At 36.8% G+C, this 72,089-nt stretch overlaps 3 protein-coding genes across 3 annotated transcripts; all 3 read right to left on the minus strand.

Annotated features, from left to right (window-relative positions):
* Nucleotides 1-10,304: 10,304 nt before the first annotated feature.
* LOC149663490 (uncharacterized) lies at nt 10,305-10,964 on the minus strand. The gene is made up of 2 exons (XM_089842095.1): nt 10,827-10,964; nt 10,305-10,727 (listed from the first exon to the last, which is right to left on the minus strand). Exons 1-2 carry the CDS (start codon nt 10,947-10,949, stop codon nt 10,395-10,397), a joined length of 456 nt encoding a protein of 151 aa, XP_089698221.1. The 5' UTR covers nt 10,950-10,964; the 3' UTR covers nt 10,305-10,394.
* A 9,543-nt stretch (nt 10,965-20,507) lies between these two features.
* Nucleotides 20,508-22,506, minus strand: LOC149663491 (uncharacterized). Its single transcript, XM_089841864.1, has 3 exons — nt 22,065-22,506; nt 21,051-21,116; nt 20,508-20,993 (listed from the first exon to the last, which is right to left on the minus strand). Exons 1-3 carry the CDS (start codon nt 22,074-22,076, stop codon nt 20,508-20,510), a joined length of 564 nt encoding a protein of 187 aa, XP_089697990.1. The 5' UTR covers nt 22,077-22,506.
* A 14,477-nt stretch (nt 22,507-36,983) lies between these two features.
* On the minus strand, nt 36,984-38,784 carry LOC149663492 (uncharacterized). Its single transcript, XM_089842096.1, has 4 exons — nt 38,567-38,784; nt 38,051-38,230; nt 37,434-37,577; nt 36,984-37,305 (listed from the first exon to the last, which is right to left on the minus strand). Exons 1-4 carry the CDS (start codon nt 38,672-38,674, stop codon nt 37,006-37,008), a joined length of 732 nt encoding a protein of 243 aa, XP_089698222.1. The 5' UTR covers nt 38,675-38,784; the 3' UTR covers nt 36,984-37,005.
* Nucleotides 38,785-72,089: the final 33,305 nt, after the last annotated feature.

Genomic DNA, 72,089 nt, shown 5'->3' on the forward strand with positions numbered 1-72,089 from the left:
TTTAAACCTCTAGTTTTTACAGTGTGTAGCGAACTGAAAGTGGGCTGGAGCGATCATTAAGTAGAAAAGTAAATCAAATTATAAATTTATGTTAAGAAACTGTATAAATTGTACAATATATACATTGTATAGACTTTCCATTAAGGTATTGTAGAAAACAGTAGAATCACAATTCAAACGCCTTTACAAGATTTTCTGAAAACTTTAATAGAAAATTAGCAAAAATCGTATAGAAAGTCGTGGAAAATTTACATAGCGGATGTATTATTTCAAACTTAAACACAAAATGTGATTTACTACAGCGGATGTATTATTTCAAACTTAAACACAAAATGTGATTTACTACAGATTTCAATTTTACAGAAGGAAATCAAAAACACGAAGATACTTCTACTTCGTTATACGATATCTAGATAAATCGCATTATTTTCACTAGAAGCAAAAAACATGAAAAACCGTTGGTTCAAGGGTCCCCACAAAGGATGTGAAAATCCAAAATTAGACACAAAATGGTGTAAATTATAAATTTCAATTAAAAAAGTATATATTAAAAATTTTAGATACGACACCTTACGAAGTTTACTATTCACCTGAAAAATAGTGTAAAATGGGTGATATTAAAATTACAATTCAACAGGGATATATCGAAAATTGATTTATTTACTTACAATGACTTCTAAAAGGGCCGGATTAAGCAATTTTGCACCCGGGGGCCGAGATAGTGTGCACCCCCTTAAGTCGGTAAAAACGGAACAGCAAATGTCCCTAAGGGGAATACTTAAACTCAATGCGCCCCCAACAAGCCTTGCGCCCGGGGGCCAGTGCCTCTTGCCCCCCCCCCCTTAATCCGGCCCGGACTACTAATATTCATCAGTAAGAAAAATAATGAAAAACCGTTTGAAAACGGAAATAAAAGTTTAAAGTTAAAGAAAAATGAGATGTATTATACATTTCAATAAAAGAGATAGATAATAATAATAGTAATATAAGCTTTGTCTACGAAGGGATTTCCACACTAAGCCTTTGGCTTATTTACAGGTGGGTCCCTTTACAACGCATAGAGGGGTGATGGCTAGCCCCAGCTTTGCCACAGCTAACCTACAGCGCCCTATACTAACTATTACCGTTAACCTCTGCAAGTTTTGATATTCGAGGCTCTTTTAATGTGTTATACGATACCATCGGAAGTTATCCAATTTTTATCTAAAGCAAAACATAAAAATCTATTGGAAGAAGGGTCTGTAAAACAGGTGTAAATAGTCACAATTGGACAAAATATGGGATTTTATTAAACAGGTTTATATCAAAAATTCTAATCATTTTTTTGCGTTTAGTTGCGGAAGGTTTTTAATATTCATTAAAAGAAAAAAGACGAACAATGCCCATCTCGGGTATGAAAATTTGGATTTATTTTTAATTCTAATAAATCAAGGAGATGCAAAAAGTGTAAGTCAAGATAAGTCAAAAATTGTTGGAATTAAAATATTATAGATGTAATAAATCAAAGAAACACAAAATAGAATTTACTCTAAATATCAATTAAACAGGTATTTATCAAATTTATGATTTTTTAAGTGCAATATATAATATCTAGCTACATCCTTAATAAAAAAATATGAAAAACAAACCATTGGAACACTTTGCACTTTCTTAAGGAAGTAAGAAATTAGCATTGAAATGGGCTCTTTGAATAATTTAATATAAGAGGAACTTGTTAAAAACCCTATTTTAAGTTTAATTAACGATGCCTTTCGTAAATATATCCTTTTAACCTTCATTCTTTAGAGTGTATTAGATTATAAATATTGAAATATATTATACAAAAACGAGTTTTTCTTAGTAGTCCTTAAAAAAACTGTAAATATAGACAATCCTTGGCGACACTTTTTCAAACCCACAAAGGCACAGAATTTAGAAATTATTACTTTATTACAATTTGAATATAAGTTTAGTCAATACGAGAAATTTGGTTTTAATTGCGTAGTTCAAGCATTCACTATGATTCGAAATTTTACAACAAAAACGTCTAACTCGCAAAAAACTATCCACCTCGTAATGTTAAGCTTCAAAGTGATTAAAATTACGATTTCGGATTCAGCAAAATCCCTGTGCTCTAACCTATTTTATTGTGGAAATGCATAAAAAAACCTTTCTTTTAAAAATAGTTCTGTACAAATTTGATTCTGGATTTGAATATCAATCCATTAAGCTATGTTATATAATATACACAAAAATTCTATTTTTGGCTATAAAAAAATTCTAAATATTAATGCGGGAGTGAAAAGGGATTCAAGCTGGATTGATTTCTCTTTGCATGAGAAAACTCCCAATTTTTAGCTTCCACAATTCATTTTTTCTCTGGCGCGCGTTACGGTGAGCAAACGAGACGAGTTTATAGCCCTTCCGCCCCCCCCCCGTCCCGACCTTCTGAGTTGAGACTGAAGCTCGTTTATGTTTCTCTCTGCGCAAGCGCGACGTTTTAAACTTATCTTCCACAGACCGATTTAAAAAGGGGGTTTAAGCAGACAGTGTACCCCTTTCCGCTGCCGTATTACCCCCTTTCTCACCGGATCTATCTCTCTATCATTCTACTGAGGACTGCGGCCCCCTTTGACGCCCCTTTTGATATCGGTCTATATTCGTTAAGTACCGTAGCATTGGCTTTATGCAGTTTTCGATTGTCATTAAATTATCTGAATCTTATTATAATATATACTGATCTACACCATAAAATAGTGGGTGTCTGCTATTTGTCCCGCATTTTTTCGTTAAGCAAAATCCAGCACTGTGAACCTGGAGCTTTATGTTTTTAGTATATCTATAATGGAAAACGGCATAACTGTGTTCTGAAATATATCCCACGATGTGTAGTACGTAGTTTCCAACCAAAGAAGTTAAAAGAAAGGAATGGAGTCGGTAGGTCAGGGTTTGTTTGGATAACCACTTCCAGTAAGAAAACGTGGCGCTAAAAAGGCAGTAGGAATGTAGCAACCACAGTTTACTGGAAGGCAGTTTCCAAAAATCCTTAATTATTGAATCCTTTTGGGTCTTCAGGTGTTTTTGTTATACTGCGGAAGGCAGGGATCAGGAAAAGTTTCCATTCCTTACTTTTATATTATTTCTTCCAACAGACCTTAAGCATAAGCATGAGCATAGCCCACGCGCTTGCTTTTATAGCGGCAGCAGCTTGCGTCGTGATGCGCGTGATCGAGTGGGCTATGGCATGATAGAGGAAAAAAGGGAAAATGCCCATTCAATTCGTGTGTATATTAAATTGTCGTGTATATTATTATTCAAAAAAAACTTTTACTTGAAATTTAAAATTTACACCATTTTGTGTCTAATTTTGAATTTTTAAACCCTTTACGGGGACCTTTGAGCCAACGGTTTTTCATGTTTTTTGCTTTAGGTGGGAATAATGCGATTTATCTAGATAAATAGAAATATATAAGTAGAAATATCTTCGTGTTTTTGATGTCTTTCTGTTAAATTGAAATTTGTAATAAATATCATTTTGTCTTTAAATTTGAATTACTACACCCCAATTTTTTGGGTAATATCTTTCGAATTTTCTTGGGAATAACTTAGGATTTTTCTTGGGCAATATAGGGAAGATTATGGGGTAAATTAATTTAGCCCTCTAGAAACGGGGATAGTTCTCACATGCAGAACCATATCCCAATGCAGGGAGTGCAGTTCTTAAATGCTGAACAACACCCCTTAGAGCGCGGGCAGTTCTCGCATACAGTGCAAAACTGCTTATAAAGTCAGACAGTTGATCGACTTAAAAACATCCGAAAACGGCAGAAAGTTTTAACCATGTGCAAATGTACGGGGTACTAAGTGGGTTTTGGAGGCTTCAATGACCAAGCAGTAGATATAGAGGTTGTTGTTAAGTTTAATAGTGTATTTTCACTGAGAGTTTTTTGAGTACCTAATTTTATCTACAATATTTTTTAAAAAATATTTATTTGGGACTCTAATTACGCTCGAAATAAAGTTAAAACATGTCAGAAAAGAATTAATTTTAGGTTAGTTTTACTTTTCAAAAGCGAAAGTTTCGACTGCCAGTTTATACTCCCTACAAATTTAAACATAACATTTTAAATACGCGTATTCTACTTTTAATTTAATTTACCCTTTGCATAAACACCTCACGGATTATTAAAGGAAAAAAAAAACCAAAAATAGCTAAATATGGTAAACCATTTCAGCACTTGCTGAGCCTTAGCTACAAGACAAGCCTTTGTGAAACGCCTTTAATTTTTTAGCCATAAAGTCAATGTCTATGCAGAAAAACTTTAGCTAAACAATTTGGGTAAAAAATTTTGAGATAATTGTATGTAAAGCATAATTGCAAATATATCTGGTCCTTTAAATTAGTCTCTAGAATTCTTAACGAATTTCCTTGGAAAATAAATCCCAGACCTTCTTTGGAAATTGATCTCAAGAATTCCTGAAGAATTTTGTTGGCAAATATTCCCTAGATGTTCTTTGGAAATTTATCTCAAGAGTTTCTAAAGAATTTCTTTGGAAAACAAACCCTGGACCTTCTTTGGAAATTGGTCTCTAGAATTCCTAAAGAGTTTCTTTGGAAAATAAACCTTATACATTCTTTGGAAATTTGCCTCAAGACTTCTTAAGGAAATTCCAAAGAAAGTCTTTGGGAATTGTTCCTTTATAATATGATCCCAAGGGCTCCATAGGGTTCCAAAGAATGGCCTTTGGAATTCTTAAAAACATTTTTGTAAGGGATTTGTCGTGTTCAAATAAAACCTTTTACTTGAAATTTATAATTCACACCAATTTGTGTCTAATTTTGGATTTTTAAGTCCTTTACGGGGACATTTGAGCCAACGGTTTTTCATGATTTTTGCTTTTAGTAAAAAAAATGCGATTTATCTAGATATCGTATAACGAAGTAGAAATATCTTCGTGTTCTTGATGTCTTTCTGTTAAATTTTAATCTGTAGTAAATCACATTTTGTGTTTAAGTTTGAATTAATACATCCGCTATGGGGACCCCATTCCCAACATTTTTTTATTATCTTTCATATGGATGAATAAAAGTTAACATCGAAGGTTGTCGTGTATAGTATTATTAAAAAAAACCTTATACTTGAAATTTAAAATTTACACCATTTTGTGTCTAATTTTGGATTTTTAAACCCTTTACGGGGACCTTTGAGCCAACGGTTTTTCATGTTTTTTGCTTTTAGTGAAAATAACGCGATTTATCTAGATATCGTATAACGAAGTAGAAATATCTTCGTGTTCTTGATGTCTTTCTGTTAAATTTTAATCTGTAGTAAATCACATTTTGTGTTTAAGTTTGAATTAATACATCCGCTATGGGGACCCCATTCCCAACATTTTTTTATTATCTTTCATATGGATGAATAAAAGTTAACATCGAAGGTTGTCGTGTATAGTATTATTAAAAAAAACCTTATACTTGAAATTTAAAATTTACACCATTTTGTGTCTAATTTTGGATTTTTAAACCCTTTACGGGGACCTTTGAGCCAACGGTTTTTCATGTTTTTTGCTTTTAGTGAAAATAACGCGATTTATCTAGATATCGTATAACGAAGTAGAAATAGCTTCGTGTTTTTGATGTCTTTCTGTTAAATTGAAATCTGTAATAAATTACATTTTGTGTTTAAATTTGAATTACTACCTCCGCTATGGGGACCCCATTCCCAACGTTTTTTATCATCTTTCATATGGATGAATAAAAGTTAACTTCGAAGGTTGTCGTGTATAAAATTATTTAAAAAAAAACCTTTTACTTGAATTTTATAATTTACCCCATTTTGTGCCTAATTTTTGATTAGTAAATTTGAATTAGTAAAGTTCGTAAGATATCGTACAAAGCACTAAAAATAATTTTTAGTTTTAATAGGGCCTATATATTTTTTAATTGTTTCTAAAATTGAATTTTACCTTCCTCTATGAGGCCATTGTTCCAACGTTCTTTAATGATTTTTGTCACGCCAATGCAAGACTCTACGTCTTCAACCGATTTGATGCTTTCATTTAGCCTTTGAAAAGGCGCATCTGCCAAGTGTTCCCATAATTTTATAGGCATTTTTGAAAAATATCGATCGGTACGAATATGGTTTTCCCACGACCAACTTTCACTTTAACTACATAAGGTGGTTTTCTGCTCTACAAGGAATATAGAATAAAATAAATAACCTTTTCGTTTCGATACTAAATTTTAACATAAGAAAATAATATATATTATTTTCTTATGATTTCAACCATTGCTCTTTTCTGGGGTGACTCTAATATTATTATGATTGAAATGAAAATTATTTACCGAATTAGGTAAGCCAAAATTTAGGAACCACAGTTTTTTGTACTTCCTAGTTGAAACTGATGAAAACTGAATCTGTGCGAAACAGGTACTGTTAACCTGTACTCTGCTATCTTGTTTCTCTATAACCGGCGTCACTTTAATTCTTGAACTTGGAAGAACTATTTTTAAGACAGAAACTTCTGGCAGCGCGAAACGCAAGTGTTTTGAGGGTACAGAATTTTCCTTTAGGTATATTATCAGAAGTCCATAACCCCCTCGAAGTACTGAGATGTAACGGTTTATACCCTGGCCGTCTTCAGTGTGGAAATTTTGTTGCAACCCCCCCCGTTTTTCGACTAGTTTTGGGGAAATATTTTTCCCCCCTTTCAAGTCGGGTTTGGCGTCAAAATATTTCTGAGAGGGTAGTTTTTTCACGAAAGGGGTGACGTTAGGTAGTATTGTCCAATCGAAAAATCTAGTTGATTATGATATGCTTACTTTTTTATTTGGTTTCGTAGCAATTTATGAAAATGCAATCAAAGTACTGTTTTTGGAAAAAGCCAAGTTAAAATTTTGTTTCGTTTGATGACGTAGTAAGGAGAATATTTCTCTATAGATGCTGCTCACGTGACGCCTGTTATTGTCTCCACACTGCGTTATGCCTATTCTATTCAGATTCGCGCGGCATTAGTAGACTTCTCAGTCTCGGCCGCTCGCGAGTAGTGGGTAAATAGGCCTAGTGCAGACGCACCACCTGATTACGCTGGTCGTGACCATATTGTTTTTTTTTCACTGCTCAAAGCGGGGATAGATAAGAAATCTTCGAAACATTTTCGGGGTTTGCAATATGTTGGGCTCATCTTGTTTGATTCCGAAGCTCCTCGATGCTCCCGTCCCATTAGACCGAATCCCGATGGATCGAAAGTCCCATTAGACCGAATCCCATTAGATCGAATATCCCATTGAACCGAATCCCATTGGACCGAAAACGCCAAATGTGCGGGTTAATTTTCATACTTTGGCGGGTTCTTTTTCTTAAGATTGGCATTTCAATGTCTTAAATATATTTTTTTAAGCTGGTTATATTCTGAAATAAAAATCTTGGATTTTTTAAACAACCACACAAAAATGTTTATGGTTATGTCTAAAATTGAATTTTTGTACGCTATATAAGGAGATGATTTTCAATGCTCAAATTTAAATCTATGTGAAACATGGAGCGGATTGCTAACAAGAGAGGCTTCTTGTATATTCATAAAGGATATTTATTTAAGCTTAATAAACAAAAAGATAAGTCATGTTACTACTCCTGTAGAAATAAAGCCTGCCATGTGAGGATTACTTCTTTGGATGGAATTATTCAAAACGAGGTACCTGAGCACGAAAAACACGATCCCGACAACCAATTTATTATGGCGTTAAAAGCGAAGGCTAGGATGATCGCGGAAGTAACCGAAGGTGCTAACAACAGAAAACGAATGCTTAACGTCTATACGGAAGCTTGCTCTCAAGAAAAGAAACAAGCCATGTCTTCAGGATTCTCCGAAATCGAAGTACACGCGTCATTGCCAGAATACAAGTCATTACGCTCATCCTTGTACCGTTGTCGCAGTAAACTTTTACCTCCAAATCCAGAACACAGAAAAGATATAATAATTGAAGGACCGTGGCAAAAGGTTGGTGAGTTTGACGAAACATTTCTGCTTTTTAATGATGGCACCGATGAAAAAATTATTGCCTTTGCCACAAGCGAATTTTTGACTTTGCTTTGTGAAGCACGGTCAGTATTTATGGACGGAACTCACTATGCGTGCCCTAAACAATTCCGCCAACTTTACATTCTTCATGTACCCTACAATGGAATCATGCTACCAGTCTTATACGTCTTGCTTCCAGGTCACTCCAAGGAAATATATTCTCGTATGTTCACTCTAATTCTTGATTCAGTTACTTCAAGAGGCTTGTCCTTTTCGCCATTAAAATTTCAAGTCGATTTCGAAAGTGCAATGATATCCACGCTAATGTCTGTATTTCCCAATTCCAAAATAAAAGGGTGCTACTTTCATTACACCCAAGCTATTTGGCGCGCCGTTTCTAGTAAACACCTTTCAGCCCAATACAAAACGAATAATTTAATCCGAAGAATGGTGCGGCGACTAATGGGTTTGGCGCTGGTACCTCTCGATGTTCAAGATGACCTTTGGATTTCAATTCAAGATACATTTCCAACTGAGGAACCGAATGTGGTTCAATTCCTTGATTACACTGTAAAAAAGTGAGGTTCATCTTTGATTGCTTAGGCGTGCATAGCCCTGACACTGTGGTGGTACGCTTTAGCATTCAAATTTGAATAAATTCTTTGCGGTCAAATTTGAATAACTTCTTTGCGTTCAAATTTCAACAGAACACTATTGTTCAAAATTAAACGCTCACGCATTTATATTTGAACGGTGCTAAGAGGTTAGTATATCGTGTAAATTTAAGCACGAAACCACTCAATTTAAATTGGAAAATTAAACGTTTACTATTTTATCTTTATGCATTCATTATTGAGCAACATCGGAGAGTTTGATCAAGCGTTCAAATTCAATTGCTTACGTTTAAAATTAAGCAGTTCACCATTTAATAATACATGGTGGACAAGCGTTTGATGAAGCATTGAAATTTGACGCTGAATTGTGAATAGCCTGGAGAAATTTGATTTCAAATTTCATCGCTGAATGCCTTATGGTAGGGCATACTATATTAAATATAGTAAGCACAGTGATAAGGAAGAAATCTAATGTGTTTAAAGCTTGTACATCTTCTGAGGGCGGGTGAATTTGAAACACATAAACTATAATCGTTGTGTTAAATAATAATTCAGTTGTACGGAGAAAGTCTGAATTTAAGGAAAGTGTTCATTATCAAGTTCTTTCCGATTATAACGTTGTAACAATAAGTTATATTATCAAACTATTTGAAGGCCTATGTAAATATAAGGGAAAGGTGAAATACGCAATAATCCGTAACATTTCCTTTGATATTATTGTATAATGATGTTTATACAGGCAAATATATATTTAATTCAAGGTAAATAAGCAAGTTATAATAAATTGTTGAGAAGTTATTGTATTTTTAATGAAAGCTTTGTTTGTAGTACAAATTTAGAGCAGCGGAATCAAGTAATTTTAGGGCAGAATTAATTTTGTTTGGCACACCTATTGCGATTGAACAATTTCGTTCTCGTGTGAACGCCAATATCGCTCTCGTTTGAACGCCAATATCGCTCTCGTTTGAACGCCCATATCACACTCGTTTGAACGCCCATATCGCACTCGTTTGAAAGTCAAAAAGTTCTTATTTGAATACTTAAAACGCTCTTGTTTTAATACTAATACTAATACAATCCTATTAGAACGTTAAAACGACCGTATCTGAACGCTTCATTAGCCCAAGGCGGTTATTCAAAATTGAAATTGAATGGGATAAAGATTCATTTTTGAATGGTAATGTATAAGTTGTTCAAAAATGAATGATTGAGTTAAGTTTTGATCGACATGACGGTAGTTTGATCAAAAATAAATGCTCATGAATGGTTTTGAACGCCTAAAACACCCCATGCTCAAAATTGAATGTCTCTGGTTAAATGTAAACGCGTCAATAGAGGCTTGTTCAAAATTGAATGTCTCTGGTTAAATGTGAACGCGTCAATAGAGGCTTGTTCAAAATTGAACGGTCACTATCAGTTTTGAATGCCAAAAGCACGCTTATTTTTTACAGTGTGGATATGCTTTTCTGGACACTATTCTATTTGTAGAATTAATGTCAGTCCAAAGGTCAGACTCTGTTAAGGCGAGACGCTACCGTGTTAACTTTTCAACATGTCAACGTATTTTCGAGAACGAGACTGATGAGGGATGCTGAGAACCCGAAGAAACAGACGCGAAAAATGACCATGAAAGCGGAGACGTTGATGACGATGAACGAATCAGGGGTTTCCGTTTTCTGACAGGGATGCAATTCGTTCTTTAAAGACGGGTTCAGATCATCGAAGACATCGCCCTCAGTCAATTGGCGCAACCTGGAAAATATGCTGTAATCAACTTTACTATAAACCTTTAACTTTAAGAGGGGACACGAACCTTCTGTTGACGGTCATGATTAGCGTTTGCGAAATGTTTTTCTTGAAATGCAACACCGAGTAGGTTATCATTAAAGAATGGCTTAGTTTCAATTTGCAACTTCCTGTCTTGGCATATCGGTTCTTGATTATATTCCAGTGAAGATCATCAGAGGAGATGATGAATTTTTCTCGATTTTCCATTCCTGAATGAATATCATCGTTTTCGGTCAAAGTGCCGTATGGCTGGTAACACGAATCTGGGTTCGCATCCGCTCGCTTTATTACTTCCGCATATGCCGTGTTAATCAAGGCATTTTTCTACATCAAAAATTAAAAGAAATTTTAAAACATTTCCCCCGCGAGTGACTCCTATATACCGAATGAAGAAGTGACGTTCAATTCTTATATTGATCTGACCTGAATGAAACTGAATTCTGCCGTGTTTTTCGTCAGTAAAGGCTTCGCATTGGGAAAGTGAAATACATCGTCGATGGTGTCAAAAGGAAGTACTTCCGATGTGCTCGAATACTGTGACGTCATTTTCGAGGATACGAAAACCAAAAGGAAGAAAGACGCCAGACTCCACAAGACAGAAAGAAAACGAGAGACTCCGTTGCAATTAAAACTTTGAGGACCTGAAAATGAAATCTAATTCAGTTATGGGAAATGAGTTTAGCGTTGCTCTGGAAGTTCTTACTCGTTCCCAGAATGCATTGCAACAAAAACATGAAGGGCAGTTCGGATTTCACTTGGCCATATTTAGAGTTTAGTTTTCCTGTCATGTAAATCAGCAGAATGACACCAACGGACCACACAATTATCTAGAGACAATTCGTATCAACACTTTTAGAATATTGAACATTTCGTTCTTGATGGATACAAATTGAAAAGCTAAATTAAACAAATTTTTGCACAGAATATTCAGTTTAATCTAGACCTTCAATAGAAAACGTAATTCCCGGAAAGAGAAACTGGACATCTTTGATCATTTTTGTATCTGGAAATAAGGAAAAACTAGGTAGTTACCCATTTACTGACAACCGAAAAAATATCGTTTTCGTTTGATTGATTTGTTCCGAATAATATTTGGGATCTCGAAATTAAAAATGGATGCGAAGATTTGAAGGAATTGAAACGATCTGTGGTTAGAGACATGGGTAATAGTGAAAAATCTCCCTCCTGTGTATTGAAAAGGTTTTATCAATTATTAATGAAAGACAATGACCAAGAACTAACTCGTATTTAAAAGAATATGGCAAGACTTGGATTCTAAACAAATTTTCCCGTGTTAAGTGAAAAGTAACCACCTTATAAGGCTCATAGCTACTTATTTGCAGATCAACTATGCCCTAATTATTTTCACGACAATTTAGCATTAGATTACAAAGTTTCCTCTTTCCAACTTAAGCATGAAAGTAAGCGTGGATTGTAGAAGAAGCTGAAGCCATATTGACATATTCTTAGTATTGAGAAGGTGTTCTTGGTTCAGAATTTATTTTTAATTATACATTTCTCTCGAGCATTCCTAGCATTCCATTCCACGAATTATTAACTTTCGCTCCCCAAAACTCATCAGCATTCGGGATGAGAGTAACGCTGAAAAATATTTCCATTATTCCCTTTATTAAGAGTAGCTTAAAAACAGTTCTTTAACATTACTTGATAGTGTCGAGTATTTTTAGAACATACAGGAATCTAATCATGTAGCCAATTTTCTCTCCTTGTGAATTCGAAAAAACATATGGCGAAAACTGGTAAAAAATTTTAATTACTCAGCTGAAGTGTATGAAAGTCGAGAGCTGTATGTAATCTATTGAATTATCTTAGTTCAACGAAGTCCTTGAGATTAGACTAGTAACATTATCTTTGAAAAGTAGTAAATCATGAAATGCTTAAACTTACTTCAACGAAGGGTGCTTTGTAGTATTGTGCTGTTTCGTCATGCGTCATTATTTCTTTTCAATTTCTTAAACGTAGTCGTCGGAGAAGCAATTGCTAAAGAATGAAATGTTTTAGATTGTAATCAGGTGTATCGGTCCCTTACGCCGTTCTTCAACATAGCAACCGTGCAGCAACTTTTATTGCGTGTATAATTTAACTTGTGGGGATCGATTCTCACGCAACGACAGCGACCACGAAAGTTATTTGAAAAAATTCCGATAAAACGTTTTACGTGTTCTAACTTGTTGTCCAAGCTTTCACTTTCTTATGTTTCATTAAATTTATAGAGTGAGTAAATATCGAACCACGTTGAAACAATGAAAGTAAAAAAGGTTGTTACGTAAGTTTTGAAGGAATCAGAGCGGAGATAATGGTTCTTCCTTTCTTCGTGGAGAAACTTAATGTCGGGATCGATGAAAGGGCGGTCGACTGTTGTGGAACTAGACTCACGTTCGTTGCTAAGTAACCCGTTTCTAGAGTCGTTAGTTTTTACACTTTTAATTAGAATTTTATTTGCAAATTAGGAAAGACATGTTGCCCATATGTTAACCTTCGGTTATAAAGAAAAACATAAAAGTAGACCACTAACACTACGCTTAGTTACTTGATATTGTCGAGTGTTTGTTGAACATGCAGGAATTAAATCATGTAGCCAGTTTTCTCTCCTTGTCCATTCGAAACACAAATGGCGATAACTGCATGGTGAAAAATATAAAATGCTCAGCTGAAGTGTACGAAAGACAACGGCCGAACATAATCTAGTGAATTATCTTATTTCCAAGAAGTCCTTGCGATTGGACTAGTAAGATTATCTTTGAACAGTAGAAAATCAAAATCATGATTTGATTTAAACTAGTTGCAAAAGAATGAAGTGCAATTGAATGCATTCAGGTGTTTTGATCCCTTTTCAAGTTGCATCGTACTTCGACATAGCCACCGCTCATTCTTATTGCGTGTCGGACTGAGCTTGTGGGGATCGCGCCTCGCTCAATGCGTGCACCCACTCGAATAATTTGAAGGATGTCCTAAGAAAATCCTATGCGTGTTTGAACTTGTTTTTCGTGGTTTCGTTTTGCTAGGTGTATTTTAATTTGTGGCATGAGTGAATATTGAATCCCGTTGAAACCATGAAAGTAATATTAAAGTTTTCCAAAGTAGCGAAGGCATCAGAGCAGGGATAATAGTCCTACCTTCCTTGAGAGGAAAATCTTATTTCGGGATCGATGACGTGTCGACATTTTGCGGGAACTCGAATCGTTAGTTGCTATGCAAGCAGTTTGTAGTGTCGATAGTTTTGAGCGTCTAACACAGTACTTTCCATTTAATTGTGTAAGACTTACTTCAATAAAAGGGGCAGTATAGTTGGTTTTGAAGTCAATACTATTCGTAAATGAATTCTCTGTTTTTCAATGTACTTGCTGCAGTTATGAAAGAAATTGCAAACGTTTTAAGTATTTTATCATAGTCTTGAGTGTTTGAGTTCGTTCTCAAGTTAGCTTTCACTAGTAGATGTTACACTGCAGTATTATTTTGGTTGTGAATTTAAATTAGCTTGCGGTGATCGATTAGTCCTTACCGAGTGCGCCCAGGCAAACAATTGAAAAGGGCAGTCTTACGAAACTCTTTGCGTGCTTCAACTTCTTTTCCGAGCCTTTGTGGAGTTTTTTTTAATTTGTGGCATGAGTGAATATTATAATACCCTTTCTAACTTCATTAATGTTGTTTACTTCAGTTCTAATGGGAATAAAATGGCTGTAGAATAATAGGGTTGTCGATAATAAAGTTGCTCTTGTGTGGAGGCCACTTATGATTACCGTAGAAATGATAATCTTGTGTTAGCTAGAAGTCTATAAAATATCTTTCAAGAAACGTTTTGCAATATTAAAGTTATGCATAAACTTTTCATCATATTTGGTCATAAAATATTCTTAATATTAGGGAAGAAATTCTTTATTCAAAATAATCTATATCTATATAAATCAAAGTCCTGACTGACTGACTGACTGACAGACTGACTGACTGATAATCAACGCAAAGCCCAAACCGCTTGCCCTAGAAGGCTGAAAATTTGCAGGAACGTTACTCATAAGTAGTAGGCGCGTATTAATAAAGATTTTTCCAATCCGCCGCCATCTTAAAAAATGGCGCCCAGAAATGTAAAAAATATTCTCTATGCAATTAAGTACGCGCGTTTCAACCGATTTCACAAATATTTAGTACACTGGTTTGCTTTAACCTTAAGACGGGCTGAATGGTCTTTAGGGTTCGATTTTTCGCCATCTTTTAAAATGGCGCCCAGAAATGTAAGAAAATATTCTCTATGCAATAAAGTCCGCGCGTTTCAACCCGTTTCACAAATATTTAGTACAATGGTTTCCTTTAACCTATAGACGGGCTGAATGGTATTTTGGGTTCGATTTGTTGCCATCTTTTTAAATGGCGGCCAAAAACTTAAAAACCCTTCTTTATGGAATAATGTCCGCGTGAAAAGTAATAAAAAATATCCCGACGGACTGACGGGCAACGCCGAGTGCCATCGCTCCTAGGGTGCTACAAAAATATTAGTCATCAGTAAAATCTACACATTCTTTATATCATTTTAGATGGAAGTTCTTATTAGACGCGAGCGACGCCGCGGGTAACGGCTAGTTTTAGTGATATAAATAGTCCGATACAATACACCGGAGAGACTACAAACGCCAGCGATAGTACACGCCAGTCAAACTGACGTGTCATGTTTACCCCTTTTTCATGTTCTTTTGAACATTTCCCCTTTTTCACTCTCCGAACTTGTAATCACTGTAGTTATAAGGACCTTATTTGACATTCTTGTTCTCGTATGAACTTGTGTGGTGGACCATGAAGCGACCGAATTTCTTCTATTAACTTGTGCTGTAAATAATAACATTCAGTGTACCAGAGAATGGACAAGAAGCGATTTTTTAGGTGATGGATATGCTTTTGAAGATACTATTCTTTAAGTAGGAATATCGCCGGTCTAAAGCTGTAGTCGTGATAGTTGACGATGCTAATGTCACCAAAATTCACTTAAATTTCATTCTATTGCACTAGGGTCAACATAAGATTTAGTTAGTGATAGTATCCTTTGTATACACTATATCTTTTTTGCTATGTTTTAAGTACTTTTCAAAGGATTAATGTCGAAGTAAAGGTCAAACTCCGGTAAGCTAAGGCGCTACCGTGTTACATTTCCTCATGTGAACGTATAATTCGAGAACGAGAGTGACGAAGGATGCAGAGAATCCGAATAGACAGATGCGAAAAATGACCATGAAAGCGGAGACGTTGATGACGACGAATGCATCAGGGGTTTCCGTTCTCTGACAGGGATGCAATTCATTCTTCAAAGATGGGTTCAGATCCTTCAAGCAATCGCCCTCGGTCAACTGGCGCAGTCTGGCAATTATGGCGAAATAATCTCAATCATAAACCTAAAACTTTATGATGAGACACTAACCTTCTGTTGACGGTCATGATCAGAGTTTGTGAAATGTTTTTCTTGAAATACAACACCCAATAGCTTATCGCTAAAGGTTTGTTTAGTTTCATTTTACAACTTCCTGCCTTGGCATATCTTCTCTTTATTACATTCCAGAGAACCATATCTGAAATAGTAATAAATCTTTCTCGATTTTCTACTCCCGAATGAATGTCATTAGAGGGCTGCAAACTGAAAAAAGTCATTCCCAAAGCCTGCCAATGGTAAAATTTTCACAAACGCCACAGCCACCCTAACGCCATTGCTATATTTTCAACTCCTCCCTAACGCCACACTAAAGTTAATTTCATTTTTGATTCTCTGCCAAAGCCAATTTTGAAGTTTCACACGAATTCCAATCCCTGCCAAAGCCGATTGACAGATTTAAAAATCTTTCCAATCCCTACCAAAGCCAATTGATAAATTCAATAATATCTCCAATCCCTGCCGAAGCCAATGTGAAATTTAACAATTTTTCCATTCCCTGCCAAAGCCAATGAGAAATCTGACAAGTTTTCTAATAATCCCTGCCAAAGCCAATGAGATATGCGACAAGTTTTCTAATCCTTGACCAAACTAATGAGATATCCGACAAATTTTCCCATCTCTGCCAAAGCCAATGAGAGCTCCAACAAACTTTCTAACTCCAAACTCAAAAGCATTTAACCTAACCAATTTTCATTTATATTTACCCCAACGTTTCCCAGCCGGCCGTGTGGTATATTATGAACTGATATATTTTGAAGATTTTCCAACGTTATCCCACTGCATTTTTTCAATTATTTCTATTATAAACTCGAACATTGTTTATAATTGTAGTTTTCCTTTTTACGTTTAATCTAAGGCGACGGAAAAATTTATGACTCTCTAACTTAAAAAGAACAAATAGTTTTAGTTTCGTTTTCTCTTGCACAGCAATGATTTTGTTTTTTTTGCAGAGGGACGGCTGTACCAGCCGCGACCGTCATGTGCCGTCCGTGTGGGGTTGAACTTCATGCATCCCGCTTGCGCCAAAACAACCGCGTGGGAAATTCAAAGAGGAAAAATTGACTAATATCACTAATGCCACCCAACTCCAGTTGAATAAAATAAGGCTGGCTCTTAATGCCACCAACTCCATTTGGATACTATAAATGCCAACGCCAGCCAAAGCCACCTGAATCCAACAATAATCCAGTCCCGACCGACTCCCGTATAAGTTTTCGAAATATTTCCACTCCCTTCCGACTCCGTTCCATTTCAGAGATAATATTCCCAAAGCCACCCAAAGCCAAATTATTTATTTTACCCAACTCCAACTCCGACCAAAAATGAGGGAGTCCCTTGGCTTTCTATGGAGTTGGAGTTTTCCCAAAGCCTTTGCAGTCCTCTAAATGTCATCATTTTCCGTTAAAGTGCCAATTGACTGGTAACACGAATTTGGGTTCGCATCTGCTCGCTTTATTACTTCCGCATATGCCGTGTTATGCAGTGCATTTTTCTACATCGAAAGTGAAAGAAATTTAAAAACATATTTCTTACACCTAAGAAGAGAACCACGAAGAATTTCGAGGCCTATTTACCGAATTAGATAGTAACGTGTTATTCTTATATTAACCTGACCTGAATGAGACTGAAAGTTGCGGTGTTTTTGGTTAATGCAGGCTTCGCATTGGGAAAGTGAAATACATCGTCGATGGTGTCGAAGGGAAGTGCTTCCGATTTGCTCGAAAACTGTGACGTCATTTCCGAAGATACGAACACCAATAGAACGAAGGACGCCAGGCTCCACGAGACCGAAAGAAAACGAGAAACTCCGTTGCAATTCAAACTTTGGGGACCTGAGATTGAAATTGAATTTAGTTTTGAAATGTACATAGCGTTACTTTGTTACTTCCTACTCGTTCCCAGAAGGCATTGCAACAAAAACATGAAGGGCAGTTCCGATTTCACTTTTCCATATTTAGAGTTTAGTTTCCCCGTCATGTAAATCAGCACAGAAACACCAAAGAACAAAGCGACTATCTAGATACAATTCATATCAACACTTTAAGGCTATACATAGGTCAACTGCCTCAAGATGGAAAATATTAAAAACCAAAATTAAACATAGTTTTGCGGTCATTATTCTGTTCAATCTAGGCCTTCAATAGGAAAGTGAAACTTGATGTCTTTGACTACAAAATTATATGGAAATTAGTATAGACATGTTACCCATTTATTGACAACAGAGAAAATATCGTTTTCATTTGATTGATTTGTTCCGAATAATATCTGGGTTCTCCAAATCAAAAGTGGGTGAGAAGATGGAAAGGCATTGAAAAGGTCTGTGGTTCATACCAATGGAGATATTGCGAAATCTCCCTCCTGTGTATTCGAAACGTTAACTCAATGACTGTTGAAAGAAGTTGACCAAGAACTAACTCGTATTACTGTAAGAATATGGAAAGACTCGAGTTCTAATCCAATTAATCTTCAAATAAGACTAACAGCTAATTATTTTCACGAAAACGTAATATTAAAATGGCAAAACGTGCAATACCACTCTTACATCAAAACCTTGAAATTTCATTACAAAGAAGCTAAATCCATGTTAACATATTCTTAGTATCGAGAATGAATTCTTGGTTCCGAATTTATTTTTAATTTTACATTTCTTTGGAGCATTCCTAGCATTCCATTCCACGAATTATTAACTTTCGCTCCCCAAAACTCATCCGCATTCGGAATAAGAGTAACGCTGAAAAACGGATATTACGAAAAAAAAAGACCAATGTCGTTACGCTTAATTACTTGATATGGTCGAGTATTTGTAGAACATGCAAAAATTTAATCATGTAGCCAATTTTCTCTCCTTGTTCATTCGAAAAAACAAATGGCGATAACTATTAAAAAATATAAATTACTAAGCTTACGTGTATGAAAGACAAAAGCTGAACTCAATCTTGTGACTTATCTTAGTTCAAACGAGTCCTGGCGATCTTTGAACAGTAGTAAATCATGAAATGCTTTAAACTTACTTCCATGAAGGGTGCTTTGTAGTATTGTGCTGTTTCGTCATGCGTCATTATTTCTTTTCCTTAAAAGTAGTTGTAGGAGAAGCAATTGCTAAAGAATGAAATGTAATGGGAAGCATTCAGGGATTTTGGTCCCTTCTCAAGTTGGGCAGCTTCACTTTGGAATGATTCTTATAATTTGTGGCGTGAGTATTGAAACCATGAAATGCCTAAAGTTGTTAGTTGAGCTGGGATCCTACCCTTCTTTGGCCGAAAATTTTATTTCGGGATCGATTACTCTTCCACTGTTGCCGGAACTTGGGTCGTTCGTTGCTAAGCAGCCAATTTTTAGTGTTTTTGACGCGTTTATAAAGTATATTTTATTTAGATGCTTAAAAGTTTAATTAGATGGATCGATCCTAGCAATGCGCGTGGACCCAAGCGAGGAATTAATAGGTGCTGTTCGAAGAAACTCTTTGCGTGTTTCAGCTCATTTTCTGAGTCTACGAGGGTTACTTTTTTTTATGGCACGAATTAATATTATACCCTTTCGAAAACTTAACGTTTTTACGTCAGTGCTTATGGAAATAGAGCAGTCTTTATGGTTTTTCATTCTCAGGTTGTCGATTACAAAGTTCCTGTTGTATGGCGACATCTTATGGTTGCAAGATTGAGCGGTATCCTTTTGAAAAATTATGCATTATCCTTTAATCATAGTTTGTGATAAAAAAATCGCTTAATATTTGGGAGGAAAGTCCAATCCAAAACACCGGAGAGACTATACAGTCACTCCAGTATCATCCCAAATTGACTAACGTGTCTTGTTTAGCCCATTTGACTTTACTTTACCCCTTTTTTCACTCTCTTAACTTCTAATCTCTTGAGTTGAAGGACATATATGAAATTCTGGTTTTTTGTATGAATTTGTGTGGTGGACTATGAAGTGACCGAATTGTATCTATTAACTTGTGCAAACTTTGTTAAAAATATTCAGTATACCTGAGAATGGTCTTAAAGTGATTTTGTATTTGATCGTATGCTTCTGTAGGCACTACATCTTTTTACTATGTTTAAAGTACTTTTTAAAGGAGTAATGCCGGTCTAATGGTCAGACTCCGATATGCTAAGGCGCTACCGTGTTACATTTCCTCATGTGAACGTATATTTCGAGAACGAGAGTCACGAAGGATGCTGAGAATCCGAAGAGACAGACGCGGAAAATGACCATGAAAGCGGAGACGTTGATGACGACGAACGAATCGGGGGTTTCCGCTCTCTGACAGGGATGCATTTCGTTTTTCAAAGACGGGTTCAGATCCTCGAAGACATCGCCCTCGGTCAATTGGCGCAACCTGACAAATATGCTGAAATTAACTTTACTATATAACCTTTAACTTTAAGAGGAGACACGAACCTTTTGTTGACGGTCTTGATTAGCGTTTGCGAACTATTTTTCTTGAAATACAACACCAAGTGGGTTATCGCTAAATGCTGGCTTAGTTTCAATTTGCAGCTTCCAGTCTTTGCGTACCGGGCCTTGATTATATTCCAGTGAATCATATTCCCAGAAATCTAAATTTTTCTCGATTTTCAATTCAAACTTATGATGGATACGATTCTAGTTAGTCGCGTTTATTCAGAAGGTGAAAGTCAATTAGAATTAAGTTCATTGAGAATCGTGGTTTATCGTCGAACGATGTATTCGTAAGGAGAACCGGATTCGAGTACTCTGTAACCGGAACTGGCGCGGGGAACCGAGATGACTCTGTATCCGCTGGTGGGCGCTACGGCGATGGGGCGTTCGATGATGATGGGTTGAGGGGCGGGCCTCAAGTAGACAGGACGAGGGGCGGGGCGAGCGACGATGACGCGTCTGACTGGTTGAACGGGTTGAACGACGGCGACTGGAGCGGGGGCCGGACTGTTGACTTGTTGCACATTGACGTCAGCGGGGGCGCTGCTCTCGACACCGGGTTCGTTCGAGACGACGGTGGCGCGGTATCCCAATTCATCGGCGACGTAATCAACTTGACGGGAACGTCCGTCTGGGTCGCTGATGCTGTAGCTACCAGTGACACGACCGGCTCCGTCACCTTGGGATCGATGCGAAGAAACTCCACCATCTTCACCGACGTTTCGGTATTCGAAGGCGTATGGCTGCGGAGGTTCCTGAAACATAAACAGTCACTCGCGATTCTCTTGTCAGCTGCAAAGAGGTGTACTTACAGCTGGTGCCGACAAAAGTTGGGCGTTGATGGCCGCTACACACACCAAGGCGAAGACGGCTAGAATCTGTTTAATTCAAATTGTTTTTGTTACTTTTGTGAACTTGTTATTATCATGCCATTTTCCATTGGTATTTTACACTGAGTAGTTTTAGGGGAGAATCTGAACTGGTCGAAGTAATTTGAGGTTTATTCCTCATTAACTCAAATTTCGAAAGGATTTTACGGGATGCACAATGGATTTTAAATAAATTAATCATTTTTCCTTATGTTGGGGCACGCCTACGAAAAACATCTTCGAGAGCAGAGACCCAAGGTCAAAAGGATCACAAATAACTGAGCTACCTCGTTACATTTTATCACAAATTATTTGAAGATGTGGGAGTTAGAGACCACGCTTACATTGCCCAAATACCAAGGTCAATTAGTAGCGTAACCAAATAACAGTAACATTGGTAACATAAAAACTGAAAATTCTACCAACAACTTGCCCTACTTCGGAGAGGCTTTCAGAGTTACGAATTTTTGATGCATTTTAATTATAATCGAATCGAGAAAGAACACGATTAATCGATTAAATCGCAAATCCATCTACAGAAAATCTTCCTATCAAATACTCTGGCTAATGTTCGATTTAGATTGAAATTAATCGCCTTTTTTGTTAACCGATTAAATTGAAAACATTTATTATTTTACTAACATTAAAAAAAATTTGAAGTTTCCTTTTCACGCTAACCAAGGCTAAAGTGAATATGAGATTTACCGTTCGAATTAAATAATTTGAATAACGTTTGATTTTTATTGCAAAAAAATCAAATACTTTTAATCGATTAAACCCTTTATGAATGGACGATTAATCGACTAAATTTGAATCATATCTCGCTCTTCCATTCTAATCCAGTCTTAAATTAACTATTTCCACTAAATAAAATTAACAATTAACCCTCGTAAAGCCAAGTACAAGCTAAAACAAGTCAGTACTTATCTTTTATCTCGTAACTGAGAAGTTACTTACTTGAGAAGTCATGTTGGATTGGCAAGTACTTGTTTCTTCGACTTTGTTAGAAAGCGAAAGTTGAAGTGATGATCTCGAAGAGAGGCGAATCCCTTTTATACGAAATCCTCCTCATTAATTTCGAGAGCATTTTTTGTGAACCTGAGACACTGGTTACGAAGATTCCGCACTCCGATAAAATCCACCGCGTATAGAGACAGAGAAAGACAAAAAAAATACAAGAATTGAGAAAGAAAGTAACACCAACGCCTTCAGCCAATAAGATAGATAGATACAAGCGTAAAGAACGTATCCGTGACAAGTATGACGCGCACTCAAATGAAATACCGTCAGTTACAATACAAAAGTTATCGAAGTTGCTAGTATAAATATATACTTGGAATCTTTAACTTTCTGGGAGTTTCTGCTTGAACTAAAGGGGAGGAGATGTAGCAAGCGTCACCCTTGACGTCACGCCTAATGTATTTGAACTTAGAAGGCAAACGACATTGATGTAGCTATCAGCCTATGCCGAATGTAAACAAGTTATCTTCGCGTTCTGTGAACGAGTCAACCTAAGGTGAATAGCCAATGAAACGCCAGGAAAGAGACGCGAGCGGTTTAACAACGTTTTACGCCCTTCCCCTTGTCTTCAATCAGATATTAGTATCTTGAAGATTCCAAGTATAAGACATGTTTTCCTAATACAACATCATGAGTGAATCATAAATAAAAACTAACTTTTGATAAACATCAAGTGGTACTATATTATGGTGGTTTCAGTTTCCCTTGACACGTTTTCAATTAAAAACCCAACAAATCAAAAACTTGTTAGAGAACAAACCTTCATTTCTTATGAGATTTTGAATTACGGTAAACGATGTAAAGTACCGTATACTTATTGCTATAACGTTACTTGTGATTGAAGCAGCTCGTAACACGGTTTTTCCGGAACTGTCACCGCTTTGGGCTGGTGAAGATATAACGTTCAAATCAAGTCAGGAAACCACTTCGCCCAAAGGGTTTGGGCAATGAAAAAAAAAATTAAACGCGACAATGTGTGTCATGTAGTCAGTGGGGTGTCCTCGAGGGGTAATATACCACCACGAAACGCTTGAATCAAATACTGTTCATTATAATTATAACCGCTGACTTCAGGAATTGTTAACACCCAAGTTTTTAATATAGCCCGTTCAATCTAAATGAGAAGTTTGAAGTTAATGTTTTTTGTCGTACTAAATTAACATCGTTATTTAGAGGTATTGTTCAAAATGTCCACTCTGAATTGTGATGTTACACTTTGAACAACTTGTACATTACCAGTTTGGCACACTTCTACTTTTTAAAGTACACTTGTACCATATCCAAGTTTATTATCGTTCTTAGATTGGAAGCTATTGATTCTTGAAATGGTCTAAACAAGATGGGCAGGCTGATTACTCTTCCTCCCCACGTGTTCCAATTTCCTTGTTCTAGGGAATAATGTTTGGTATGTTATCGATTGGGCGTGTTATCAAAACAGCACTGTCCAAAACGGCTTTTTCATAAACGCGTTTTCCATTATAGCCATTTCTCGTTTTAGCGCATTTTGATTACAGCGTTTATATCTTGAGCGTACGAAAGTACGCCTTTTCCAAAATATTGTTGTTTATCTTTATTAACTTCCCAAAATAATATGCCTTATCCAGAAAAATATATTTTATATTTACTTCCGATATAACATTACTCCTTTTTGCATAATATTGTTCTTTGTCCTATATACTTAATATAATAGATATTTCCCTCCCTATCAATCACAGTTTGGGCGGAAACAGCAACCGCTGTTTTGGGAAATATCGCTGTATTGAGAAACGCGGAAACAGCAATCGCGGTTTTGCTTCCACGCGGTTTTGGAAACCGCTCTTTTAGGAACCGCTTTATTCCAAAACGCTCTTTTGAAAACCGCTCAACTACCCGTGAACCTAATGTTTCTGGACCCGTACCTCCGAAACTAATTGTTTTACACCCCATGTTCTTTAGTACTTTTCACTCAGTCTGACCCAAAGAACACACCTTATAAGTTCTGACATACTTATCAGAAGCAACATGTATATTGTACGTTGTGACTAGTACAAGGTTATCTTGTGAAATAACCACATCAGGCAGATATATCATGGCTATTTAGTATTGTAGGGTCTACATAGACAGGTAACGGCTAGTTTGGTAGTATATTAAGTTTGAAACCTTAAGTTTCAGGAGCGTATTACCTCTCGGAGTATTGGGTTTTAATTTAAAGAAAAAAACTGTTTGCATTCACCGGCGGCGAGATGATTCTGGTCTATATCTTTCTTTGACTCTTATAAATTAGAGGCCCCTGTTCTTCCGACACGAAAACCCGCTCTCCACCCCCAATTTCTCCCCGTCCGCCTGCAAAACCGTCAAATGAAATATTACCGCTTTCGATAACACAAATGTACAATGTGAACGGAGACACTAGTGGGAAACATCTTCAAGGAAATCTTGCGCAATACATAACCCTTTTTAAGAAACACTTAAATGATATAATAATTACAATAAGCCTTTTCGATGTAACTAAAGGCCCTTTCAGACGATGCAGCTTTTTGACTCACTCATTTAGATGAGTCAACTTGAGTTGAGTAAACTAGTTGGGTAGTGTAAACAGATGTTGGACAAGTTGAATCACTAAATTATAAATTGATTACTTAACTTTTTGACAAAGTTAGTTGAGTCAAAAGTTGTATCGAATGAAAATGCATTCAGAGGGAAAGACACGGCGATAAAACTCTGCCTTCCATCTCGCTTTTAGGCGCCTGCGCTGTAGGCTTTTTGTGTCGTGAGAGTGGCAATCAGGAGGCTAGAGGTTTTCTCTTGCAGTAACTAGTCTCCCAGTAACAGTGAGCCGTGAATTATTTGTTGCTCAATAATGGGTCTAAAACTATTGTGTTTGGGCCAAACCATTAGCCCATCGGACTATTCATTTTGACGGCATCGCGATACGTTTAAGTAGCCCTTGAATGAAAAGGTTGAGGTTGAAGTTAAATATTATAGCGATTTCCACTGACTGCTCCAAAGAGTGCTCTCAGTGTCAGGATGACGTAACTGCCCTCAGCGAGTTTTGGAGAGAATAGTTTCGTCAGTGGAACACGATCGAGAGGTCAGAGTGCGCTCTGAATAATCAAAATTGGCGCCGGAGACGAAATTGCAATAAAGTGTGTATATCTTGACGCAAATGGGCCGAAACCAATTAATAGAATTAACATTTCAATTAATTTTCAAAAAATCTATTTTGAATAATGATCGACAACGTCTCTGATATAATTATTGGCTTTAGGAAGAGGCGTAATATCTTTAAAGTAATGATAAAACCTCGTATTCTTCATCTTCAGAACTTTAAGAAGATGATTCCAGAAATAAATAAGCATAAGCGAGAGCCTGTCTTCTATTAGCGATTTCCACTGACTGCACTAGAGCACTCTAAGTGCACTCTGGGCGCGTTATCGTCCGCCACTGGGAACACGAGTGCAACACTCGCCCAGAATCGCGTTTTCCACTGACCCCAAAAACTGCCCGAGAATTGCTCTTTCGTGCTCTGAAAAATTCGACGGAGCGACGGTGCTCGAGTATGACGTAATAAAATTAAAATGGCGGACCATGTGGTATCTCATAGAAGACAGGCTCTCGCTTATGCTTATTTATTTCTGGAATCATCTTCTTAAAGTTCTGAAGATTAAGAATACGAGGTTTTATCATTACTTTAAAGATATTACGCCTCTTCCTAAAGCCAATAATTATATCAGAGACGTTGTCGATCATTATTCAAAATAGATTTTTTGAAAATTAATTGAAATGTTAATTCTATTAATTGGTTTCGGCCCATTTGCGTCAAGATATACACACTATATTGCAATTTCGTCTCCGGCGCCAATTTTGATTATTCAGAGCGCGCTCTGACCTCTCGATCGTGTTCCACTGACGAAACTATTCTCTCCAAAACTCGCTGAGGGCAGTTACGTCATCCTGACACTGAGAGCACTCTTTGGAGCAGTCAGTGGAAATCGCTATAAGAGATACCCCATGGTCCGCCATTTTAATTTTATTACGTCATACTCGAGCACCGTCGCTCCGTCGAATTTTTCAGAGCACGAAAGAGCAATTCTCGGGCAGTTTTTGGGGTCAGTGGAAAACGCGATTCTGGGCGAGTGTTGCACTCGTGTTCCCAGTGGCGGACGAAAACGCGCCGAGAGTGCACTTAGAGTGCTCTAGTGCAGTCAGTGGAAATCGCTATTAATGTTTGAGCAACTTTTGTAATCAGCTTTTTGAAAATATTTCCCTCCGGCCAAGATTATTTATCTGAATGGAAATTAATTTTAAAGAACTGTATTTTTTTTTTAATTTAATGAAATATTTCAATATGGAGCGATCGACTTCGTTTACTCTCCTTTTTCATAATAGCAATTTAAAGCGATAGTCTTTACCAAGTCAGAAGTTGTTAAGAACGATAATGTTCATTTATTCATTTACTAGCTAAGATACCCGGCGTTATCTGAGCGTTTTAATTGGCTGAAAGTGTTTCCTGGCTGTCAATGTACCATACTAACTCTTTCGCCCTCTCAATATTAAATATAAATGCTCATGATCTTTTTGTTCTTAAGTAAGTAACATTCTTACAACATTTAATTTTAATTGGGGGATTATCCTTTGGTTAAAATGTCACGGGGTCTAAAATAGGACCAACTTCATTAACATCGTCTTAAGGGGTAAGAGGGGTTCACCTCCGGTCGAACCTTGAGAAGAACTTAACAAATCACTTAAAGGAGTAGTGTGTTTCAAATATCAACAATGCAGTTTTGGTTCAACTTGAAAAGTAACGAATTGTGACGAAATGTCATAGAACAATTTCGACTCAAATCGTTCAATGAACACCAACCCCCCTTTAGTAACTGATAGACCTTGCATAAACACTCTGCATAAAGCAAAACCATACACTGAAATTGTTTAGAATACAGTTTTCTGAAATCCGAGGAAAAAAAAATCACATGTAAATTATGATGTGTCATATACTTTGGTAAGCTCTGTTTTAAATGAATTGTGCCGATTGAACACTGACTAGTAGTACAAGCCGAGTAGTTTATTTGTCGGCGTCGTTAAAGTATCGGCGTTAAATGTATGTATAGTTTCCTGGTGTTAGATTCGGAATTGCGCGGAGTGACCTCCGGCCTACGTGACCGCCTTTTCTTCGTTATATCGCTCGTTAAAAAAACAAGAACGGAAGATCCAGATCTCTCAAGGAGGGTAACATTTTTTTTATCTCGTAGAGATTAGAAAAAAAAATTTTTTTTAAAAAAAAAAAACCCGTAAGAAAAAAGTAATTTGTAAAGTGATATAAAAAGTGGAAAAGTGAATCTGTCATTTGTTACGAGGAGATTCCCCCAACCATGAAAAACCTAACACCGTTACGCCCACCCTAGAAGTAAATTAGAGAATGCAGAATTACTGTTGACTTGGCGAGGGAAGAATGCCGTAGAAATAATTTAGAGAATGCAGAGGTTTATTACTGTTAACTTGGCGAGGGAAGTATGCCGTAGAAATACTTTAGAGAATGCAGAGGTTTATTACTGTTAACTTGGAGAGGGAAGTACGCCGTAGAAATAATTTAGAGAATGCAGAGGTTTATTACTGTTAACTTGGAGAGGGAAGAATGCCGTAGAAATAATTTAGAGAATGCAGAAGATTATTACTGTTAACTTGGCGAGGGAAGTATGCCGTAGAAATAATTTAGAGAATGCAGAAGATTATTACTGTTAACTTGGCGAGGGAAGTATGCCGTAGAAATAATTTAGAGAATGCAGAGGTTTATTACTGTTAACTTGGAGAGGGAAGTATGCCGTAGAAATAATTAAGAGAATGCAGAAGATTATTACTGTTAACTTGGCGAGGGAAGTATGCCGTAGAAATAATTTAGAGAATGCAGAGGTTTATTACTGTTAACTTGGCGAGGGAAGTATGCCGTGGAAATAATTTAGAGAATGCAGAAGATTATTACTGTTAACTTGGCGAGGGAAGTATGCCGTAAAAATATTTAAGAGAATGCAGAAGATTATTACTGTTAACTTGGCGAGGGAAGTATGCCGTAGAAATAATTTAGAGAATGCAGAGGTTTATTACTGTTAACTTGGCGAGGGAAGTATGCCGTAGAAATAATTTAGAGAATGCAGAAGATTATTACTGTTAACTTGGCGATAGAAGTATGCCGTAGAAATAATTTAGAGAATGCAGAGGTTTATTACTGTTAATTTGGCGAGGGAAGTATGCCGTAGAAATAATTTAGAGAATGCAGAGGTTTATTACTGTTAACTTGGCGAGGGAAGTATGCCGTAGAAATAATTTAGAGAATGCAGAAGATTATTACTGTTAACTTGGCGAGGGAAGTATGCCGTAGAAATAATTTAGAGAATGCAGAGGTTTATTACTGTTAACTTGGCGAGGGAAGTATGCCATAGAAATAATTTAGAGAATGCAGAGGTTTATTACTGTTAACTTGGCGAGGGAAGTATGCCGTAGAAATAATTTAGAGAATGCAGAAGATTATTACTGTTAACTTGGCGAGGGAAGTATGCCGTAGAAATAATTTAGAGAATGCAGAAGATTATTACTGTTAACTTGGCGAGGGAAGTATGCCGTAGAAATAATTTAGAGAATGCAGAGGTTTATTACTGTTAACTTGGCGAGGGAAGTATGTCATAGAAATAATTTAGAGAATGCAGAGGTTTATTACTGTTAACTTGGCGAGGGAAGTATGCCGTAGAAATAATTTAGAGAATGCAGAGGTTTATTACTGTTAACTTGGAGAGGGAAGAATGCCGTAGAAATAATTTAGAGAATGCAGAAGATTATTACTGTTAACTTGGCGAGGGAAGTATGCCGTAGAAATAATTTAGAGAATGCAGAAGATTATTACTGTTAACTTGGCGAGGGAAGTATGCCGTAGAAATAATTTAGAGAATGCAGAAGATTATTACTGTTAGCTTGGCGAGGGAAGTATGCCGTAGAAATAATTTAGAGAATGCAGAAGATTATTACTGTTAACTTGGCGAGGGAAGTATGCCATAGAAATAATTTAGAGAATGCAGAGGTTTATTACTGTTAACTTGGCGAGGGAAGTATGCCGTAGAAATAATTTAGAGAATGCAGAAGATTATTACTGTTAACTTGGCGAGGGAAGTATGCCGTAGAAATAATTTAGAGAATGCAGAAGATTATTACTGTTAACTTGGCGAGGGAAGTATGCCGTAGAAATAATTTAGAGAATGCAGAGGTTTATTACTGTTAACTTGGCGAGGGAAGTATGTCATAGAAATAATTTAGAGAATGCAGAGGTTTATTACTGTTAACTTGGCGAGGGAAGTATGCCGTAGAAATAATTTAGAGAATGCAGAGGTTTATTACTGTTAACTTGGCGAGGGAAGTATGCCGTAGAAATACTTTAGAGAATGCAGAGGTTTATTACTGTTAACTTGGAGAGGGAAGTACGCCGTAGAAATAATTTAGAGAATGCAGAGGTTTATTACTGTTAACTTGGAGAGGGAAGAATGCCGTAGAAATAATTTAGAGAATGCAGAAGATTATTACTGTTAACTTGGCGAGGGAAGTATGCCGTAGAAATAATTTAGAGAATGCAGAAGATTATTACTGTTAACTTGGCGAGGGAAGTATGCCGTAGAAATAATTTAGAGAATGCAGAGGTTTATTACTGTTAACTTGGAGAGGGAAGTATGCCGTAGAAATAATTAAGAGAATGCAGAAGATTATTACTGTTAACTTGGCGAGGGAAGTATGCCGTAGAAATAATTTAGAGAATGCAGAGGTTTATTACTGTTAACTTGGCGAGGGAAGTATGCCGTAGAAATAATTTAGAGAATGCAGAAGATTATTACTGTTAACTTGGCGAGGGAAGTATGCCGTAAAAATATTTAAGAGAATGCAGAAGATTATTACTGTTAACTTGGCGAGGGAAGTATGCCGTAGAAATAATTTAGAGAATGCAGAGGTTTATTACTGTTAACTTGGCGAGGGAAGTATGCCGTAGAAATAATTTAGAGAATGCAGAAGATTATTACTGTTAACTTGGCGATAGAAGTATGCCGTAGAAATAATTTAGAGAATGCAGAGGTTTATTACTGTTAATTTGGCGAGGGAAGTATGCCATAGAAATAATTTAGAGAATGCAGAGGTTTATTACTGTTAACTTGGCGAGGGAAGTATGCCGTAGAAATAATTAAGAGAATGCAGAAGATTATTACTGTTAACTTGGAGAGGGAAGTATGCCGTAGAAATAATTTAGAGAATGCAGAAGATTATTACTGTTAACTTGGCGAGGGAAGTATGCCGTAGAAATAATTTAGAGAATGCAGAAGATTATTACTGTTAACTTGGCGAGGGAAGTATGCCGTAGAAATAATTTAGAGAATGCAGAGGTTTATTACTGTTAACTTGGCGAGGGAAGTATGCCGTAGAAATAATTTAGAGAATGCAGAAGATTATTACTGTTAACTTGGCGAGGGAAGTATGCCGTAGAAATAATTTAGAGAATGCAGAAGATTATTACTGTTAACTTGGCGAGGGAAGTATGCCGTAGAAATAATTTAGAGAATGCAGAGGTTTATTACTGTTAACTTGGCGAGGGAAGTATGTCATAGAAATAATTTAGAGAATGCAGAGGTTTATTACTGTTAACTTGGCGAGGGAAGTATGCCGTAGAAATAATTTAGAGAATGCAGAGGTTTATTACTGTTAACTTGGCGAGGGAAGTATGCCGTAGAAATACTTTAGAGAATGCAGAGGTTTATTACTGTTAACTTGGAGAGGGAAGTACGCCGTAGAAATAATTTAGAGAATGCAGAGGTTTATTACTGTTAACTTGGAGAGGGAAGAATGCCGTAGAAATAATTTAGAGAATGCAGAAGATTATTACTGTTAACTTGGCGAGGGAAGTATGCCGTAGAAATAATTTAGAGAATGCAGAAGATTATTACTGTTAACTTGGCGAGGGAAGTATGCCGTAGAAATAATTTAGAGAATGCAGAGGTTTATTACTGTTAACTTGGAGAGGGAAGTATGCCGTAGAAATAATTAAGAGAATGCAGAAGATTATTACTGTTAACTTGGCGAGGGAAGTATGCCGTAGAAATAATTTAGAGAATGCAGAGGTTTATTACTGTTAACTTGGCGAGGGAAGTATGCCGTAGAAATAATTTAGAGAATGCAGAAGATTATTACTGTTAACTTGGCGAGGGAAGTATGCCGTAAAAATATTTAAGAGAATGCAGAAGATTATTACTGTTAACTTGGCGAGGGAAGTATGCCGTAGAAATAATTTAGAGAATGCAGAGGTTTATTACTGTTAACTTGGCGAGGGAAGTATGCCGTAGAAATAATTTAGAGAATGCAGAAGATTATTACTGTTAACTTGGCGATAGAAGTATGCCGTAGAAATAATTTAGAGAATGCAGAGGTTTATTACTGTTAATTTGGCGAGGGAAGTATGCCATAGAAATAATTTAGAGAATGCAGAGGTTTATTACTGTTAACTTGGCGAGGGAAGTATGCCGTAGAAATAATTAAGAGAATGCAGAAGATTATTACTGTTAACTTGGAGAGGGAAGTATGCCGTAGAAATAATTTAGAGAATGCAGAAGATTATTACTGTTAACTTGGCGAGGGAAGTATGCCGTAGAAATAATTTAGAGAATGCAGAAGATTATTACTGTTAACTTGGCGAGGGAAGTATGCCGTAGAAATAATTTAGAGAATGCAGAGGTTTATTACTGTTAACTTGGCGAGGGAAGTATGCCATAGAAATAATTTAGAGAATGCAGAGGTTTATTACTGTTAACTTGGCGAGGGAAGTATGCCGTAGAAATAATTTAGAGAATGCAGAAGATTATTACTGTTAACTTGGCGAGGGAAGTATGCCGTAGAAATAATTTAGAGAATGCAGAAGATTATTACTGTTAACTTGGCGAGGGAAGTATGCCGTAGAAATAATTTAGAGAATGCAGAGGTTTATTACTGTTAACTTGGCGAGGGAAGTATGTCATAGAAATAATTTAGAGAATGCAGAGGTTTATTACTGTTAACTTGGCGAGGGAAGTATGCCGTAGAAATAATTTAGAGAATGCAGAGGTTTATTACTGTTAACTTGGAGAGGGAAGAATGCCGTAGAAATAATTTAGAGAATGCAGAAGATTATTACTGTTAACTTGGCGAGGGAAGTATGCCGTAGAAATAATTTAGAGAATGCAGAAGATTATTACTGTTAACTTGGCGAGGGAAGTATGCCGTAGAAATAATTTAGAGAATGCAGAAGATTATTACTGTTAGCTTGGCGAGGGAAGTATGCCGTAGAAATAATTTAGAGAATGCAGAAGATTATTACTGTTAACTTGGCGAGGGAAGTATGCCATAGAAATAATTTAGAGAATGCAGAGGTTTATTACTGTTAACTTGGCGAGGGAAGTATGCCGTAGAAATAATTTAGAGAATGCAGAAGATTATTACTGTTAACTTGGCGAGGGAAGAATGCCGTAGAAATACTTTAGAGAATGCAGAGGTTTATTACTGTTAACTTGGAGAGGGAAGTATGCCGTAGAAATAATTTAGAGAATGCAGAAGATTATTACTGTTAACTTGGCGAGGGAAGTATGCCGTAGAAATAATTTAGAGAATGCAGAGGTTTATTACTGTTAACTTGGCGAGGGAAGTATGTCATAGAAATAATTTAGAGAATGCAGAGGTTTATTACTGTTAACTTGGCGAGGGAAGTATGCCGTAGAAATAATTTAGAGAATGCAGAGGTTTATTACTGTTAACTTGGCGAGGGAAGTATGCCGTAGAAATACTTTAGAGAATGCAGAGGTTTATTACTGTTAACTTGGAGAGGGAAGTACGCCGTAGAAATAATTTAGAGAATGCAGAGGTTTATTACTGTTAACTTGGAGAGGGAAGAATGCCGTAGAAATAATTTAGAGAATGCAGAAGATTATTACTGTTAACTTGGCGAGGGAAGTATGCCGTAGAAATAATTTAGAGAATGCAGAAGATTATTACTGTTAACTTGGCGAGGGAAGTATGCCGTAGAAATAATTTAGAGAATGCAGAGGTTTATTACTGTTAACTTGGAGAGGGAAGTATGCCGTAGAAATAATTAAGAGAATGCAGAAGATTATTACTGTTAACTTGGCGAGGGAAGTATGCCGTAGAAATAATTTAGAGAATGCAGAGGTTTATTACTGTTAACTTGGCGAGGGAAGTATGCCGTAGAAATAATTTAGAGAATGCAGAAGATTATTACTGTTAACTTGGCGAGGGAAGTATGCCGTAAAAATATTTAAGAGAATGCAGAAGATTATTACTGTTAACTTGGCGAGGGAAGTATGCCGTAGAAATAATTTAGAGAATGCAGAGGTTTATTACTGTTAACTTGGCGAGGGAAGTATGCCGTAGAAATAATTTAGAGAATGCAGAAGATTATTACTGTTAACTTGGCGATAGAAGTATGCCGTAGAAATAATTTAGAGAATGCAGAGGTTTATTACTGTTAATTTGGCGAGGGAAGTATGCCATAGAAATAATTTAGAGAATGCAGAGGTTTATTACTGTTAACTTGGCGAGGGAAGTATGCCGTAGAAATAATTAAGAGAATGCAGAAGATTATTACTGTTAACTTGGAGAGGGAAGTATGCCGTAGAAATAATTTAGAGAATGCAGAAGATTATTACTGTTAACTTGGCGAGGGAAGTATGCCGTAGAAATAATTTAGAGAATGCAGAAGATTATTACTGTTAACTTGGCGAGGGAAGTATGCCGTAGAAATAATTTAGAGAATGCAGAGGTTTATTACTGTTAACTTGGCGAGGGAAGTATGCCATAGAAATAATTTAGAGAATGCAGAGGTTTATTACTGTTAACTTGGCGAGGGAAGTATGCCGTAGAAATAATTTAGAGAATGCAGAAGATTATTACTGTTAACTTGGCGAGGGAAGTATGCCGTAGAAATAATTTAGAGAATGCAGAAGATTATTACTGTTAACTTGGCGAGGGAAGTATGCCGTAGAAATAATTTAGAGAATGCAGAGGTTTATTACTGTTAACTTGGCGAGGGAAGTATGTCATAGAAATAATTTAGAGAATGCAGAGGTTTATTACTGTTAACTTGGCGAGGGAAGTATGCCGTAGAAATAATTTAGAGAATGCAGAGGTTTATTACTGTTAACTTGGAGAGGGAAGAATGCCGTAGAAATAATTTAGAGAATGCAGAAGATTATTACTGTTAACTTGGCGAGGGAAGTATGCCGTAGAAATAATTTAGAGAATGCAGAAGATTATTACTGTTAACTTGGCGAGGGAAGTATGCCGTAGAAATAATTTAGAGAATGCAGAAGATTATTACTGTTAGCTTGGCGAGGGAAGTATGCCGTAGAAATAATTTAGAGAATGCAGAAGATTATTACTGTTAACTTGGCGAGGGAAGTATGCCATAGAAATAATTTAGAGAATGCAGAGGTTTATTACTGTTAACTTGGCGAGGGAAGTATGCCGTAGAAATAATTTAGAGAATACAGAAGATTATTACTGTTAACTTGGCGAGGGAAGAATGCCGTAGAAATACTTTAGAGAATGCAGAGGTTTATTACTGTTAACTTGGAGAGGGAAGTACGCCGTAGAAATAATTTAGAGAATGCAGAGGTTTATTACTGTTAACTTGGAGAGGGAAGAATGCCGTAGAAATAATTTAGAGAATGCAGAAGATTATTACTGTTAACTTGGCGAGGGAAGTATGCCGTAGAAATAATTTAGAGAATGCAGAAGATTATTACTGTTAACTTGGCGAGGGAAGTATGCCGTAGAAATAATTTAGAGAATGCAGAGGTTTATTACTGTTAACTTGGAGAGGGAAGTATGCCGTAGAAATAATTAAGAGAATGCAGAAGATTATTACTGTTAACTTGGCGAGGGAAGTATGCCGTAGAAATAATTTAGAGAATGCAGAGGTTTATTACTGTTAACTTGGCGAGGGAAGTATGCCGTAGAAATAATTTAGAGAATGCAGAAGATTATTACTGTTAACTTGGCGAGGGAAGTATGCCGTAAAAATATTTAAGAGAATGCAGAAGATTATTACTGTTAACTTGGCGAGGGAAGTATGCCGTAGAAATAATTTAGAGAATGCAGAGGTTTATTACTGTTAACTTGGCGAGGGAAGTATGCCGTAGAAATAATTTAGAGAATGCAGAAGATTATTACTGTTAACTTGGCGATAGAAGTATGCCGTAGAAATAATTTAGAGAATGCAGAGGTTTATTACTGTTAATTTGGCGAGGGAAGTATGCCGTAGAAATAATTTAGAGAATGCAGAAGATTATTACTGTTAACTTGGCGAGGGAAGTATGCCGTAGAAATAATTAAGAGAATGCAGAAGATTATTACTTTTAACTTGGAGAGGGAAGTATGCCGTAGAAATAATTTAGAGAATGCAGAAGATTATTACTGTTAACTTGGCGAGGGAAGTATGCCGTAGAAATAATTTAGAGAATGCAGAAGATTATTACTGTTAACTTGGCGAGGGAAGTATGCCGTAGAAATAATTTAGAGAATGCAGAGGTTTATTACTGTTAACTTGGCGAGGGAAGTATGCCATAGAAATAATTTAGAGAATGCAGAGGTTTATTACTGTTAACTTGGCGAGGGAAGTATGCCGTAGAAATAATTTAGAGAATGCAGAAGATTATTACTGTTAACTTGGCGAGGGAAGTATGCCGTAGAAATAATTTAGAGAATGCAGAAGATTATTACTGTTAACTTGGCGAGGGAAGTATGCCGTAGAAATAATTTAGAGAATGCAGAGGTTTATTACTGTTAACTTGGCGAGGGAAGTATGTCATAGAAATAATTTAGAGAATGCAGAGGTTTATTACTGTTAACTTGGCGAGGGAAGTATGCCGTAGAAATAATTTAGAGAATGCAGAGGTTTATTACTGTTAACTTGGAGAGGGAAGAATGCCGTAGAAATAATTTAGAGAATGCAGAAGATTATTACTGTTAACTTGGCGAGGGAAGTATGCCGTAGAAATAATTTAGAGAATGCAGAAGATTATTACTGTTAACTTGGCGAGGGAAGTATGCCGTAGAAATAATTTAGAGAATGCAGAAGATTATTACTGTTAGCTTGGCGAGGGAAGTATGCCGTAGAAATAATTTAGAGAATGCAGAAGATTATTACTGTTAACTTGGCGAGGGAAGTATGCCATAGAAATAATTTAGAGAATGCAGAGGTTTATTACTGTTAACTTGGCGAGGGAAGTATGCCGTAGAAATAATTTAGAGAATGCAGAGGTTTATTACTGTTAACTTGGAGAGGGAAGAATGCCGTAGAAATAATTTAGAGAATGCAGAAGATTATTACTGTTAACTTGGCGAGAGAAGTATGCCGTAGAAATAATTTAGAGAATGCAGAAGATTATTACTGTTAACTTGGCGAGGGAAGTATGCCGTAGAAATAATTTAGAGAATGCAGAAGATTATTACTGTTAACTTGGCGAGGGAAGTATGCCGTAGAAATAATTTAGAGAATGCAGAAGATTATTACTGTTAACTTGGCGAGGGAAGTATGCCGTAGAAATAATTTAGAGAATGCAGAGGTTTATTACTGTCAACTTGGCGAGGGAATTATGTATGGTGTATCAGTTCTTCCATAAGTTCATAAGGTCTTTTCCATAAGTTTGTCAATGGTTACAAACTAGAGCTTGTCATGAAGTGACGTAGGTAAACCTTTGATATTATGATTGGATACGTCCTTAGCCCTCATCTTTTAACAATGACAACCCGAGAAGTAACAAGTACATTCTTAAAGTTATCAACACAAAAGAATAGACAGAGGAAATACAAATTGATCATTTTATTCAATTTATTTTTTAATTTTCTTTAAGGGTGGTTGGTACAAATCACATCCGTTATTGGAACTATAATTTCGTTTCTTGGTGAGCAAACTTTGAGCCATTTCCCAGTCTTGATGTTTGCTCGTGTAATTTTGCAAATCAAATTGCTGGTACAAAGGCCAACCAAAAGTGTCCGATTTTAGAACTTCGGCCGACGTTGATAATTCTTGAGCGATTACTCTTTTGGACTTTATCGAAGCGTTCTTCCAAATTAGACGCAAACATTCGCTCCCGTGCATTTTCGTCGCTAAATCGCTGACTAAAAATGGCTGAAATAATTTTACGTTACGCGATTGGTCGGAGGTGCAAATCTCAAGTAATCCGTTAAATCTCAAACTTATCAACCTCCGACAGCGTTTGATTTAAGCTAATGTAAATTTAAAGAGACACGGTTTACCTTGAGTGTCGTGACTAGGCGATCTTCGTCTACATCAGTGAAAAATGGACATTTGAAAATGGCCTCGTAAATAGGATAGGACGTATTCCAGCGGGCCATTTGGATAAGACACTTCTCGGGCATGCTCAGTAGGCTCTTCAAAATCTACAATAATTACAGTTTGCCATACGGTGATAAGATATGTTCCATAAGCATGACACTAACTACACTTCGTAATGCTCAAGAACGACAAACGAGAATTGAAGCCCTACACTCGGTTTTAGTCTGTACTAAGCCTTTGACAGCGCCTCACCAGGCGTCGCTTTACCCTGAATCTATGACGTTTCACCGAGGGGGTAGACACTTGAGAACTCAGGTGTACAATGTCTTGCACTCAATGTACTGTCAAAGCTGAACTCTGAGTTCCGATGGTTTTGAACTCAATGCACTGTCAAAGCTGAACTCTTCTAAACTCAGGTGTACACAGAGGTCCAGAGCGTCTACCCCCTCGCGTTTCACCTACGTCACTTCGTGACAAGCTCTCAGTAAGCATTGACAAACTTATAGAACATATCTTATGAACTTATGGTTTACTTATGAAGAAAACTAGCCTAAAAACTGAATTGAAACAAACTTACCTTGAGTGGTTTTTTGAACTGCAACATGCACTGAACAATTTGAGCTCCCGCATTAACAACAATCAATTGCGGAACCTTCCGCTTGTGAAATAGTTCCCAGTTTTGCATGTTTATAATTAAAGGGGCGATATCATTCCGCCGTTTTTCCGGATCGTGGCATTGCAATAATTGCATCATTGCCTTGCAAAAATTTAAACAAATATGGCTTCTTAATCCTAGAAAGGGTTCGTAAAGCAGCAGTCTGCTTCTTCGAAGTGACGCTTTCAAAAACCGTGACGTCAAATCAATTATGAGGTAATAGGGGTAAGGATAATGGGGGATGCGTAATCTGAGAGTAATTGCGGAACAGCTTAGGTCCCGTGAGATGCAAGAAAATGGGTGTGGAATACTCGGAAAAATGGCGGACGGTCTACGACACGCGAATCACGTAAACCGCCCGCCATTTTTCCGAGTATTCTTCGTCCATTCTAAAAAATTACTAAGAAATTCGCTAATGAAATTTTCAAGTATAATTACTTCGGTAAATTGTTTCTGGCACCACTTGAGATTTTTGCACATTAAGGCCACCTTGCTGAAAACCGTGAAAGACCGTTGCTCCAAAATTTCTCCAAAGTTTGGCGCCATTATGTCGAAAATCTTCGTTAGCTACGTTGCGACAAAATTACTACATCAATTTATGAATATAATAGGTTCAAAACTACGGAATTTTATTAGAGTTATAGGGCCGTGTGAAGTGTTCGGACTTTTATTGTTCTAGAAGACCAAATAATGAGTTTCGATTTTTTACAATTCTACGGTTCATATTACAGAACGAACGAGATAGAAAAATCTTGAAATGGTTGGAGGATGTTTCGAGAACACCGAAGATACTTGTACATTGGGTCGATATAAGCAAAACATATTTACACGACCTGTGGACAGAGGAGAGGCCAAATGCACTCATCGCCAGCGGCCTGAGAGTTTTTAATGGGATAGCCTACACCGAGAACTTGGTCAAAAATGACGAATCAAATATCAATGATTTAAATTTCTACTCCTCGAAAATTCGCTCGGAATATTTGTATTTCGGAATACCGAACTCGATCGTGACAGAGGACAAGATATTTAGCGAATATATCACATTGGCGTAAGCTTCATATTCATTTCCGAACCTTTCGATGCACAATAAAAGAAACATTTATTCTTCCTTTTTTTTTAGATTTCAAATTTCATTTGAAACAAAGGCTTTGAATAATCTAGAGATGGAACCCAATATTTTTGAGGAGAAATTGAAATGGACAAAACCATCAAAAGCGCCCGAGATCCTGAATTACGTGGCTTTGAAGTCCCTCTTTATGATGTTCATATATGGAATGGCCCTTTCTGTGGGCGTGCTTTTCTTGGAAATAATGAAGCACTCTAATTTCTTATTGATAATTCGAAAATTGTTTATAAAACCTTTTAACTAAACACTAGAAATCTGATAGCAAAATATTCTGAAACAACTTCGCATGAGTTTAAAAAGTTTAGCAATGTATTTAACTAAGTAATCATCACAGATTTTCATTTTGTCACTTAGCTTACTGTTAATAGAAGTACTGTACATAACCCCCATGGACTCCTGCTGTTAATTATAAAACTAAATATTGCTTGAATTTATGTAAATTTGTAATTGTGAAATATTCGCGCAAACCTTGATCTCGAATGAATTCATTGCATTTATGTTGAAGTTAAAAGTAAGGAAATTAAACTGTACTTAAAAGCCTAAATCAATAGAACTCCAAAAATTAAACATACAACTAATAAAACTTATCTTTTGTGGAATAAAAATTAAAATCATCCCCTCCCCCGAAAAACGTGGTTCTAACTTAAAACTGTACATTCCTACATGAAATAGTTTTTTACCAAGCGAAAGTAGCCGAAGATCGAAAAAGGAAGAATATTTTTAAAAGATGTTCGATAAGTCAGTTTAAATGTATTTAATAACAATAATAATTTGTACAAATGGGGTGTCCACACAAAGCCTATTACATGCTTACAAAGCTACCCCCTTCCCCCATGACGCAGCTATCATCGTTAACCTTAGCAAGTTTTAAGAGAAACAGATAAGATACTATGCAATCGTTTAGTTTATTATAACATTAACTGTTGCGAAAACTTGATCCGAAAATATAGATGCTAGGACAAACCTTTAACGACCATTTATCCTGTATTTTACCAAATTGAGATGACCTTTAAAATTATATAGTTACAACTGATAAAACGCATTCAAAAGGTCTTGCGTAAGAACAATTTGGCCAAACAGAACCTTGCAAAACATTTTTCGCAAAAACACATCGATTGAAAAAATACTAATTTGTCATTCACTGCCCTAAAGCTCAACCTATTTCGACAGACCTTTGTTCACAAGCCAGTTATTATGTGTAGGAAAGGTTTTAGTTTAATCAGTTACCATCTTGCAAAACGTATTGACAATAATAATAATAATAATAATAATTAAAACTGTTTCATTCTTGCCTTCCTATATAATTTTAAAGGAAAAAGCACTCGCGTAACTATCCATAAAAGCTAGAACAGTAATGTAGCTAATGATTTGAATGAATTTATGTATTTAAATTTAAGTTTTTACATTTATTTATTTGTAACTAAGCATTTTTTAACTTTAAAGTATCCCAGAAAATAAATGTTTTTGTAGAGTTAATAGAACTATTGTGCAAGGAGAAAAAAGAAAATATTTCCTGGAAGTCTCTAAAATAAATTACCAACCGAATGGCAATTTTATTTATCCCAATCCGGTAAATTAACGTTTTTGAAAATTACGGTAATTTCAGATTTCCACCGGGAGCCCCGGCATCGAAAACAAAATAATGTTGCAAGAAATTGTGACTTGTACCAACAAATGCTCTTTGATTATTGTAATGTAAAGATACCTAATAAAACTTAGTTTTTTTTCTTGGAAACCCAGAGAGAGTCCTTATCCAAATGGCAAAACCAGAGTCAGAGCTATAGAGTTAAATGAATACTTAAAATTGATTAGAGCATTAATTTAGAGTTAATTCATAGACATTTTCATCATAATTTATAACTGATTGAAATTGACGTCAGTCGTTGGCTATTTGTTTAATTTATCAATATTACTTTCAAGTTTCAATACGCTTAAAAGCTTTGGAAAAATATTCTCAGAATTATGTCAATACGGATATTCAAATCCACTCTAAAAGCACTGGGTGCAACTGCTTAATTTCCAGTGAGATTTAAAATTTCTTATTCATACGACTCGACTATCTGTATTTTTATCAATACTTCTTGAACACATTATTTCTTTACTAAATCATAAAGAAACTAGGAAGTAAGTGTGTTAAAACATCCTATATATACTTCATACAGGTTAACTTAGCTATTTGAGATCAATAGAGCGTCTATGATCAAGTGAACTGAAAATGTATAGGCCTAATTTCCATCGAAAAGACCACTGTTTGTCTTGACTCCAATATTAGCTCAAAATCCTCAGTTCATAGAAATTCAGGCTCGATTTTTGTATTAAATAGAAATATAGTTTAATATGTGTCCTCAAGAAAAAAGACAAATATAAAACTGGAGGTGCGAGGCTATAATGGACAAAATTGTGATCCAATGTATGACGTTTCACCTACTTCACAAATATAGCTTAGCTCCAAGAAATAAAACGCAAATCCGGGGAACTAAACAGAGTTGTACAGATCAGAAGGAGACTAGATTTCAGTTCAATGTCGCCGTATCACGCGTGAAATTATATCCATAATTAAAATTTCCAGCTTCAAACGCCACGTCATAGGTATGATATTTATGAGCAAGGTTTTACCCAATATAACTGTTTCTCTGATCTATTCTACAGACTTAACTTATAATATCGCGAAAATGCCATCTAGAAATGTCGACACTCTAAAGGTTTTCTATACTAAATTATACTTTATTTCGGCAAATTGTGATCGTTTTTAAAGCTATAAATCGGCTAGAAACAGGTGACGAAATGCATTACTAGAGGTTTTGCGTAAGAACAATTTTGCAAAACAGAACATTGCAAGGTACAGCGGCGATTAAATAGTAGGTCACTTGACATATAAAATGTCTGAGAAGGATTTGAGAGAGATCAGTTTGTGTCAGCTACTTAATTTTCATAGATACAAAAATTAAAGTTGTCCAAGCGTCTTTTGATAATGATTCAGTGCCCAAGGAGTTCATGGAGCGTACCGGCATTGATAAACCCCTTAAATTACACTCTGATGTATGGAAATGCCGTTTTCAAATACAGGTAAGTTTGGTCCTGGATTCGACCGACCATTTTTCCAAAAAATCACTAGGAAAAATGCCGCATGAATTCTCGAAGCATAAAAAATATGTTGATATAAAAACTCAGGGAGATTTTCTAAGTCTAAAATTCAAATACAATATGTCATTATACGAACAACAAAATTATAATTACTCTTCCATTTTTTTATGGAAATTCATTTATTAATCTGTTTCATTTAAGAGTTACTGGCGAAAACGATGTCAATATTTTATCGGACGATGTAAGTCCTATTAAGCCTCAGTAATGTTTAATCTTGTCGGCTGGAACATAATTCCGCTTAATTAGTTAAAACATACCATTAAAAGTATACTGAAATTGGTGTCTCGGCTAAGAATTATTTAAGGTACGAGATTAGAATTTGGTACGTTTCAGTTTTTTTCCTTCTCTCGAAAACATATGCAATACAAACGAAACGAAGAAGAAATGGAATTTGTATGGCGAATCTTTGGCTTTAGTTGGTATGAAAACTAAGAGTTGCATAATTTGCATTTTGCAATAAAATTATTTGAACGTCAGTCATTTATTTCAGTGTTAAACGAAGGCGAGTTTTTATGGGCATGAACGCTGCTAAATTCACGTCGGTATGTATTCGGCGTGAGAAAGAATTAACATTAAGCTCTTTAATCGAACGCTTTGTGGTTTAGGGGGTGGGAGGCTCTAAAAATACCTTGGAAAAAATATAATAGAGATTACCAACTATATTGCTAGTCAGAATTCAAGAATACACGTGTTTTGAAAAACGTAGGGATTGACAACAGTCCTCGTTGAACGCTCAAAAAAGTACAAAACTGCCCTCCCAGATATTTAAAGAATTGTTGTACGCGTTGGGGGATGACGCTTTTCACTGGGTTACGAGTAGGACCTTTATAACTAAAATAAAGGTTAATAATTCCTGCTTCATTTTAAAATTATATACATCACTGGTCAGGTAAATATAGAATAATAATAGCGCAATGGAAAGAAAGATTAAAAAACCCGCGAAAGATTACTAACTACAGTCTAGTGGATATAAAGAATGAATGACAACGTTCTAAAGGCATTTTTACAGATCTATTGATGAGTTTAGTGTCAATTAAAAGAAAATTCATGATTTGAACTTTAGAAACGCTTCATGGAAGGTTGATTCCATTTGGCGATGTCCCCGTTTTCTCTAAACACGTTCTTAAACAATGTAAACATTTCTGCCATTGGTTTATGGCTATTTACCGACTCATTTATCATGTCCAAACCAATGCCCGTTCTAACAAAATCATTCGCTTTTTTAAACATAGATTTAATTGTAAGTACAAAAATCATAATCTTCTATACAGCGGGAACTAAGAAGTCAATTTATTTCACTTAACAGACCATTATTTGCCTCCTACTGAGCATCGTCGTAACATCGATTATTTTAATGCAAACCCAATCACTGAACCATTCGCGTCGGAAGAGGCGCATTTCCACGTTTCTTTGGGACGTCGCTTCCCTCATTTTACTAGAACGTAAGTTCAATACAATTATAATAGCTGGTCTTCAGCCTCATTGAATTTCTCAACAATTCTGATCGACATCGCGTAGCATATCCAGTCATAACCAGAACAATGTCCTCGAGATTCTTGCTGATGTCGTGGCTGACTGGATTGACTTTCTTTCTCATCGAGATGGGATGTCACTTACAATCGGATTTTTGCGAAACTAACTACATTTATCTGGACACCATTGACGACCTTGTTCGATACAACGTCACGCCTAATTTTGTAGATAATGAACACTTGCTTGATCACTTGGAAGACCGGACACCAAATGTAAGTGTCGACCGGAGATGTAAGCGTTACATAGGGCACTTGGGGGTTAATAGATTTTAGTAAGACCATGCAAATCAGGAGAAAAAAAAAGATGGAAGCAATCCTGGGATTGGTATTACCCCTTCTACCTAAAAATCATCGCGGTAGCAGGAGGGTTCCACGAGTTGCTTCCGCGTTTGCCTGACCAAATTGACAACAGTTCTATGGTACATATTACAGAATGCGAGAGATAAAAATATCTTGAAATGGTTGGAGAATGTTCCGAGAAGACAGAAGTTAGGGATATATTGGGGTCGTATAAACAGAAAATATTTATACCCTCGGTGGACAGCGGAGAGACCAAATGCTCTCATCGCGAATGGTCTCAGAGTTTATAATGCGCTAGCCGTCACTGAGGAATTCATCAAAAACAAAAATAAAATAGCAGATATTATTGATTTTACTTTCTACTCATCGAAAATTCGCTCGGAATATTTATATTTCGGAATACCTAGCTCGATTGCGAAAGAGGACAAGATTTTCAGCGAATACATCACACTGGCGTATGTACTTGAAGCTTTAGCCGACTTAGAAATGTGCTTTAAAAATTGTTCTAAATTTTATAGGTTTCAAATAATATTTGAAACTAAGGCTTTGACTAATATAGACTTGAAGTATAAAAGAGCAGAGGAAAAATTCAAATGTATCAAACCAGTAAAAGTTCTTAAGGCACTGAATTCTCTGGAATTGGAATCGCCTTTTAAGATGTTCATACATGGAATGGTCCTTTCAATCGCCTTGTTCATCTTGGAAATTACAATGAAACCTTCTCAAATGATGATTGGCATACGATTTGGATTAAATCGCCAAAATAACCGAATTCATGTTCAAGTTGAGAGTACTTAATTAAAATAATCCCATAATGTGACCATATATAAAAGTATACAAAATTGTGTAAGAAAACGAAATAAAAAAATCATCCCCAAAGTCTTTGTAATCACTTTAAAAGTAGCGCAAGTTCGGAAAGTGAAAAGAAATCCTTAATAGATGTTAGACGAGTTAAGATTTTATTGATTAAAATTATATAAAGCGACAACAGATTCCCAGGTTTGGACTTTCTCGATCCCGAAAGTTCATTTTATCTTTTAGTGATTTCTTTGCTCCTACGAACTTCTTGGATTTGTTAATCCATGCTCTCAAGACCAAGGTAAAATAATAGCAAAGTTTAAAAGGTCGTCTTATTCTAGTAGCGGTTGCTTTGAGGATATTTAACTGCTTTGGAAAAAAGAAGATCGACGGCAAATACATTTTCCCAGCGATTTCTACACTAGAATTAAGGATTCTCTGCGCTTTTGAAAGGGAACAACTTATTGAGCTCAAGGGACAAAGAATCGTTCTACAGAGATTGAATTACTTCAAAATAACCGAAGGGATTATGTCTTTAGTAGTTAAGCGCTAGATTACTTAGGTTTAAAGAGCTTATGTATTTGTTAGACTTGTTACTAATTTGGAGTTATATTTAAGCGAACGAAGTGCTCGAATTCATGTTTAAAAATTTAGCTCAGGACTCAAAAATACAAAAAAAAACTACATCCAAACAAAAAACCCTCCTTATACATTAAGAGCAGTATGAAGTCATATCTAAGAGAGCTACCGCTCTCTCAGAATGATGAGTGGGTATTTCATTATTGGTTTTAACCCAGTTGCAAAATGACCCGAGCTTTAATTCTACAGGACCCCATTTGTTCTACAACACTTTTCACTCAGCCTTACTCAAAGTAAACTTCCATAAATTCATGGCATACTTATCAGAAACATCCTGTAATTTAATTCAAAAATATCTCATAAGGTTTAATCAAGAGGTGATATCTAGTTTACTAGGGAGAAGGTATAAATTCGCCATATTTCCAGCTTTATCTCCAGTCCAAACGTAGGCGTGCGAATACTTAGGCATCTTATACCTTCTCCTTAATAAACTAGATATCACTTCTTGGTTTAATAGCTGCAATTTTTGGAAACATTGACCGTTGCGAAAACTTCACCCATAAATGTCGACACAAAAAAAATACTGTAATTGGCTAAATTGAGACGGTACTTAAAGAGATTATCGGTTCGGTAAGTATTAGCGAAAACGCCAGGCTTTGATCATGGTATTGCATGATAATAATTGGGCCAAACAGGAAAATTTTGAAACATTTTGTGCAAAACAAATCGATCAAATCAATATAAACGAAAACGATTATGTTACTCAACATATAAAAAGACTCGGAAGGATCTAAAATAAATCACTCCGTGTTGGCGTATTTGCCAAGTCAACTGTTATAAATATACAGAAATTAAGGTCGTCGAGAGTTCAAATTCTCTTTAACAATTGAAGTCTAAGTAATAATCTAACGTACCTAACAGGGTTGGCAAAAATCCGGATTTTTCTTGAAAAAGCCACTGGTATGGTTTTTTGCTGGTTTAAACCGGATTTTATTGGATTTATCTGGCTTTTTTTAAACTACTCTCTAGTGCTTAATTTTAGCACTTCTTTTTACATTTAGTGCGCTAGTTGTCTTCTGCTAGGCCGTCTAATTGAGAATCATTTTTATTGTACATAAAAGTTGATAAAACTATAGACATTTCCCTTAGAGATGAGTAGGGCCCCTGATTTAATCGGGACTTTTCAATCCAACCCGACCCATATCGGGTCGGAAAATCCTAGGTCGGGTTGGGTGAGAAAATTACTTAAAATATTTTGCTGGTCGGGTCGGGTAGGGTTATCATACCGTGTACCCGGGTAGACATTTTTATTATCTTCATTAGGGCAGGGTTGGGCCCGGGTAGGCTTTTTTGTGATCTTCATTAGGGCAGCTAGGGTCGGGCCCGGGTAGGCTTTTTGTGATCTTCAATAGGGCAGGGTCTGATAAAGATTTTTCTAAATGCGCGGTCCGAGCCAACAATATAGCGTTGCGAAAAATTCAACTCAGTCTCACGAGTTTCGGGTGGGCAGTGGGAGGAGGGCGCGTCAAACTAACCCACAATGTATGGGAATGGACCATTTCGATGAAATAAAGAGGTAAAGACATGTGGGTAAAACGTTTCCTTCCATCTCACTTTATGGTGCCTGCGCTGTACTCTATTATTATATTTTTTGAAAAATCCACTGGATTTTTCATCGTGGTTTAAACCGGTTTAATCCAGGTGGATAAAACCGGACTGGATACCAGCGTGCCAACCCTGGTACCTACTAATCACTAACTGTTGGAAATGACTCTGTGCTCGTCGCATTTATTTAAAATATGGCCATTAATAAACCCCCTAAATTACACGATGACTCACGAAAACGCCGTTTTCAAATACCGGTAAGTTTGGAAATGCATATGACCAAGCAAAACCTCAAAATTCTCAAAAAATATTTAGAAAATGCTAAAAGTTTCATCTTAATAAGAATAATTTCATATAAATAACAATAAGCATTCAAAGCGTTTATTTAACCATCGAAATTGTAATATTACGCGGTTATTTTTTATGGAATTTCTCAGCTTGACCTTACATTTTCAACATACAGATTTAAGATACTACTAGCAATTTGATAAATATTTTTAAGGGTTTCATATAATTGCTTGGTAAGCAACGTAACTAGAGATGAACCGGTACCGATACCATGTCGGTATCAGCACCGACACTCGGGGTTTCCCGATAGTATCGGATCGGTTGGTTTGATACCGATACTAAACCGATACTCGTTTAACATGCGTTATATGGTGCTACATGACATTTTTAGGTCTTTTAGTAACGTAATGATGGTGATAATATCTCATTTCTATGAATTTCAATCGTGACGAGTTCTCATTTATATAAAAAGTACCTGAATTCAGTTTATCTAACAACTAATAAGCGAAAATCTTTCTTAGTACGCGCCTACTACTCTAGGGATGAACCGATACTATATCGGTATCGGTTGAAGTATCGGGTTTTGGATCATAGTGAGTAAATATCGGTATCGATCGGTATCGGTTCATGTTTGTATCGGTATCGATCGGTATCGATCGGTATCGGTTCATGTTTGTACCGGTATCGATCGGTATCGGGTTAAGCCTGGTATCGGCCATCTCTAAACGTAATATACACAACAGTTGATGCGTTTTATTAACGCTTATAAACTTAACTGTTTCAATTAAGGGTTTCTGACGAAACCAATGTGAATATGCTAGTGGACCATGTTAGTAATTTAAAGTCTCAACAATGATCAGGACAGACGAGACATACTGCATTTTAATCAGTGTAAACCTTACATTTAAACGATTCATATGTCTCGGCTGAACACGATGGGTCTTTCTGAAAGGCCTATCCGAAAATAAGGGGGATGTTCTTTAGGCAATTTTGAGTCGAAAATGTCCCGTAACATTTTGCGGTCCGGGCCATGTTCTAATTGTCTACGGATGACCCATTTACTAAATTAGCACATCGTTTTTGAGTTTCTTAGTTAAATTTAAAGGCTCATCCGTAAAACACTACAATCCGGCAAAATGTCTAAGAACATTTTCGACTGACATTTTCGACTCGAAATTACCCAAAGAACATCGCCCTTAATTTTAGACAGATCTTTCAGAAACACACTGTGTAAGACTTGGTAATTAAGGTTTGTTACATTTCAGTTCTTTTCTTTCGCAAATGAAAAACAAATGCATTACGAACGCAACGTTGAAGAAATGGAATTTGTAAGGCGAATCTTTAATTTTGAATGGTATGTAAAATAATGTGTTTATATTACGAAATATTTCAATATACGTCAAAACCGAAATTCTTCTAGTATAAGAAAAAACATAATTGTTTTGCGAACTAACGCCCATAAATTCACGTTGGTAAGTAGGAAAATCTTACTTTTAAAGTATTCGGTGGTTCGTGTCCAATTTTGAGACTTAAAGGCCGACTTCCATTGAAAGAGTTCTAGCGAACTGAAAACCGAGCATCGAGACTATGGAGCGACCGTGCCTATTTCCGAATCCCCGCTGGGTCAAACGTTGGAAGGGTTCTAGCTACCTGAAAGCCGTGCAATGTGGTTCTAGCGATTTTAAGATACACAATAGAGAATTTCCTTCAGGGGAAAGCAAAAATTCGTGAGGAAATAAATTTAAAAGGTTTTCTATAGTTCATCTTCAGTTCGCTAGAACCACATTGCACGGCTTTCAGTTAGCGAGAACCCTTCTATCTTTTACCCCAGCGGGGATTCGAAAGTCGGCACGGTCGCTCCATTGTTAGTCTCGATGCTCGGTTTTCAGTTCGCTAGAACTCTTTTCGATGGAAGTCGGCCTTTAAATTCAAAATTTCTCTTACTAAGATTCACGCGTCACAAATGCTCTGGCCAGATAAGGTGCTCATTAAATCGTTTTGTAGTTCTTATTTTAAATTTACTTCTTTGGTGAAGATTTAAAGACACGACATTTGCCTTAAAAAGGCTCTTGTCAAAGGCTGCATAGATTTAGAATACGTATATTTTTAAAGAAGCAAGATTGAACAGCAGCGGACGTCATAGTCATGACCATGAGCTAACCAATAATATAACTGATATTCAAACCCTCCTATAATTAATATATATTACTTATCCGATCACTGGGTAGCAAAAGACTCAAGAAACTGTTCTTATTCCCTTGAATCCGTTCTTGGTATAATTAAGTGTTTATTGTCCATTAACAGGCATTTTATGTTTTCGATTTTAGAGTCGTGGCCTGGAAGGTCGATACCATTTGGTGATGGCTCCGCTCCCTCTAAACACGTACTTAAATAACGCAAACATTACTGCCCGTGGGTTGTGGAAATTTTCTGACTCGTTTATCATGTCCAGGCCAATACCCGTTCTGACTAAATCTTTCACCTTTTTAAACATTGATTTAATCGTAAGTACAACAACCGTAATTTTCAAGAATATGGGAACTAATTTCTTTCATTTTGCAGACAATAATTTGCCTCTTACTGAGCATCGTCGTAACATCAATTCTATTAACGCGAAACGAGTCAATTTCTTCAATAAACGTTTCGCGTCGGGAGAGTACCATTCACAAGTTTTTTGGAACTCTTTGGAACGTCGCTTCCCTCATCTTACTAGAACGTAATATTCAAAGCTATTCTAAAAGTAGACCTACAGAGTGGCTAAATTAAAAATTCCAAATATATCGCGTAGCTTATCCACTCATTCCTAGAACAATGTCCTCGAAATTCATATTGATATCGTGGCTGACTGGATTGACTTTCTTTCTCATCGAGATGGGATGTCACTTAAGATCAGAATTTTGCGAAACGAACTACATTTTCCTGAACACCATTGACGATCTTGCTCGTTACAACGTCACCCCTAACTTTGTAGCCGCCGAACACTTGCGTGATCACATAAAGGATCCGACACGAGATGTAAGTGCCGATTTGACACAGGGATTTATAGTTTTTATTGAGACAGTGTAAAAGTAACCACCCAAAACAAGAAAAAAATGAAGGGACACCGATGAAACTTCGAGATAAGGTCGAGTACTCAAGTTAACTCGCGACGCTTGAGACATGATGAAAGATTGTGACAGATCGCTTCGGCTTCTATGTTTACTTGCCCAAATTGACTTCAGTTTTGTGGTATATATTACAGAATGAAAGGGACAGAAGAATCTTAAAATGGTTGGACAATGATTGGAGAACTTGGAAGACTAAAGACATTTTTTCCTTCTATATTAACGGCAATTTACTTTACAAGTTATGGACAGCGGAAAGGCCAAATGCACTCATCGCGAGTGGCCTCAAAGTTTATAAGTCGTTACTTAATAAAAACAAGGTCCGCAATAATGACGTATTAAAGATCAAGGATATGAGTTTCTATTCGTCAAAAATTCGCTCGGAATATTTGTTTTACGGAATACCTAATTCGATAGCGAATGAGGACCCGATTTTCAGCGAGTATATCACACTGGCGTAAGATTAACTCTTTTCTAAACCTTTCTGTGTCCGAAGGGTCCGACATTTACTCGAAATCCCGTATGCTTTTCACAAAACTCCGAAATCTTTGGCGAAATCCCGAAATCCCGTATGCGCTTTTGGGAATGTCGGACCCCTCGCCTGTGTCTGCGAGGAAGGAACCTTAACTGTTTTCTACATTTTCTAGATTTCAAATATTATTTGAAACCGAGGGTTTGGCTTACCTAGAAATAGCATCCAAAATACTAGAGGAAAAATTAAAATGGATAAAACCACCAAAAATCCTTGAGGCCCTGAATTTTGTGGCTTTGGAATCCCCCTTTAAGATGTTCATTTACGGAATGGTCCTTTCAGTTGGCGTCCTCCTTTTTGAACTAATAATAAAACTCGCGCTTTTGAATGACAAGTCGAAAAAGAAACCTATCAAAAGGCGGACCCTAACACTGGATACTTAAGTTCAAAATACTCTGAAACAACTTGGCATGCATTTAGAAAGTCAAGCGAGGTATTTAACTAAGTTTCGTCCATTTCACTTACTGTCAATTATAAAACTAAATATTAACTTAAGCTTTTTGTAACTGTTCATTCGCGCAATCTTTTTTAGTCGTATAAACTCACTGTATTTATGAACAAGTTAAGAGTACACAAATTAATTTAAAACTATACACTCAATCAAAGGGCAATTTTCAATAATACCAATACCAATACTACTTTACACAGAAAAATCTATATTTCGTGTAGTAAAAAAAATAACCCACCCAAAAAAAAACTCTAAAATGTAACATCTGATATGAAATATTTTTTCTCTCATAGAAGAAGCTAGAGTTCGGAAAAGGAAAAGTATTTTTTAATAGACGTTCTATGAGAGAGTTTTTATATAGATTTAATGATATAAAGCGGAAAGGGGTTCCTACATTTGGACTTGCTCGATCCCGAAGAACATTTTTTTCTTCTCTCTTTTACCGATTTCTTTGCTTCAAGCATGGAGAAACAACACTAGGAGTTACGAAGTTCACGAGAGTATATAGTCAATATAATCTTCTCTTTAAATCCCCTCAACTTCTTGTCTGAAGGCCAAGGGAAGAATAATCACTAGCTAGGCCTAATTCTAGTAGCGGCTGCTTTAGGGGACATTTAATGGCTTCGTAGAAGAGTCGACAGCAAATACATTTTCCCAACGATTTCTACCAAGGAATTAAAGATTACATTAGGACCATCCTTCTCCCTTCGAACCTATAGGAATAAAGAATCGTTCCGCAGACATTGGATTACTTCGAAATAACCGAAGGATTATATCTTTAGTAGTTAAGAAATAGATTTCTCTGGGATAAAAGAGCTTATGCAGTAGTTTTTGGACTTCTTGTGGTAATTTGGAGATGTTTGCTATTGCATCTTTAAGGATTTATCTCAAGACTCGTACTGCGTGGCTTTCATCAATGTTTTTAACTTGGTTGCAAGAGGAACTGAGTCAGAATATAATAATTTGGGCCTCAATAAAGAATAAGTAGACGCTGACATTTAATTAAAGGCGAAACGGTCTGGAATTAAAAGCCCTATTTTTAACTAATAAAGGAAAGCCTAAAAGTGAGTAGGATATTTAAACCACAAATTTAGTACTAAATTGATTAGATTCATCTACTGGGACGTAGCATATATAAGAGATGTATATGGGTATGAACATAGAAGCCCTATTTGAATTAATAAAGGAAAGCCTAAAAATGAGTAGGATATTCAAAGCACAAATTTAGTAATAAATTGAATATATTCATCTATTGGGACGTAGCATACATAATATATCTATATGGGTCTAAACATTGGAGAAACAACTCTACTTTAAGCTCAACCATTGGCAGTTTTAAGATTAATCAGATTAAGGTTCTCTAGTAAGTAAAATGCAAAAACAACAACAACAAGAAAAAACGCGCATCTGATGGTCTTATCTAGCAAAGAAAACTGTTTTTACGGATCAAACCAAGTAAAAGAAGCACAATATACCATTTTCAATTACAAAAATACTACGGTTTACAAGACAAACTGTGGGCTATTCTAAATATAGTTATGCTTGAGAAGGCAACGTCTAAAGGTCAGTGATGGCAATGGTCAGTGGTATTAAATCCACTCTTCATAAAATGGTTTCTCAACAGATCCACCTACAGATGAATTTTGCCTGAGGAAAGTATGTTTAAAATTATTAAGGCATCCCTCGTTTGAAGCAAAACAAAGATTGTATAGACGTCCTAGAACGTGTTTAAAGATGTTTTTGAAGCTTAGTTGCAACAAGCTCCAGGGGAATTAAGCATCTAAATATAGGGTTTTTATAAAAAATGTTTTCGCTTTCATTAAACTTCCCACGTTTTCGAGCCCAGTTTACTTGAAATAACAATCTTTTACATATAAAAGCATACGTCCCAAGACACGTCATAATATACTTTGCTAAAAGTTTTACAGTTTATTATTTTCAGCGGATTACAAGAAACTAAACAATTTGGACTTTATTGTGGAGTGTATAGGGAAAAAGATGTTTTTCGTCGACTTAATCGCAAATTTATAATTGGCTGGAACATATTCAAGATTTCTGATAATGACTGAAATAATTGGTTTAGTTAGACAAGTCTGGAGTCTTCGAAAATAATAGATGATTAATGGGAAATATTAGACGAGTATTGATGACGCTTTTATTTAATCGTTTATAAATAAATAGTTCCGACGAGTATTTGTCCCTTTATAAACATACCAAATTAGAGTAAGGTCCAGAAAATTGGAAACGGTGCTAAGCAATTGTCAGGTAAATATGTCTTTTAATAATTAACTCTCATTTTGAAATGGAAGCAACTGGGCTCGACGCTTAATAATACGACAACATCCATGCCTTTAGGGGATAAAATTTCATAACTTTGTTGAGAAAGTAGAGACAAGAGTCTCCCATGGGCCATGACCCAGGTAGCCCAGAGTCGCGAGAGCAGGTTGTCCAATCTCCAAAATTACCTACAGATTTTTACGACAGTTTCGCGATTTTAGTGTTGAAATGTAAGTGAGCTGAAAGGTTGAGGTGAAAAGGCAAGGCACTAGATATCAAACCCCCACGTCACACCCTTTCTCCAGGCTTTGGTTCTTTCAAACTCTAAGGAGAGAGAGATACAGAGAATGAAAGAAAAGGTCAATTGGGCGACAAAAATAGTCTGTCCCAGCTGTTACGGAAAGCAAAAGAACAGAGAAGAATATTACTTTCGGACGTAAAATGTATTTATTGAGGATTCTGTTTTGTCTGTTGCCACCCATTTCATTTTTATACCTGTCGCCCTGAAAACGAAAGTGATTGTCGTCGGCTTCTTCGTTTTTGAAATCGACGAAGAAATGATCGATTCGTTCACAAAAATAGAACTTGACCACCAAAGATGGATTCGAGAACCTATTGACCATGATTTAAGTGCACGCGGAGGCCGAACTTAGATATCTGATACGATGATACTAGAAATAAAAGCTAGGGCCTTTTGATAACAGGGAAATAAATTCCCCCTCCCTCAAAAGAAAAAGAAGGATCGAGAAATATTGAACTTTTTCGGGGATCTGTAGATATATTTCAAAGAGACCAACCATAGTTTAGGGTTGAAAAAGCACTTAATATTCTAGACTTAATATTCAGTTGGTTCAAAATTAAAAAGTTGACTTACTAAAAAATGGCAACCATAATTTAAGTATTTGTTTGTTTGCATTCTTAGTGTAATTGGGAGCCATCTTAATGTTATCAGAAGTAGGATAACGGACTAGAAGTACACATATTCTTCACTTGGCGAAAGTGAATATTCTTGATAACACACCAACGGTTGGCCCTCTGGTAGTGGTTTCTGAATTTTCCCTCCAAAACGTGAGACGCTCGCGGCGGTAGACGGCCGAACTAGATTCAAGCACCCGCGTCAGTGCTCCGCGGCTTTAGGTTGAGAAGAAGGGGGAGGAAATGTTTTTGGAACTCGACCAATTTTCTTATCTCTAGTGTAGGCGCGATGGAAGCGGCATAAAATCCTCAAATTTGTCCACTAGTGCCAGGATCTACTAACAATGCTAGAGCTCTTTACTTCTAGTCTCATCTTACTTCTGATGTTATTATGAAACTTTCAAAGTTCATGAAAACGGTTATAATTAGAAGGGAAGCTTAAAGGGATACTGCGATCTTGATTTTTTCTCCTTAATTGAAAGATCGTAAAAAAATGAATATATCAATTAGATCCATGTTTCTATCTACAATATTAAAGAAATTACAAACACCTGTTTATATTATTTAGAAGCAAATGTTATCTTCCCTTGTCACAAGTGCGTTTAACTAAAAAAAAGAATTTCATCAGTTTAGCTGTAATAAAAGAAGCTCTGCAATTCCAAACTAGGACAATTATTTCAACTTCTCTCTGACACCTTTTATTAAAAGGACCTATGATATGCTGGCCGTCCTCTCGTGTCACACATCTCAAATGAACCGAAATAAATCAAGACTTTAATTCAGCGTGAAAAAAAATCACGAGAACCCGCGAGTAGAGTGGATTTCTTCTACAGGCAACTTGTCCGTCAAATTTATATTCGGACACGAAAATCGTTTCCCAACAAAGCAAAGCCTACACACACTCATAACTGAAGACACGTGTGAGTGCCTTGTCAGAGGTGATTAATTTGAAGTAATCTAGTAATAATTTCCACTTCTTCCAAAATATCCTCACATCATGACTCAACTTCTTGCGAGGTATTCTGTTAAGCAAAGAGTTAGGTAACGCTTTAATTTGGTAAAATGCTTTGAGCAACCAATGGGACAACGGAAGTATAGAAATTAAGTATCATAGGTAACTTTGAATTTATCTACTTCTGTAGCTGTGGCGGAGGAAGGAAAACGCCTTAGTCAAAATCATACTATTGCTATATAGAATCTGAATGACATTGAAATTCAGATAAGGCTTAAAATGGGTTTTTGGTCATATCGGTCAGCGGGCGCGAAGAGGTCAAACGAACGGAAACGGAAATAAAACAGGACGGAAGAGACTGGGAAAGGAGAAGAGAAAGTAACGTCAACGCAACCCAGGCCACACCGTCGTATATTCAGTTTTACATCCGTTTCAAGTTTTGGACAAAACCTGTAAACTTAAAAGGAGATTTTTTTGATGAAAGAATTTCGTTCTGTAAATACAGACTGAAATAGAGAAACAGAAAAAAAGGTTTGTTGGACGAAGAAGATCCAAACACCCTTTTCCATGAACGACAAAAAAAAAAGAAATCCGTTAAGATATTTGATTAAATCCTACTTGGTAAAGTTCGTTGACTCTTTTTAAACTGGTACGTGCAAAGAGTTGTTAATCGAGCTAAAAAGGGCTACCAGGTTCATAGTTATACGTATATTTCGAAGTGAAAACGGATGAAATACCAAAAGAATGAAAAGTAAAAAAATTCAGTCTCCGTAAAATAAATAAGAATATAAAGGGTGTATCTGATAAGTATGCCATAAAATAAAGGGGAGTTCTTTAGACAATTTTGAGTCAAAAATGTTCTATCACATAGTTTGAGTATTTTACGGATGACCCCTAAAATTTCATTAAGAAACTAAAAGACAGCGACTGAGGCTAATTTACTTAAGGGGCCATCCCTAAAACACTCAAATCATAACTCGAAAACAGTAGCCCGGAGGCGAAATATCATAGTTACATTTTCGACTCAAAATCGCCCAAACGAACATCCCCTTAATTTATTTTTCAGACATATCAGAAACAAACTGTGTAGTTTTCTAAAAGAACCCTTTCACTTTTCCTCAAAAACAAATAAAACGTAGAAAAAACTAACATTTACACACATAACAAACATTGCGAAACATTGAAAAGAAGGGAGTAAACACTGAACAAAACGAAAGCGAGCTAGATGATCAAAGACTCTTAAGCTTACCTATTCCCTAGAATATAAAAACCTGGGAAAACGGGACTCATCTTCTAAATGTAACCTTTACAGGGAACGAGTAAAGTTTTTAACTTTCTTTATATAGGCAAGAAGGAAAAGTGAATAAACTTTACGTCGTCGAGCCATGATGCTTAGAATTTTCTGAAAGAGTAATAAATTCATGGTGTTTCGATTTACAGAAGGCGGTGGATATACCAACAGATGAATTTATATCTACTGTATTTATGTCTAAACGTACAATTCTTGGATGCCTGGTAAATGGTCATCAACGCTTACACCAAACTGTTTAACTACTTTACTTCTACATGGTGGTTACTCATTAAGAAAACATTCTTAGTGTATTGTACGTTTTGACCCTTAGGGCTCAACCGATTTTATGTTCCATAAGTTTGCCACTGGTTACCAAGAGCTTGTCATGAAGTGACGCAGGTGAAACGTCAGAGATTCTCGTAGGAAGATGGACTACAAAAATTATTTGAATCCAATTAAGCTTGCGAAAACAAAGGTACCGAAATTTCAATTCGAAGTAATTCACAATTATTTCGAAAGAAATTTATTTATTCTTGCTTCAGAAACTACAATTCAATATGGAGAATCGTTTGTTTATTTTACCTTGACTCTATTTTAATTTCAGCAGTTTCCCATCACCTCCCTCACACTTCAAAACCGCTTCAAATATCGATCTGAATAAAATTAGCTACCGTTCCCCGCTTATATTTATCGTTGCAACTTAAGAGAATTCCTAGTGGGGTGGATTCGATTTCGGCAAGAGTTATTTTCATTGAGTATTTCAAGAAAAATTCCAACTTCGACGCAACAGAATTACTCCATACACTATGATGCAGAGAAATTTTGCCTTATATTAATATATTTAAGAATGTGGTTTGTTTGTTATATGTTTGTTCTTATTAACAATTACGTAGCATATTTGACCAAACTGAATGATTTGTATCACTACAAACCAGGAAAAGGTTCAGTAGAAGTGGTTTGTTGAGTTCTTCTCAAGGTTGGTTCCAGGAACCCCTATACCTTAAGCGTTTTAATAGCTGCATATTCTCGACCCTTAAAGGGGCTGGCCGGAGCTGTTGGGGTGAAGGGGGGGGGTCAAACTGTTGGTTAGCATATTGCTTACCCGCCCATTTCTTATGGCCAAAGAGCTGGGTGTTTTCCCCTGAACTAAGGGCGGACTTCACCCCAACAGCGCCGGTTAGCCCCTTTAACAATTTATCTTTATGAACGATACCTTATTAATCACCGTTTCACTGAATTTTCAAGTTGTAAAACAATTTAGTTTGCAAAACAACTAATGTTGACATCATGCGGATATTTTATTTGCAAGGGTTCAAAGGGGATAGATATTATATTCAGCAATTGCAAACAGTTTCCGATTAAAAGGAAATTAATTTTACTCAAAAAAATGATGAATCATTTTAGTATTTTTGACATTCTGGACCTTTGGGAACACAAAGTACCAACACTTACTTGGCGGTAATTTCACGCAGCTATCGAAAAAATGGCATACTCTAAGTTTATCAACTGTTGCTTGGTTTAAGGAGAGTTTAATCCCAGGCTAAAAGATATACAAAGTTAAAAGGCTTACGATCTTCCATCTATTTGAATGGATATTCTCTTGCAGGAAGTCAAGTTTGGGCCACGAAGATACCTTAGATGCCTACAAATTGCTGTTTGCTTTAGAGTTTTGAAGGGGATGATGAAAAGTGGCTTTCCGTTTGATTAAAAGCGAGGATTGGGGAAAGGGATATCTAGAAGCGGAGTTACAGAAAGAGTACCGTAAAAGTTTAATTAAAAGCTTTGAAGTTTTTGATAAATTGTAATAATATTGTGACAGATCTATTTTAACCTAAAATTTTTAATTTCAAATTAAGGGAGCCTAGTAATAATTTATCTTTGAGAGAAAGACGTACCAAATTGGCAAGCAAAGCCCCATAAGCTTTCTAAAACTTGTTTCAACAAAGATTTTAATTAACCTGAATTCTAATTAACTAATCAGAAAGGTAAATATAAACAGGGTGTTTATGATAAGTCTGCCGTAAATTATGGGATGTCGAGTCGAAAATGATCCATGACATTTTGCGGTCCGGGCCACAGTTTTCGAGTTATGATTTGAGTGTTTTAGGGATGACACATTAATTAAATTAGCATCAGAAACATGGAAATGTATAAAATAATGGAACGTATGCAAAATTCCCTTTAAATAATTTAAAATCATATGTGGCCGTCACATTCCCTTCACATACTGATGTGGCTAAGGCATATTGTTGCGCTATTTTTCAAAGAAAGCATATACGGTGAATAAAAACAGTACCGCTTCAGTAAGACCTTGCACTCAGTCATATTTTAATGTTATTTTTCTTCAAGAGATCGAGGAAGCCATTCACAACTGCATGGTTTGACATCCTGATAAGCCGCTTACATCTTGGGTTTATTTTTACCACGAATTCTCTTCATCCTGTGGTTGGTTGAATGGGAAATGTATATTCCGCGCTAATTAATTTTTACGAAAAACAAAATAAACTGAAATAATCAAATCCTCCAACGATTCTATGGATGTGATGATGATGCCCTTGGTTTGCTCAAGACCACCAAGCGGAGACAATGTACGCGCCTTTAGACTGACAAACGTGAACCTTAACTCGCACGCCAGGAGAAAGGGAATACTTGGATATCACTTATCACGTGGCACGGTGGCAAGCTGCACAACACATTTCCTGCAAATTCGCACTACGAGCTGCCCTCTTGTGAGAATATTGATAAGGAAAAAGAGCGTCCTTTGGCTGTAGTTGGGCAACTTTTGGTAGATAGTGAATTTTGTGGTGGAGGGTGGGCGTAAAATACTGGCTCAATATACCAACAGTAAACCACGAGACAAGATCGAAGCAAATTAACCCCCTTCGACTCCCTTTCTCCAACTATGGGAGTCTGGGCTCGCGGTACAGAACACTAGTTTACCCCACAATACATCTCCATTTCTCATCCTCCCTGGTACCCCAATAGACTGATAATTTCGACTTAATTCACTTTTATTTAGTCATCCTATGCGTGAACGGAGCTTCTCCGAGCGTTATATTAGCCGTGCAGTAAACCTTTTCCAAGGTTAATAATTTCATTCGGTTAGGGCTTTCAATCAAGCCCGTTGTGTTCGCCTTAATTCATCCTTCACCAAATTACCTAGATCTAGAGTTTGATTAGTCTTGGCGGTAAACAGAAGCGTTTATGTTTAAGTTATGAAGTCACTGACGAAAACTTTGATCAATTATACCCGTTGGCTAGCTTACCTTTTACAGACTTAATTAGCCTACGCTGTACGACATTCTAACATGCAAGAGTACACAGACTAGAGGGACAGGCATTCATGATTCATGCTCGACGATATAATTAATACCATCTCGAGAAGAGAAAGAACATACTACTTTATTCCACGTTTACAAATTTAAGCTTACTATAAACATTAGCTTTGAGTAGCTTATGCGTTCGAAAGCTTGCACTACGGCCATAGCGAAATCTGGCGACGCCATTCAAGTAAGCTTAAAGGGATAGAATCAATGTTTTCCGACTAGTACAAGATGAGGGCAGTTTTAGGTAAAAAATGTGCCTAAAATTATGTGTGCCAAAAAATATATCCAATTAAAACGTTTAAAATTAAGAAAAGTACGTTAGATATTTTGAAATTCAAACTAGCCGCGAAATACCGCCCAAATTGTTTTTCACACAGTAACGTTGCTAATGTCTCTGATTTCATTGGTTGTTTGGAAATAGGAGAATGTAGGGAGCTCTAGACACTGTATAGTAGCTTTTCACCTTCACTGGGGAAGCGGTGCATATTTGAGAAGACCTTTGTAAACATAATTCTGATTTTTCATGTTTATTAGCCTTTGTTCCCTTAACTCTTGGTTACGTTGTAGAGTAAGGATGATAGAGATTTGTCAAAATTGTTACAGGTAATGTCCGAAACACCACATTTTTGCGCTATTTTGGCAAAGGCTTAGCTTCCATGTATAATAAAGGTATGGCTTTATTTTAGCCTAATGGCCCTAATCTAAGCTTTAACATATTTTTAATTGTAATTAAACATAGTAAAACTATTACTTTGAACACCAAAATTTCAGTGAAACTATTTACCTTCCTTTATAACTTTCAAAGCATCCGTATCGAAATGAGTTTTATTAATTTGGCGAAAATGCAGAATAGTATGAAAACTACTTTTAAGAGTAAATCTACTGTACCTCCGAGCGAGAGGAGGGTCGCGGGAGTAATTTAGTTTTTTCGCTCGTGTTTTTGCAAACGACTGTAGAGGGGGCAGTGATCGGAACGGCGCCGAAAACTAATACTTTTAAAAATTAATTAAAAATAGTTAAGTTATTAAAACTATCAATATCTGTATATTTTTGAAAACGTAATTTTAGGTTCTATCTGATTTAATAAAATGAAAGCTTTTCATTAGTAGTCAAAAGATTGGTTCTATCCCTTTAAATGTAACTCCGCGAAGCTCCTTACTCTGAAGCACTATCAAGACGCATCGAACTCGTGAATTTTCATTTTACCTGGGAAGATTAGATAATGAGCCTTATTGATGGGGTGAACTAATATTCTACGTTGTTTAACTCGAACGGAAACGCAGAAAATGACCACAATGGTCCCCAATTAGCAACGCATTCAACTAAATGAAGTACTTGATGTACATTATAGAGCATACTAGATATACCGTAAAGATTTTCGTATCCTGATAAGAATTCTGTTACAATTTTTCTAATTTGATAAAGCATGTCTATTTTGATCTCCTTTGCAAGTAAATTGTGAAAAATTGCCACTAGTTTCATCAAATTGTTAAAATACTGCCGTGGGAGAAGATCTTTTAAAACGACTGGAGAGTAAAACAGCGCCCATGCTCTCCATTCTGAAGCCTTCTAATGTGCTCGTAAGTCAAATGACCTTGGTTTTCTGGAAAACTCCTTTGGAACTTTTATCTGAAAAAGCTTATGATTTAGTTCATTCAATTTTTTTCCAAATAAATATCTTTCTTGTTATTCTTTTTGTCCAACCACAGACTAGTAGTACTTCTAAAAACTTCGAGACATAAACAATGCATGTAGTCTACTGTTGCATTTTCCACAAAATCAAATTTTTTTAATTTAAGCAAAACAGAAGGCCCTTGACGCCTTTAATTATCTCTTTGGTATCAACTGAAATTTTAACATCTCTTAAAAATGACGAGTGAGTTCTGGATTCAACATCTTCATAATTATTGAACGGATACGCACGAATATGGCCTTTGCCTTTTTCTACAATTACACCTGGATGATAACACCATGGGCAGCCAAATTCGCCATTAAACTGCGTGGTGTTAAGAATGGCGCAGCGAGCTATAGTGTCGACACTGCAAGGGCCTGGAAAAACCCTCGACCTTAAGGTTTTTCCTTCTTTATTTTTCCAGACGATTCCTTCCGAAGCGAGTGTGTTTAAAATTTCGGTGAACGGTTTCAGAAAACAATATATTGAAGGCTTTTTTCTCCAAACCAAAGGCTGGCGCACAGCGTGTTGCGAAATCTCGTTCCGATCGGTAATTCATTAACGGTAAATTGAAGTGGCCAGATAGCAAATTTAGAGGACTCGAACTCAGGAACTCCGTCAGTGTTCCATGTTATTGAGATGTCGAAATCATTCATATTCATTTTTTGATATTTTGATGACATAGTAATATCAGATACATCAAAAACATTTTTGTTTTTTGATAGATCAGGGCTGTTTACCTCAAGCAAGTTTCTAATTTGAAATTCAATGTCAAACACTATGAAGTAATGACCTTCTTTTAACATGGAATCCACGCCATGTGATAAGTGGCAAATATCACATGACAATTCAGCTTGATCGTGTATCTCCGGTCCAAGATAATTGCAATTGCAGTTTGTAGTTTTACAGTAAAAGTATGGTTTCATCAAATGTTTCGGGCTCTCAAAATATTTATGGAAAAGATATTTGGTCGTGAGGAAGTTGATGTTTGAATTTTGTGGTAAATGCCAACGAATTAATTCAAGTAAGCTGGCAGTGGCTTCCTCTGAAGTATGATAACGTAAAACATGTGCCATAATTAACGTCATGCTCTCCTTTTTGGTTAAGTGCGCCCCGTCGTACAGTTGCTCGTCCTACGATTACAATTATGTAGGGGTGCGCAGTAAATTGTGGTCGACTAAAAACCTAATTATACTTTCTTACCAATCCTTTACACCCTTGATTTTTCCTAATGGAGTCGCTATCCTCTTGTTCACAGGTAGAATTATATGGACTACTTTCCACATCAGAATCCGTATCCCTTACATAAATAATTAATTTGGTTTATTGAAAGCTTTTAGTGATTGTTATATAAGCATACATACCAAGGTGTATTGTTCCTATTATTTGGTTGTGATTCTTCTGAATTTAGTGTCATTGTCATTGTAAATTACGTTCGAGTTATCACCATTATCAGAATCAGATTCAGAGCTTAAAATTAAAGGATTAAGGTTTTCATTCTCGGGTCTGAGTTTTTCGTCAGAGTTTTTATCTTTGTAAGTTCCGTATTTATTTTTATATCGTGTTCGAGATCTTTTTGGTATACTTTCAGAGTCAGCCCTTAAATACTCCCGATATCTTTTTCTACTTAAACTTCCGCTCATTCTGATATTGTTCTTAGGTCTTAAATAAATTTATATGTAACAGCTGTTAGCAAAATTTTAAATGAAGTTATTATTTTATTTTAGCGTAATGAAACATCGACTACAAGCGTTTTTACGGTACTATGCTTTAATAAATATCCTAATATTCATACCTAATTACTGATTATATTTCTGTTTTCTGACACACTCTAAAAGTAACTGGTTTGGTGCAATAATAAAAAGCTATTTCATGCAGTAGATAAGAATCTTGAAGAAAAGGGGGATACAAGCTTAGCATGTGCGGAATTTATACTAAAATTCAACCTGAGAACATATGTCTTCTCGTAAAAAACCGGTATTGCCTTTATTGCAGTCTATCCGTTTTCAGGTAGAATACGTTTTAAACAAGTTCCCTCTTCCAAGAAAAAAGGATCGACCGTGCCCAGTTGAAAGGATAGTAAGCAAGTCGTTGTTGACTCAAGCAGTGGAAATTTGTTCATGCGGTTTCGCGCCATTTTAGAGAACGACTCGTAACTGGTAACTCCCTACAATTTCAACTTCTGAAGTCGCGAGGTGTTAGGCGTGGTTGTTATGGCGAAAGTAACTAAAGCAAAGTGCAAAGGACTCTTCGTCTTAGTACAGTGGACTACCGAAACAGAAACATTAGATGTGTATACAATTAGAAAAATTGCTGACCAAAAATTGGCAGGTGAAATCGCAGGTGCAAGCTGCTTCAAAAAATATGTGGATATGGTAACTGATATTGTGTGGAACAATGAAACCTCTAAAGCAAAACTTTTGGCTTTTGGTAAATATTTAAAAATTATTTATAAGTAAAGACCATGATATTTTAATAATATTTTCAAATAAAAAAAAAACATGTTTGAATATTTTGAAAACCCATAACATTTTAAAGATTAACTTGCCACGTAATTTGCAATAAATAGGGAGTGGAAAAACCCGTACTTACAACCTCGGTGTCATCCCCCTAACGGTGGAATTTCAGTATCTCAACTACAAACGCTCCTCCAGTAGAGATATAAAATGACGTCAGATGTTTTTTCCCTCCCCGAGCAAATTCCACTCTCTATACCTATATGTAATTTGGAAAAAAACCTACTTATTTGCATTGGTCCCAACTCCGCCAATGGAATATAGTAATGACAGTACCCTGCCTTTGACTGTGTTAGGGTCTATGGGAAGAAAACATGGCCTTATATTATAGAAGAAGTTAGAACCTTAGCGCGGGCGCACGAGAGAGAAGCTTCCAGAAGTAAGCATGCTACTATCGGAAAAGCCTATTCTCTCTCGACAGCGTAGAGAATGCCTTCTAGTCTCTAGTGTATCTAAGCCAACTATTTTTGGCGTTTTTTGTGCAAATAAGAGCAATTCATTCCCTATCGTCAATATAGCACCGCACTACCGATATGTTTTAATATTGTTGTTAATTTTCCGGAAAAGTTTCCGCTATACGGAAAAATAAAAAAGCCAGAGTTAGCTATCAATGATTGGATTTAAAAAATATATATATAAGTCATAGACTTCTGACTGAAAATATTTTGTATTTGGTGGACTCCATCAGCCCTTCAGATAGTATATTTCTTTTAGGGTGATGCCCCTTGAAAATCATAATAAAAGCGATGGGGGAGGGTTGTAGGCCTAGTGAGTTCAGTCAGAAGTCTATGATTTATATTTTGGAAAATCCGCGTTTCATTTATCCGGAAAATTAACAACACTACTTACAACCCTATGTTTTAACATTTTATTACTTAATTATATTAAGATTAGGTACGCAATTAAGTTAAAGACTCACGCTTTATTTAGTTTTTAAATGCGCTCTTTAATTTATTTCAAAAATATCTGGAAAAAAAGGGATCTTAAAATAAGCCAAAAAATTCTGGGAATTTAAATTCATCTAAAAAAGTCGGAGAATTTAAACTCAGTCAGGAAGTTTTAAAAAGGGCCAATATGTCTGGAAATAGTGAAACATTCAGGAAATAACTTCAAATGATTTTAAAAATCAAAATTGATTCCGATTTTACCGACATATTGAAATATAAACCAGCTACGACCAATCGCATAACATCTAGCCTTTTAGCTAACAAAATTTCGATACACTTCCTATGCGGAGCACAAATGTAGCGCGAGTAATAGACTGTGCTTGCGATGTGAAGAACTTGACGCGTGACAAGGAGCATGCCACAAAAATTTGGTTAGCTGAAAGGCAGGGCGAAACAAGAATGGTCGAAAGTTCAAATTTCGTTTTATCTGTAAAATCTGAATATATATTTTATTTTTTAAATCATTTTGGGATATTTCTTGAATCTTTCATAGGTCTTATAATTAATATTAGATTTGATAAAAATCACTTCGTTTTCCTTTTCACTCTTCCTTTAAGAAATATTTTAAGTTAGAAAGAATAATTATTTAATTTATTAGCCACTTTTTACTAATATTTTTTGAAGGAACGTCAGAAGAAATGGAACAGAAAAGGTGAAAAATTTTGAATAATATGAAAAAAGGAAATGCTGCTGCCCCCAAGAAGGTGAATGACCAAGTTACAAATCTAGTAAGTTAATGCCATTTTTAATTTAAAGGGTCTCTGGAACAATAAACAATATTTTTGTGCAAACTGCTGCAAATTGCGTAAAGTTAATTAAGGTGGTGATATCAGATTGCTGTTGACATTGTGGAGTTTATTTTTTCTGATAGTAACGCTTTGCTAAGGCTTCTCGCGTCTAAAGAGAATATTTGACGAAAGGTAGAATTATTGTTCTAGGTTTCTAGCCCCTTTAAAAAAAGTTAATATAGGATTGAATATTGCTTCCTCTCGCTTTTGAGCGTTATTGTGAAGAAATTCAATAAAGGTTTTATCTTGGTATTATTGCAGAAAAGTGAAGAATTAATGAAAGAAATTATGGAAGATTCGTGTGAGGAGCATAGCCCTAGAAACGAAATCTGTACCGAAAAATTGACAGGATGCAACTGCAGTATCAAAAACATGAGGCGGAAAATGAGCGACTAAGATAATTCGGAGGCAAAGTCCTATGCATTTTTTCTAAAATAGTTAGATTATGCTTAAAATTTAATTTTATTTAGATTTAGATCGTTTGTTAAAAAAATTAAAAGGGTTCACGAAAAATGTCAGGGTTGTCATGTAAATTCTTCTACACCTTTAATGGAAAAAGAAGAGGAAATGGTATAATCATTAAATATTTTCAACTGTGATTTAACAATGGCGGAGTTTTCGGCCAATGGAAATGCGTGCTTTTTTGCCCGAAATCTATTATTGTGCGTCTTTTCCGAAGCGGATCTGATCAATACTTCATTAAGTGGAAAACAATGTAACGCATACCCTAATAAACCAGCAAAACCAGCAAAAAAACTTGATCCTGTCAAAGTGAACAGCATTATAAGTAAGATGTTTCACTTGCTCATTTCATTATTACTTTAAAGGGTTCAACGACCGCTATATTGAAGATTTTAAAATGATTAAACCTTTTCTAGATTATATTGCCAAAAAAAATAGTCAAGTCCCAGCCAGTAAAATCAAAAAGACCTTTCAAGATAAACTGAAAGAAATCACTAATAAACATGACAAAACTGAAACCAATACTACAAATAATTGAAGTTGCAGAAGACGCTATTAATAGAGAAGATGACGTTGACAATACAGAAAAAATTTACTGAGTTAATTTTTCTTTTAAATATATATTTAAGACTGATGTTTTCTAATAAGAAATACATTATTTAACAATTTAAAAATTGTAGAATAGCTAAAATATCTCAAAATTTTCTTAATAATTTCTTTCTAAACTCACAGGAATATCTCAAAGTTTTCTTAATAATTTCTCAATATCTCGCAAGAAATTGTAGAGAAATTCTTAATCTAAATTCATAAGAAAACCAGTTTAAACCTGATTAGAAAAAGAGGCCAAACTTCTCATAGATTCTCAAGGTGTGTTCTTAAGAATTTCGAGAACTTTTCCTTTATTTCTTTTCTTAAGGATTCTTAAGACAACGGCAGGTGATCAAATCCCAGATATTAGAAGCCAAAAACGGCAGGCATCAAATCCAGATATTTCCAGCCCCTAACGGCAGGTATAAAATCTTAAATATTTCCAGCCCCCAACGGCAAGTTTCATATCCAAAATATTAGCAGCCCCCAACGGCAAGTTTCATATCCAAGATATTACCAGCCCCCAACAGCAGGTTTCAAATCCCAGATATTAGCAGCCCCAAACAGCAAGTTCCAAATGCCTGATATTAGCAGCTTCCAACCGCAGGTTCCAAATCGAAGATATTAGCAGCCCCCAACGGCACGTTTCAAGACTCTGATATTCCCAGCCCCAAAAGCAGGTATCAAATCCAAGATATTCACGTTTCAAATTTCAGATATTAGAAGCCACCGCAACGGGAGATATCAAATCCCAGATTTAAGAAGCCCCTAACGGCAGAATTAGAATCTCAGATATTCCCAGACCCCAACGGCACGTCTCAAGTCTCAGATATTAGCAGCCCCCAACGGCACGTTTCAAGTCTCAGAAATTCCCAGCCCCAAAGGCAGGCATCAAATCCCAGATACTAGAAGACACCAACGGCAGGTGATCAAATCCCAGATATTAGAGCCCCAAAGGGCAGGTTTCAATTCTAAGATATTAGCAGCCCTCAACGGTAGGTTTCAAATCCAAGATATTAGCAACCCCCAACGGCAGATTTCAAATCGAAGATCTATGCAGCCCCAACGGCAGGTTCCAAATCCCAGATATTAGCAGCCCCAAACAGCAAGTTCCAAATGCCTGATATTAGCAGCCCCAAACAGCAAGTTCCAAATGCCTGATATTAGCAGCTTCCAACGGCAGGTTCCAAATCGAAGATATGAGCAGCCCCCAACGGCAGGTTCCAAATCGAAGATATAAGAAGCCCAAAATGGCAGGTTTCAAATCGAAGATAAAAGCAGCCCCCAACGGCACGTTTCAAGTCTCAGATATTAGCAGCCCCCAACGGCACGTTTCAAGTCTCAGATATTCCCAGCCCCAAAGGCAGGCATCAAATCCCAGGTATTAGAAGCCACCAACGGCAGGTGATCAAATCCCAGATATTAGAGCCCCAAAGGGCAGGTTTCAATTCTAAGATATTAGCAGCCCTCAACGGTAGGTTTCAAATCCAAGATATTAGCAACCCCCAACGGCAGATTTCAAATCGAAGATCTATGCAGCCCCAACGGCAGGTTCCAAATCCCAGATATTAGCAGCCCCAAACAGCAAGTTCCAAATGCCTGATATTAGCAGCCCCAAACAGCAAGTTCCAAATGCCTGATATTAGCAGCTTCCAACGGCAGGTTCCAAATCGAAGATATGAGCAGCCCCCAACGGCAGGTTCCAAATCGAAGATATAAGAAGCCCAAAATGGCAGGTTTCAAATCGAAGATAAAAGCAGCCCCCAACGGCACGTTTCAAGTCTCAGATATTAGCAGCCCCCAACGGCACGTTTCAAGTCTCAGATATTCCCAGCCCCAAAGGCAGGCATCAAATCCCAGGTATTAGAAGCCACCAACGGCAGGTGATCAAATCCCAGATATTAGAAGCCACCAACGGCAGGTGATCAAATCCCAGATATTAGAAGCCACCAACGGCAGGTGATCAAATTCCACATATTAGAAGCCACCAACGGCACGTTTTAAGTGTCAGATATTCCCAGCCCCAAAGGCAGGTATCAAATTCAAGATATTCACAGCCCCCAACGGCAAGTTTCATATCCAAGATATTAGCAACCCCCAACGGCAGATTTCAAATCGAAGATATATGCAGCCTCTGATTTTCAAATACCAGATATTAGAAGCCCCCAACGGCACGTTTCAAGTCTCAGATATTCCCAGCCTTAAAGGCAGGCATCAAATCCCAGATATTAGAAGCCACCAGCGGCAGGTGATCAAATCCCATATTTATGAAGCCCCCAACGGCAGAATTAGAATTTGACATATTCCCAGCCCCCAACGGCAGGTTTCAATTTCAAGATATTAGCAGCCCCCAACGGCAGGTTTCAATTCCAAGATATTAGCAGCCCTCAACGGCAGATTTCAAATACCAGATATTAGAAGCCCCCAACGGCAGGTTTCAAATCGAAGATATTACCAGCCCCAACAGCAGGTTCCAAATCAAAGATATTAGCAGCCCCCAACGGCACATTTCAAGTCTCAGATATTCCCAGTCCCAAAGGCAGGCATCTAATCCCAGATATTAGAAGCCACCAACGGCAGGTGATCAAATCCCAGATATTAGAAGCCACCAACGCAGGTGATTAAATCCCAGATATTAGAAGCCCCCAACGGCAGGTGATCAAATCCCAGATATTAGCAGCCCCCAACGGCACGTTTCAAGTCTCAGATATTAGCTGCCCTCATTGGCAGGTTTCAAATCCAAGATATTAGCAACCCCAACGGCAGGTTTCAAATCCAAGATATTAGCAACCCCAACGACAGATTTCAAATCGAAGATATATGTAGCCCCCAACGGCAGGTTCCAAATCCCAGATATTAGCTGCCCCAAACAGTAAGTTCCAAATGCCTGATATTAGCAGCTTCCAATGGCAGGTTTCAAATCGAAGATAAAAGCAGCCCCCAACGGCAGGTATCAAATCCAAGATATTCACAGCCCCAACGGCAGGTTTCAAATCTGAGATATTCCCAGCCCCCAACGGCAGGTTTCAAATCTCAGATATTAGAAGCCACCAACGGCAAGTGATCATATCCCAGAGGACAATAACGGCAGGTATCAAATCCCAGATATTTCCAACCCCCAACGGCAGGTATCAAATCCAGATATTTCCAGCCACTAACGGCAGGTATAAAACCCCAGATACTTCAGCCCCCAACGGACAATAACGGCAGGTATCAAATCCCAGATATTTCCAACCCCCAACGGCAGGTATCAAATCCAGATATTTCCAGCCACTAACGGCAGGTATAAAACCCCAGATACTTCAGCCCCCAACGGCAAGTTTCATATCCAAGATATTAGCAGCCCCCAAGGGCAGGTGATCAAATCCAAGATATTCGAAGCTAATAACGGCAGGTATCAAATCCCAGATATTTCCAACCCTCAACGGCAGGTATCAAATCCAGATATTTCCAGGCACTTACGGCAGGTATAAAACCCCAGATATTTCCAGCCCCCAACGGCAAGTTTCATATCCAAGATATTAGCAACCCCCAACGGCAGATTTCAAATCGAAGATATATGCAGCCTCTGATTTTCAAATACCAGATATTAGAAGCCCCCAACGGCACGTTTCAAGTCTCAGATATTCCCAGCCTTAAAGGCAGGCATCAAATCCCAGATATTAGAAGCCACCAGCGGCAGGTGATCAAATCCCAGATATTAGAAGCCACCACAACGGCAGGTATCAAATCCCATATTTATGAAGCCCCCAACGGCAGAATTAGAATCTGACATATTCCCAGCCCCCAACGGCAGGTTTCAATTTCAAGATATTAGCAGCCCCCAACGGCAGGTTTCAATTCCAAGATATTAGCAGCCCTCAACGGCAGATTTCAAATACCAGATATTACCAGCCCCAACAGCAGGTTCCAAATCAAAGATATTAGCAGCCCCCAACGGCACATTTCAAGTCTCAGATATTCCCAGCCCCAAAGGCAGGCATCTAATCCCAGATATTAGAAGCCACCAACGGCAGGTGATCAAATCCCAGATATTAGAAGCCACCAACGCAGATGATAAATCCCAGATATTAGAAGCCCCCAACGGCAGGTGATCAAATCCCAGATATTAGCAGCCCCCAACGGCACGTTTCAAGTCTCAGATATTAGCAGCCCTCATTGGCAGGTTTCAAATCCAAGATATTAGCAACCCCAACGGCAGGTTTCAAATCCAAGATATTAGCAACCCCAACGACAGATTTCAAATCGAAGATATATGTAGCCCCCAACGGCAGAATTAGAATCTGACATATTCCCAGCCCCCAACGGCAGGTTTCAATTTCAAGATATTAGCAGCCCCCAACGGCAGGTTTCAATTCCAAGATATTAGCAGCCCTCAACGGCAGATTTCAAATACCAGATATTACCAGCCCCAACAGCAGGTTCCAAATCAAAGATATTAGCAGCCCCCAACGGCACATTTCAAGTCTCAGATATTCCCAGCCCCAAAGGCAGGCATCTAATCCCAGATATTAGAAGCCACCAACGGCAGGTGATCAAATCCCAGATATTAGAAGCCACCAACGCAGATGATAAATCCCAGATATTAGAAGCCCCCAACGGCAGGTGATCAAATCCCAGATATTAGCAGCCCCCAACGGCACGTTTCAAGTCTCAGATATTAGCAGCCCTCATTGGCAGGTTTCAAATCCAAGATATTAGCAACCCCAACGGCAGGTTTCAAATCCAAGATATTAGCAACCCCAACGACAGATTTCAAATCGAAGATATA

Source organism: Phalangium opilio, unplaced genomic scaffold, assembly GCF_054372755.1.
Source record: "Phalangium opilio isolate 3A_F unplaced genomic scaffold, DU_Popi_V2 ptg000061l_1, whole genome shotgun sequence".
Taxonomy (NCBI): domain Eukaryota; kingdom Metazoa; phylum Arthropoda; class Arachnida; order Opiliones; family Phalangiidae; genus Phalangium; species Phalangium opilio.

Coding starts and splice junctions, on each gene's coding strand:
- LOC149663490 (XM_089842095.1), bottom strand. CDS start 10,949: ATGACGTCACAGTATTCGAGCACATCGGAAGTACTTCCTTTTGACACC. Junction 10,728..10,826: donor CAGAATTCAGTTTCATTCAG/GTCAGATCAATA, acceptor TTTTTGATGTAG/AAAAATGCCTTGATTAACAC.
- LOC149663491 (XM_089841864.1), bottom strand. Junction 20,994..21,050: donor AACTTTTGTCGGCACCAGCT/GTAAGTACACCT, acceptor TTTATGTTTCAG/GAACCTCCGCAGCCATACGC.
- LOC149663492 (XM_089842096.1), bottom strand. CDS start 38,674: ATGGCGCCAAACTTTGGAGAAATTTTGGAGCAACGGTCTTTCACGGTT. Junction 37,578..38,050: donor AGTTCAAAAAACCACTCAAG/GTAAGTTTGTTT, acceptor TAATTATTGTAG/ATTTTGAAGAGCCTACTGAG. Junction 37,306..37,433: donor GCCTAGTCACGACACTCAAG/GTAAACCGTGTC, acceptor AAATTATTTCAG/CCATTTTTAGTCAGCGATTT.